Below are 72,089 nucleotides of genomic sequence, written 5' to 3'. Positions count from 1 at the left end.
CAGCTGTAAAGCCACATTAGCATCACAATAAGTTGTGCGGATGCAGGTAGCTTTGATTTTTCGTCTTCCTTATTCCTTATTCTTCTCTTCCTCTTCCCTATTCTGACATTTTCAAGCTAAAGCCTTTTACCATCAGGGAGATAGTTGTTTGAGATGTGTGTGTATGCTAAGTGTGTGCGTGTGTGTGTGTGTTGTAGTATGGTGAATATTCTGTGCTGACTTAAAAAGAAAGAAATGGTGCCAGGGTAAGCTTTTCCTCAAGGCCATTTCAAATGTTGACTCTTTAGTCTGACCAAAGTGCCAGAGAACCACACGCCCTCCAAAATCTGGCTCCTCTGAGAACATTTCCAGATCTCCTTGTGAGGCATTAGGGTTCACTGCTTTCCAGCCTCCTCTCCACTCTGTAAGCTCTTCAGTCATTTTTCTATTTTCAAATACTTTCCTGTTTAATGCCAAGGACCGTACTATGTGTTGGGGTAAAATGAGGAATAAAAAGCAGTGCCTGCCATCTTTGAGTTCTCATTCCAGTACAAAAAGTAAATGAAATAATTGTCATTTATTTATCTTTTGAGTGTTTCTATGTGCCTAACACAGCATTGCATCTAGTAGTGTTTCAATAATTCTGTGAGAAAATGAATGAATGAGTGCACATTCATGAGTTAAGTGTGAAATGGTGTTTTATCACAGTTTTATTTTCCTGAGAAATTTTGCATATATCCCACTTCTAAGTAAATTGCTTTTTGGTATCATTTACCCATTTTTTGTTACTAGGTTGTTGTCTTTTAAAAAATGAAAAGTCAGGTTTTATTGTATAGTCTGAGCAAAATTTCTTACTGGTTTTATGGATTGTGAACATCTTCACTCTGTGTCTGGTTTGCATCAGTGTCCCATTTTATATACTGTATTGTCTTTTGTGGTCCAGAAGGTTTAATTTAAATGTACACAAATTTATTAATATTTTTCCTTCATGGCGAGTGCTTTTAAGTGCCTTGCTTAGGAAAACACCCTACTTTAATATCTATGTTCTCTATTTTCTAACAGTTTTAAAGGTTTACTTCTTGAATTTTTTTCTTTAATTTACTGGGATTGATTTTTGTGTATGGCACAAGGTAAATATTTGACTTTATTTTAGCTTCCTTATTAATTCACTGATCAGCTGAATACTTCAGGGAGACCATCTGAAACTTTCTGAAGGTTCTTTCTTTGGACTGCTCACTCCTGTCTTTTACTTTGTCCTCTAATTCTAGCTCTTTGGTGTCTCTGAATTCTCAATTCCATCTCTTCAACTCAAGTTGGTTGCTGGGTTATGCCTGAGTTCCTCCTCCCTGTGCACTCTCAAGCCAGTAAGCTGGGTAATCATAGGACTCATCTTATTTCTCAGGAATAACTATTCTTTGTTGTCTGACATTGAAAACCTTTTGTTTCATGTATTTTGTCCACTTTTGGTTTGTTTTAAATGGGAGGGTAAATCTGGTCCCTGTTATTCCATCTTGACTGGAAGCAGAAGTCTGGAGAAGGCAGTGAGAATTGAGCTAGTTAAGATCTGAAGCTGGAGACCATCAACTTGGAAGGGCTAGCTTTATGGGTCCACAATCTGGAAGACAGCTCACAGTGATTCCATACAATCAACAGGGGAAGCCGAGGCTTGGAGAAGGGAAGTGACTTTCTAGTGTGATTTATGTGCCAAACCAAGATTACTGTCTGGGAGACCAGGTGATGGTTTGGTTGCATTTTCCCTGAACTCTGTTATTACATTTGGAAAGACAAGGTGAAAAGGACTTTTCCACCCCCCAGCCCCCTCAGTGTTCATAGGACTTAGGAGATAAGGCTGTGGTTTGGGCTAGGATAAAATTGGGTGAAGTAAGTTAGAGAAGGAGAAATATTGTATGACCTCCCTTATATGTGGAATCTAAAAAGAATAAAAAGAAATGATACCAATGAACTTACAGAACAAATGAACTCACAGACTTAGAGAATGAGCTTATGGTTGCCTGTACACACTGTGATATTTAAAATGGATAACCCACAAGGTCCTACTGTATAGCACATGGAACTCTGGTTAATATTATGTGGCAGCGTGGGTGGGAGGGGAGTTTGGGGGAGAATGGATACACGTATACGTATGGCTGAATCCCTTTGCTGTTCATGTGCAATATCACACATTGTTAATCGGCTATGCGCTGTGCTGTCCTTAGTTGCCCAGTCATGTCTGACTCTTTGAGAGCCCATGGACTGTAGCCTGCCAGCCTCCTCTGTTCATGGGGATTCTCCAGGCAAGAATACCGTAGTGGGTTGCCATGCCCTCCTCCAGGGGATCTTCCCAACCCAGGGATTGAACCCAGGTCTCCCACATCACAGACAGATTCTTTACCATCTGAGCCACCAGGGAAGCCCAAGAATACTGGAATGGGTAGCCTATCCCTTCTCCAGGGGATTTTCCCAACCCAGGAGTCAAACCGAGGTCTCCTGCATTGCAGGTGGATTCTTTATCAGCTGACCTACCAGGGAAGCCCATTCATCAGCTATATCCCAATACAAAACAAAAAGTTAAAAAGATAGGAGTTGTCCTAGGAAAGGAAGCAGATTTCTTTAGGATGGTAGCCTAAGCTTTCTTGTGACTTGGCTTTCAAAGTCCTGCAGCTTGACTTCCACCATAGATCACTGGTAAAAATCTAGTCACAGGGCCAGCGAAGGATGAATGAGGGGCCACACGGGTATGAATATCAGTGTGATTATTGAGATGAACATCTCTGGTGTCCAAAACCATAGTAACTCACTAAACAGTTTGAGTGGAGAAATAGGAAATGAAATGAGAAATGCAGAATATGGTCATATAGTGAGAATCTGGAATGCCAGGGTATAGTCAAAAGGAAGTTCAGGGCTCGTGTGCATCAGATTAATAAAGTGAAGGCAGTGTTTTAAGAAGAACAACCTAGAATTGATGTGTGTTCTGATTAGAATAGGCAGTATATGCTGTAGACTGAGATGTTAGGAGTCTGCTACAATAATAGCTCATATGTGAACAGGTAGAACCAGAACAAAGGTGGATGCAGTGGGGACAGAAAAAAGGGAGACTTCTATGATATATTGATTCTAATTTAATATGTCAGAATTCTACCTAGTAGAAAGATGTGTTTCCATCAGCATATGATGAATATCAAAACCAAATAAAGAAATATGCCAAGTCAAGAAACATCAAGCCAACAAACTTTCAAGAATTCATAAGAACAAGAGAAAGAGGACCAGAGACATATTAAGCAGAATGGGGAGAAGGAAGCAGAATAGCAGAGTCAAGACAGTGAGCATTAACATGGAAACAGGGACAGTGGTTATACCCACAGATAGAGAATCTCAAGTACATGAGAAAAATATTCATAGGGGAGGAGAAAAAAAATGCAGTGCATAGAAATATGAACCATTCTATATAAACTCAGTAGAGAAAAAAGTAAGACATAAATCTCAGTGATGTTACTTAAATATGAGTACAATAGTTGATTTTCATTGGCAGCAACACCTTCATTCATTTAATAAACATTTCTAAATATTTGCCATATACATGCCAAGTACTCATCTTTGGCAATATTATGCTCAGAAAGATAGAAAAACCCTTAAAATCCTACCATAATGAAATTTACAATGTGTTGGAAACAGATGTCTACAGAAACAATTGTAGCACTCTTAAGTGCATGCATGCCAAGTTGCTTCAGTAGTGTCTGACTCTTTGCAACATTATGAACTGTAGCCCGCCAGGCTGCTCTGTCCGTGGGAATCCGCTTCCCAACCCAGGGATTGAACCCGTGTCTCCTTCATCTGCTGCATTTCAGGCAGATTCTTTACCCAGTGAGCTACCTGGAAAACCAACCTCATAAGTGGTAAGTGCTAAAACCGTGGTAGGAAAGATTACTAAAGACACAGAGCAGGGAGTGAATAACTTTTCTGAGTGTTTCAGAGATGACTTTACAGAAGAATGAGGTGATCAGCAGGAATAGGGTTTGGCAGCTGGAGAAGGTGGATCATTTCATTCCGGATAGTAGGGGACACCTGGCCTAGGCAAAGGTGAAGACTTTAGAAAGCATGATGGATTAGAAGACTAGAAAGAGGCTCTGCAGACTCTATTCACCAAGGTAGAGAAGGTGAGAAATCACTTAAACCATTAAAAAGTATTTGAAATCTTTGACACCCAAAAGGTTAAACTATCAGTCATTTGGAAGCCTGTTAACCGACAATAGCTCTATACTGCCTAAACTTTCCAAGGTACTTCTTTTTTTTTTAACTTTCCCATGTTAACTTTTAATATACCTTATATTTATTTGCTAAAGGGATAAAGATGATAATTTTACAATTTTATAATAACCATATGATGACAAAAATCACAATAGTTTTTTTAAAAGCCAGTTTAATACTATAAATTGTTTCTTATTAGCATAAAATTAAAAAGTTTTATACTGTTATAATTCAGTTGAAAATATGACTTTATCCTTAATATTTTTTAAGGGATGATAGCATGTTGTTTTGGGGTCACAGAACACTGAATAGTTGAAACTCTAGTCTTTTTTTTTCTATTGTTTATAGAGTTTTTGTTGATTTACAATATTGTGTTAGTTTCAGATGTATAGGAAAGTCAATTAGTTATACACACACATATATATCCATTCTTTTTTTTTTTTTAAAGATTCTTTTCCCATACAGGTCATTACAGAGTATTGAGTAGAGTTCTCTGGACTATATAGCAGGTTCTTATCCAAACCAAGGTATTTCTTAGTGGTATTTACCACTATTGCCTACTCTTAATCTCTTTCCTTCGATATCATGGTATAACTAATGTTAAGATTTGTGGAATCCCTGTGGGAATTAAGATGTATATGTGTCCTATGTTTTGAGGCAGTAGACTAGGCAGAATTAAGTCGTGTGTTAGGTTTTCTTGGGATATCCTACATGATTTTGGAAAAACTGGGAGAAATAGACCTATCTATCTAGCTATGAATTATCAATTTATATCTGCAAGTTGTGATAAAAAAACACACTCAGTTCTGATAAAAATGTGAGAAAAAATTCGACCTAGACAGGACTGCCATCTTTGCAAGTATTACTAGGCAGTCCGCAAGTGTTACTAGGTAGCAATCTTCTACTTCATTACTTTATCTAAAACATGAAGACTATTGTTTGAAGTATGTTCTTAGATATGCCTTTTATTTAGGATAATGCTAATATATATTCTTCGTAAAAAATTTTTTTTAGTTCACAAACTATTGCCACATCTGTTACTTGGTTCATTGTACCTCTAAAAGCTAGGTAGGCATTTTCCCTCCCATTTTTCAGACAAGAAAAAAGACTCAAAAACATTTAGGGCTTTGCTTAAGACTGCTGCTGCTGCTGCCAAGTTGCTTCAGTCATGTCCTACTCTGTGTGATCCCATAGACGCCAGCCCACCAGGCTCCCCCGTCCCTGGGACTTAAGACCAGGTAGATCATAAGTGAAGAGGCACCATCTGAACTAAGAACTTTTGACTTTAAGTGCTTCATCTTGCTAGAACACTACAGCTTCTTCCTACAATTTTCTGTAATAAAAGATGTCAACACCTAGTGATTCTGATTTAACGTTGAATCTTTGTCAGCACAATCATATGTAATTTCAAAAGTGAGAACACTTAAGCACATTATGAAGTACAAACACACTAATAACTTCAATAAAAATTTGGCACTTTTGAAGATATGTAATGTGTATATCTCTGCCATGGACGTTACTCTGCTGATAAAGAATAGTTTCTTTTACTTATTTGCTTGGTTGTGGTGATGAAGTTGGCCTTGACCCAACAAGGCCTCATATACTTCACCCCACCAACATTGCTGGGACATGGTCCCTGCCCCGCAGCAGCTTACGATCTAACGGGAAAGTCCGGAGAGGTTAATCGTCTGCAGCACAGAGCAGAAAGTGGGAAGTGTTGACTGGGAGGTACAGAATGTATGGGGTAGTGTAGGAAAGGGAAACATTTATTTCAATTAGGGAAATTATGAAAGGATTATAGAGGAGGTCTCTTGGAGCCGAGTTTTACCTTATGGATAAGATTTCAAGAAGTTTCCATCTGGAGCTAGAGATTGGTGGAATATTCTAGAACAGAAATACTTAAAAAACATTTATTTATTTACTCTTAGTTGCACTGGCTCTTCATTGCTGCGTGCAGGCTTTCTCTAACTGAGGCAAGTGGAGCTACTCTAGTTGTAATGTGTGTGTTTCTCATTGTGGTGGTTTCCCTTGTTGTGGAGCATAGACGTTAGGTACGTGGGCTTCAGTTGCAACACACAGGCTAAGGAGTTGCAGTGTTCAGGCTCCAGGGTGCGAAGGCTCCAGAAGTTTTGGCGCTTTAGTTGCTCCGTGGCACGCAGAATCTTCCGGGACCTGGGATCGAACTCATGTCCCCTGCGTTGGCAGGCAGATTCTTATCCACTGTATCCCGAGGGAAGTCTGAGGGAAATGCTTTGCAAACACCAGCAAGTGAGTAGGTGGTGGAATAACTGCTAAAGATCCTATATCCCTCCGGCAGAGGAAGATGCTAAAGGTGTAAGGCAAGAAACGAACAGCACAGAGAACCGGTGGCAGGTCACAGCGTTTGTGGTGTTGGTTGTGCAGACCCAGAAGATGTATGTCAGGATTCAGAGCCAAGCAGAGACACAACTGAGCTAGGTGTGAGGCAGGCTGCTAGAGAGGTGGTTTACAGAAAGGATGAGAGAGGAAAGATGGTCCTGGAGAAAGGCTAAGGAATGAGGAGAAGGACGGCTCCAGACAGGCAGATAGCTAGGTGAGGTCTATTTCAGATCCCCAGTCTGGAAGAAGTGATAGGAACAGAAGCAAGACTGGCAGGGAGTGGGTGTCCAGAAGCGGCAGGAGCGAAAGACAGTGGTGGGATTTCTAGATTTGACGATGTGCGGATGACGACTTGAGGATGTGAGGATGGTGAGGATAGGGCTGAGTTCAGTGAGACATGGAACAAAGGGCGAACTGGAGAAAAGGTACTTGTTTTGGTTTGAGTTCTCACAGTATTTTAGTTTTGTGGAGAAAGCACAATAGCGCTTCTTTTTTTTCCGGCGGGGGTGGGGGTGGGGGGCGGCGGAATTGACAGGCGGGAGCTGTGTGTTTTGTAGACTAGGATTTACCGTGCACTGTGGTTGTGTTCGTTTTCCTCTGTTTGGCCGAAGCACTCAAAAGAGAACTCTTGCTGGGAGACGCATTCCGATTTTGTGTTTCTGTATTTTACAAGGGAATTGAAATGCACCACTTCAGAGTGAATTAGGAGTGAGTTTGTACATTTTTCTGCTTAGTGGAACTCAAATAGTTTCCCAGGGAATATGCTCTCTGTTTTTCCAACACCTTTGCCTTATTCCCCAAATAGATTACCACGTGTCTCTCAGATTTCCCACAGTGTCGTCAGAGCGAGAAAGCGAGGGAGAGAGCAGGCAGAGGGCAAGATAATTTTACACTCGAGACAGAGGAATGTAGGCTCTGAAGTTTCTAAACTCCCAGAGACTCTTGGGTGCGAGATATCTTTTGTGTTCCAACACAAAACCAGCACAGCACAGGGAGTAATCCCTGAAGGTTTCAGACCATAGACTGCACCTGTATTGTTCAGCGTTTGGGAACATTTCATATTGTTTCCTCAATGCCCAGTCTCATGTTTGTAACATATTGAAATTAAAGAGAAGGACTTTGTTAATATTCAGCAGGACTAACACTGTGGGACTGTAGCTGCAGTTTCTCTTTCCTCCTCCTTTTAATACTTTTCTCCCATATTTAATCTCCTGGGAGTCCCTCCCTTCTCTTTTCTACCCTTTATTGTAATTGTATCACCCACAACCTTCTCTGAGCAATGACTGGGGAGTTTTCTTACCTAAAGTTTGTATCACCCAGAAGAGCTAGGATTAATTTCACTTGGAAGAAGAAGAAGCTTCAGAAATCGTATATATTTGAAAGAGGCCTCTTGTGTGTTCTCCGTCATGTCTGACATTTTACGACCTCATGGACTGTAGCCCGGTGGGCTCCTATGTCCATGGGATTTCTGAGGCAAGAATACTGGAGTGGGTTGCCATTTCCTGCTCCAGGGGATCTTCCCAACCCAGGACTGAACCTGCGTCTCCTGCATTGGCAGGTGGATTCTTTACCACTGAGCCACACGGGAAGGCCCCACACTACACTTGGTCTTAGCCAAAAGGCCTCTTGTGTAATAGGCTGCAAATTTACACACATTACACCCAGATGTGCCCAGAAAAATGGGGGCTTTGCCAAAAGTTTGTTCAAGTTTTCCCATAACATCTTACTGAATGAAAGCTTAGCAATGAAAGCTAAAAGGCACTCAAGGCTGGTCCTCCCGGGAGCTGGGTCATCTGAGGAGGGTCCCCAAGTCCTGGCCACATGAGGACACATCAGGTCACACAGACTGCAACCTTAAGGGTCAGTGGGACAGCAGCCATTTGCTGGGCATGGAGCGTCGCTGTAGCGGCAAAGGCACCTGTGAGTTTAGTGTTATTCTCTGGCTGGCTCTAGACCCTGTGTTTCACCGAGCAAACTGGAGATGCTTGGGCTTTGAGTCTTGTACTGTTTTTGTAGGAAATATCAGAGCCAGAAGCCACAGTTTGGAGAGAAAACTCTTAAAATGCTGGGAGAGGGCAGCGGAAAGGAAGAGGGCTCCCACAGCAACCTTTTTCTGCTAAAGGTCTTATGACCTAGCAAGTTGACAAGCTCTACTCAAAGTGCCTGGAGGGTGAGTTCCTTTAAGGATAGTGAAATACAGAGTCATCGTGATGGTCATGATCCAGGAAATGCTGAATCATAGGAATCAAAGAAAACAGACCAGATACCTTGGCATTAAGCCAACAGATGCAAAACTAAAGTTTATCAGATGAAGGAAGTGAAATAAAGAATGTCGTTTAAATTATTTTAATAAATTGGAATGGCTTTCTGACTATCATTGTTAGTGACTGGGCTTCAGCTTTTTTTTTTTTTAATTGGAGGATAACTGCTTTGCAATGTTGTGTTGGTTTCTGCTGTACATCAATTCGAATGAGTCATAATTATATGTATATCTCCTCCTTATTGAACTTTCCCTGCCCCTGTCCCATCCCACCCCTCCAGGTCACAAAACACCAGGCTGGGCTCCCTATGTTATATAGCAGCTTTCCGCTAGCTATCTATTTTACTCACGATGGTGTATATACCTCAATGTTACTCTCTTAATTCGTCCTACCTTCTCCTCCCCCCACTGCGTCTACTTATCCATTCTCTACACCTGTGTCTGCATTCCTTCCCTTGAAAGAAGTTCATTTTAACTAAGTTTTCAAATAGCACGTATGCTAGAAATAGCATGTGATTCCTATTTTTCTAAATAAAAGATAACTTTGTTTTTGCCGGAGGGAATGCAGTATTTCTGAGAGTGGAAATTTAAATCACAAAACCTGGTGCGGTTCCGTGTGACAGAGGTCTTTCTGGAAATGAATCCATCATTGGTTAGTGATGAGATGTGCGAGCTTTTCTCCTGGACTGCCTCCCAGTGTGCTCGTTGGGAAATGGAAATTGGCACGCCTAGATTATGAAGATCCTTTCGCCCTTTCTAAGGACATTGAGCATTTTATCCGGGAGGGATAAAGAATGACCACAGGGGTGTAAGCAGCAGAAACATGATGAAATTTGGTTTTAGAAGATCACTCTGGCGCCATTCTGAGGGGGAACAGGCAATGGCACCACACTGATCAATACTTCTGGGATGATGGCCAGAAAAGGAGTAAAATCTCCAGAAAACAGCATGTATTTGAAACCAAAGGGCATCAATCATGACAGAAGAGGCTCCATGAGGTCAAGTCAAACCAAGGTGAGTCTTGAAGACATCAAAGAATAGAAGATGGAAGGAGATGCCAGTTAATTCTTTGCTCATGGAGAGTTTCTCCAGCTAAAAAGACTTCTTTTTTTCTGTCCAGATACGCTCTGTATTATGCTGAACTTCTGGCTCATTCTAAGATTTGTTTCAAACTGAGTCAGTTTTCTTTTGTATTTAGATGCAACATTGCTATTCTGAGCCTCTCAAGCAAACATCAAGTTGGAACCCTTGAACTGAATTATTAAAAAAGGAGGCAAGTTATTGTTTTATAGAACTAAAAGTGAAAATCTACCAGAAGCCATAAGAGGTAATGGATCCAATTGTGAAACAAACGGCAACAGGATGACAAAAATGTAAACATTTACATACACGTTTCAGCAAATGATGTTTCATCTCCTGGGAAAGTCATCTTAGGTGGAGTCGGGGTAGTGCTTCTGTATCCTGAGAAGTACCAGTCCCTCCCATGGTCTCTCCTCTGTGTGTGTGTGTGTGTGTGTGTGTGCGTGCGTGTGTGTGCATGCTGTCACTTCAGTCATGTCCAAGTCTTTGCGACCCTACGGATTGTAGCCCTCCAGGTTCCTCTGTCCATGGGATTCTCCAGGCAAGAATACTGGAGTCAGTTGTCATGCCCTTCTCCAGGTGGTCTTCCCAGACCAGGAATCCAACCTGTGTCTCTCAAATCTTCTGCGTTGCAGGTGGATTCTGTACCGCTGAGCTACAAGGGAAGCCCCCATGGTCTCCTAGTCACATACATTTCCCTGGTAAACCAAAATCTCATATAGCTGGGGTCACACTTGGTAATCAGTCTGTATTTAGTTCAATTTGCTTTCCTATCCTTTGCTGCTGTTAATGTTTTAAGAAACAAGACAAAAAATATTATTTTTTTTCTGTGTGTATTTATTTAAAAACTTGTGCCGTCCACACAGTTGAACTTGCTAGTGGAGATTTTGCTGTGAGGAGGGTTTATTTAAGCAGCTGTATTCTGTTATAGGGAACTTTTGGGGGAGGTGCTAGTGGTAAAGAACTCACCTGCCAATGCAGGAGACATAAGAGATATGAGTTCGATCCCTGGGTTGGGACGATCCCTTGGAGGAGGGCATGGCAATCCACCCCAGTATTCCTGCATGGAGAATTCCATGGACAGAGGAGCCTTGCAGACTGCAATCCAAGGGGTTGCAAAGAGTTGGACATGACTGAAGTGACTTAGCACACTTGCATTGTTATGTTTTGTGACTTGCCACTAGGAACACATCTGCACCCCCAGACTGCTGGCAGGTTTTGTTCTGGACTCTGGGGCTCGCTGTGCCCCTGTGCTATCTGGTGTCAGCTGCAGCAGGCAGTGGAGGAGGTGTCTTCTCTGCAGCCTGCTGAGGTCAGGGTCTTGGCGAGCTCAGGTTCCCGTCTTATCTGCCCAGTCAGGAGAACTTTATTGGTATCATTCATGTCTGTTTCCCACATCACAATTTAGAGTCAGGATAACAGCTACAAAGCAGTCACGTCTTTCAGCATTTGTCCTAGTGCATTTGGAGGGACTTACAACCCCCAGCAGGTTTCCTTCCCGCAGTCCTAGGAGTCCTCAGGCAGTGTCTTGTGTTCTGTGTGTTACTCACAAACGTGTCCAGCATCTTCCTTCTCTCTTGATCCTTCTTGCTGTGATAATATTTGTATTTCGGAGGAAACTATGCATGGCTACTCTACCCCCCGGCTTCCAGCAATGCTGCCTCTGAGCCTGGTGCCCACTGAGAGAGGCCTGCACATAAGATGCCTTCAGCGTGTGTGTGTGAGTTGCTCAGTCATGTCTGACTCTTTGCGACCCCATGGACTGGAGCCCACCAAGCTCTTCTGTCCTTGGAATTCTCCAGGCAAGAATACTGAAGTTGGTAGCCATTCCCTTCTCCAGGGGATCTCCTGACCCAGAGATTGAACCGGGTCTACTGCATTGCAGGCAGATTCTTTATCACTAAGCCACCAGGGAAGCCCAAGATGCCTCCTGAGTCCCCATAATATTGGCATCTACTGAGGAGATGGTCTCAGCAGAGGATCCCTCCCCTGCCACAAGTGTTGGTCTCCACACTAACTGCTTTTCTCTGAGTGAGGTCCTGCCTTTGGATAGGAGATTCACATTTTTGTCTTTTATTTTATTTAAATGTTATTTATGTGCTTTATTTTTATTTATTTATCTGGAGTATAGTTGATTTAGAATGCTGTGTGTTTCAGCTATACAGCATAGTGGCTCTGTTATACATACACATATATTCATTCTTTTTTTCCGATTCTTTTCCCACGTAGGTTATTATAGAATATTGAGTAGAGTTCTTTGGGCTATACAGTAGATCCTTGTTGGTTATCCAGTTTATGTATAGTAGTGTGTGTATGTTCATGCCAAGCTTCTGATTTGTCCCTCACCCCACCAAGTTTCCCCTTTGATAAAAATAGGTTTGTTTTCGAAATCTGAGATTCACACTTTTATAGCCATCTGCTTGCTGAGGATTTAGGCTACAGTCATTGAGGCATCTCTGGGTGCTGCTGGACTCTGGTCTCCAGTCTATTATCTGAGGTGAATGTGATGTGTGTGTGTGTGTGTGTGTGTGTGTGTGTGTGTAGGGTGTATGTGTGGTGTGGGTATCCTTGTTTTTATAAGAGCTCAGAGGGATAGGTGCTAGGGACCTGTCACTTAGCCCTGGGCAGTTAGAGGGTAGAAAACAACAAAATCTATATTTTCCTTCCTGTCCTTTTGAATTTTTGTTATAAGCAGCGGTTACTTTTACAATAAGGGAAAGACCCACTCAAGAAAAAGACTGAATGTTTATGTCCCCCACCCCCAAATTCATGTGCTGAAACCAATTTCCCAATGTAATGATATTTGGAGATGGGGCCTTTGGGAGGTGATTAAGTGAGGGTGAGGTGCCCTTATGAATGAGACTGGTGACTTAGCATGCATGCATGCTCTTATAAAAGAGACCCCAGGGGGTCTCTCATCTCTTCAACTATGTAAGGGCACAGTGAGATGACGTGATCTGTAAACCAGGAAGAGGATCTCAAGAGACAGCAAACGTGTTGGCACCTTGATCTTGCACTTCCCAGCCATCAAAACTGTGAGAAATAAGTTCCTGTTGTTGATGAGCTACCCTGTCTGTGCCACTATGTGACAAAAGCCTGAACAGAATGAGACGTATTGTGGTCCCACAGGAAGGAGCCTGTTGCTGTGGGTGGGTTAGTGTTGGTGGTCTGATGGGGCGGGGCTGCAGAGGGCAGACCTGAGGGCAAATGAGGGATGTAGGGGAGAGACGGAGGGTCAGCACAGCACATCTGTGGAGGAAGGCCGGAATCTCTGCAATCTCCGTCAGCCATCTTGCTGGAAGAGATTCAAGGGCCCTGTAACCTACTCTGTTCTCTTGACAAAGACTCTTGAGTGGTGCTCTATATACCCCAATCTTTTTGGAACCAAGTACTGGTTTCTTGGAAGGTAGTTTTTCCATGGACCAGGGAGGGAGATGAGTTGGGGATGATTCTCATAGGGAGCACACAACTTAGACCCCTCACACGTGCAATTCACAAGAGGGTTTGAGCTCCTATAAGAATCTAATACCACTGCTGACCTGACAGGAGGCAGAGCTCAGGCATTAATGTGAGTGATGGGGAGCAGCTGTAAATACAGATGAAGCTTTGCTTGCTTGCCCACTGTTCTTGTCCTGCTGTGTGGCCTAGTTCCTAATCGGCCCCTGATCAATACTGGTCTGTGGCCCAAGGGGTATGGGCCCCTGCTATACACCATGAACCCTGTTACTGGAGAAGGAATTAAGGGTTCCCAGCACCCACTCCCCTACAATCACTGTGTTCCCATGTGGAAACTTCATTCTTGGTCTGTACCCAGGACTCCTCCCACCACTGCCTTTGCCAACTAATTTAATATCTTATGTTATTTCTGTCCATGGCTTTATGTTCCATTAGATTTTAAATTCCTTTGAGGGTACAATCTGTACCCTATACACTTTCTCTCCCTTCTCCAGAATTTAGGGCTGTAATGTATACACAGTAGATGCTCAGTAAATGTTTAATTAAAACAAGTATATAAGAGTGAGGAAACATTGCATTAGGTCATTATTGTGTCGGGGCTACACCCGTGAGACAGTATTGGTTTGCTTCCCACTCCATTTGTCATCTGTCAAATCATAATCTCTCATTATGTTGACAGCATTATGAGGCTTGAGAAAAATCGTCCATGCTAAGGTCATACCACATTGTTAGTGCTTAATAAGTGCTAGCTAATTTGATTTAGACAAATCTAAGAATTGTTACTGTTTTTGTAGCCAAAATGCCTGCAAAAGTTTTGGATTTTGCTTCTTTCATCAATTTGAGCAAAATCAACTGCAAAGGGAACTTAGTATGAATAAATGGGCTTTTCAGTTTGCCCCATTTTCATGAAAAAGTTTCATAACATAACAATTAGCTTATATATAGTTGAACTTACCTGAGTTTGGCAAACCTGAATGTAACCTGAAGATCATTTGTCCTCTTGGCTGAGAGAGGGATGTGTCTTGGGCAGAGGAGACTGATAATTTTACTAAACTACAAGTCCTAGGAAGGATGGGTCAACTCAGCTTTTATTCATCTCTGAATCCTTAGCCTATAGGAAATTGCCTGCCCAGGAAAGAGTCTGAAAATAATGGATTAAAAAACTAATGAATGGTCCAGGGTCAAAATTCCTTGATAGTGCTAAATTATTAAAAAAAATATTAAATATATCACTTACGTTAGAAAGAAAAAAGTATGTGACTGTGATTCTGAGATTTGGATAACCATATCAAGGTGTTTATTTTCCCTTTTTTGGAAATTTTTTCTTTATTGAGAAACTTAAGACTTGGGTACATCAAGTAAAACCAATTTCTGGGAGAAAAAAATCTCAACCCATGGTAGAAAAACAATTAAAGACTGTCTGGGCCATATCAGAACCCAGAGAATATATTCTTTTAACTGAAAAATTCTAGGTGCTTCATAATTGACCTTTTGATATAAAATGACTTATTAAATTTGCAATTTGTGATTCTTGGTGTTGAGGTCCACAGGACAAGGTAGGAAGTCTTCAAACTCTGAGCTAATTTCCAGAAAGGTTTATTTGGCCTTTGAATCAGTCCTTACCTAAGAAGTTACATCTACTTCTGTTTTATTGACTACACCAAAGTATGGATCACAAGAAACTGTGGAAAATTCTTAAGAGATGGGAATACCAGTCCACCTGACCTGCCTCTAGAGAAATCTGTATGCAGGTCAGGAAGCAACAGTTAGGACTGTACATGGAACAACAGACTAGTTCCAAATAAGGGAAGGAATACATCAGGGCTGTATATTGTCACCCTGCTTATTTAACTTATATGCCAAGTACATCATGAGAAACACTGGGCTGGATGAAGCACAAGCTGGAATCAAGATTGCCAGGAGAAATATCAATAACCTCAGATATGCAGATGACACCACCCTTATGGCAGAAAGTGAAGAGGAACTAAAAAGCCTCTTGATGAAAGTGAAAGAGGAGAGTGAAAAAGTTGGCTTAAAGCTCAACATTCAGAAAACGAAGATCATGGCATCCAGTCCCATCACTTCATGGGAAATAGATGGGGAAACAGTGGAAACAGTGGCCTACTTTATTTTTCTGGGCTCCAAAATCACTGCAGATGGTGACTGCAGCCATGAAATTAAAAGATGCTTACTCCTTGGAAGGAAAGTTATGACCAACCTCGACAGCATATGAAAAAGCAGAGACATTACTTTGCCAACAAAGGTCCATCTAGTCAAAGCTATGGTTTTCCACTAGTCATGTGTGGATGTGAGAGTTGGACAATAAAGAAAGCTGAGCACTGAAGAATTGATGCTTTTGAACTGTGGTGTTGGAGAAGTCTCTTGAGAGTGCCTTGGACTGCAAGGAGATCCAAACCGTCCATCCTAAAGAAAATCAGTCCTGAATATTCATTGGAAGGACTGATGTTGAAACTGAAACTCCAATACTTTAGCCACCTGATGTGAAAAACTGACTCACTGGAAAAGACCCTAATGCGGGGAAAGATTGAAGGCAGGAGGAGAAGGGGATGACAGAGGATGAGATGGTTGGATGGCATCAGTGACTCAATGGACTTGAGTTTGAGTAAACTCCAGGAGATGGTGATTGACAGGGAAACCGGGCATGCTGCAGTCCACGGGGTCTCAAAGAGTCAGACACCACTGAGTGACTGAACTGAAATGAAGAGGTAACAGCAACAACAGTGTCCACCTTCTGGGCAGCTTCTTTCTTGGCATAATGAGCCTGTAGGACCACCATAACTTCATCCACCTTGAAAAATATGGAACGCTTCACACATTTGCATGTCATCCTTGCACAGGGGCCATGCTAATCTTCTCCGTATGGTTCCAATTCTAGTATATTTCCTACCAAAGTGAGCACTCATGGTGCTTATTTTTTTTTAATTTTAAAAGTATTTATTTATTTCCTTAATTATTTATTTGGCTGTGTTAGGTCCTTGTTGCAGCACACAGCATTCTCGTTGTTCCTGACGATACTCTCATCAGGCTGGGTCCTCCGTTGTGGCAAATGGACTCTCCAGTTGTGGCCTGCGGACTCTGAGTTGCAGCACACAGGCTTGGTTGCTCTGCAGCATGTGGGATCTTAGTTCCCTGTGCAGGGATTGACCGTGTGCCCTCCATCGAGAGGTGGATTCTTAACCACTGGACCCCCAGGGAAGTCCCAAAGTGTTTATTTCTGATCAAAAATGGTAAAATCAAAGTAATTCAGCTATTTGTTATGGGATATCCAACTAAATTGGGTTAAGGGGCATTGATTTGAATGTCTGGGTCAAGGTGCTTTTTGTGAATCCCAGATGGTAGGAAAGCTAAGACACTGAACAAGGCTTTCCTAGTGGCTCAGACTGTAAAGAATCTGCCTGCAATGTAGGAGACCCGGGTTTGATCCCTGGGTCGGGAAGATCCCCTGAAGAAGGGAATGGATGTATCCTTACATAGATCCTTTGAATAGATGTGTGGAAAAGGGCTGATTTGGAGTTTCTCTGTTTTGGGAATGTGAGAGGAGCAGCCCAGGGCTCCTTAAAATAAATGTAATGGTTTTGCTGCCTTGCACCCCTTTTTATTTTCTCTGTCATCCAGCACAGCCTTGTTATAGACCAGCCTATCAGAGGACACATTCCGTAAGGTTTCTATTTCAAATGTAAACTAACCAAGAGTACTCCTCACTGCAACCCCTAAACTACCAGGATTCATTAGCTCCTGAAGAGGCAATCTACTTGAAAATGTTTTCTCTAATTCAAGTATTCACTAACTTCTTTACAAGTTATAAAGTCACTTTACCCCGTGATCTCATTTGATTTTCACAATAAGTCTGAATGGCAGTGGGGACTACTGTCCGTCTGTTTTATGGATAAGGTAAGTTATAGAGTTCAAATACTTGGGTCATCTAGTCCTGTCCTACCTGACAGTGAAATGCGGTGCTTTGAGTGTCTTGCGGGCTGTTGAATAGTAGTTGAGATGGAGGCAGAAAAGGGAGGGGTGGGCAGATGGCCGATGAACAGATGAAGTTGTGAAGCATGAGTGACATGAAGGCTGGGAGCTGGCTTTCCACTTTGATTGACCTCTGTGTGCAGTCGCTCTCGCCCGCTGATTGAGGACTCCATCAATACCATCTTGAACGTGGAAGTAGCATAGTCTCCGGGACACTACCTCAAAAGAAAGATCTAGAGGGGGAGGATTAAACTGCTATTTAATTGTTGGGGACACGTCCACAATGTAACGAATGCCCTTAGAGAAGCAATTTAGAGAAGAGTGAGTTGGAAACCTTGGGGGAAAGTCAAAAATCTTTAGCCATAAAACACCTGAACAAGACATAATTATTAGCCCCGAGCTTTATTTTAATGATGTACTATGTCTTAAATATAATACCGACAATTTGCTGAAAGATGCCAGCTGCTCAGAAGGAACGAGACAAAAGGAAAAAGAGGGTCATTTGTAATGAGTCTGGATCTTCATACAACCTGTCAGTTTGGTCGTGTGAAGCTCCTGTGCCCTCAAGGGACTGACAGAATGTGCCTGCATAGGCCATGGGACATCTGTCGACAATCCTCTGGGCTCTGAGTTGTCCCCACTTTGATTCTTTTCCCTGTGAGTGTCCATGCATTTTCAGCAGGTTGTATGAGAGAGTCTCAGGGAGAGTCAGAGGTTTATCCTTGGAGTTGGGTGGTTGATCGAGCTTTTTCCTTGGGATTTGGAGACCTGGGTTCAAATTTTGACACCAAGTTTGACAAATAATTTTGCTTTTTGACATTGCAGTTCCCTATTTGCAAAATGGGGTTGAATTTAGACACTTTAGAGAATTAAGATAAGGACTAAAGAAATTGCTGTGTGTGATAATGTTTCGAAAGTAAGTAGCAGAAGTTTTTCTAAACGAAAGGTGATTATCTCAGTTCCTCCTAAGAACATTAAATCTCTTTTATTATCAACTTCATGTTTGTTTGAACAACCAGTCTTTTTCATTTTATTAATAATCTTATTCTTTACATTACAAAAAAATGTATTCTCCAACCTAAATTCCTTCAGGTAATGCACTTTTGTGACCTGGCTGAATGGACAGATAATTTCATTTAGAGAAGGGAATAGCTTAGTGATCTTCTTTGGTACTTTTCACTTAAAATTAATTAAAAAATTTCAGTCTTTTGGAAGAGGACCAAGTGAGCAATACCCGCAAGGCATTTAAACGTTAACTCAGTATTAGCACCTCCAAGAAGCTATTTACAAACTCTCAAGCTGGGTTCACATATTCATTCATTTGTTCCATAGCCAGGTTCTCACTCACTCTTCTCTTCTCCCACGATGCCCACACACATCTCCATCGTTGTTCTTGCTGTTTCATAATATGATTAAATTTTTATAGGTTTTATCTCCTCCACTAGAATAAGAACAACTTAAAGATAAAACTTTGGGGACTTTATTGGTGGTCTAGGGGTTAAGGATCTGCTTATCGATGCAGGGGACTTGGGTTTGAACCCTGGTTGGGGAACTAAGATCCCATGTGCCTCTGGGCAACTTAAGCCTGTGTGCCACAGCAAGAGAAAGTCCTCGTGCCACAACAAAGACCCAGCGCAGCCCAAAAAAGAGATAAAACTTTGACCTATTTGTCTTTATACCTGTAGGGCTTGACATAGTGCCTGCTTATTATTATATTTACATCAGTGAGGGTGCTGTTGGAAGCAAATAACAAATGACCTAACTCAAAATGACTTAAACACTGAGGATTTTCTGTATTCATGTTGTAAGAGGATCAAAAGGAGGGTGTTTCCAGGGCTGGCTGATTCATTAGTTTCATGATATTAACATATCCAAGATTCAAGTTCTTCGTATATTTCTGCTCTTTCACACCAGATGTGCAACATCCCGCAGAAGAAAAGCATTTCATTCTTTTATTCCTTTTTGTGTATTTTTTTTGTTGTTAAAAATTGTGACTCCCACAATATATCCTTTTTGCTTACCTATTATATACAGAGCAGTTTGTAACTTTTACATCTCACCCCTAATTTATCCCAAGCTCTTCCCCCTCCCTTTGGATAACTACTCGTTTGTTTTCTGTACCTGCGAGTCTGCTTCTGTCTTGCATATATATTCATTTGTATTACTTTTGAGATTATACATACGTGGACAGAGGAGCCTGGTGGGCTACAGTGCATGGGGTCACAAAGAGGCGGATGTGACTGAGCACACATATACACATGTGTCATGTCATATGCTACTTGTCTTTCTCGGTCTTATTTCAGAAAGCATAATATTCTCTAGGTCTATCCATGTTGCTGCAATTGGCTCGATTTCATTCTTTTTAATGTCTAAGTAATATTCCATTGTGTGTGGAATATACACACCACATCTTATTTATCTGTTTTGTCTTTTTATCAACATTTGGATTGCTTTCATGTCTTGGCTGTTGTAAATAGTGCTGTTATGAACTTTGGAGTGCATTTAATTTCTTGAATTAATTTTTTTCCCAGATATATACCTAGGAGTGAAATTACTGGATTATATGGTAGGTCAATTTTCAGTTTTTTGAGGAACCTCCATACTGTTTTCCACAGTGGCTGTACCAATTTACAGTCCCATCAACAATGTACAGATCTTTTTTATTCAGTAAATAAACATACAGCATTGAAGCCCTCATTTCTTTTTAGACTAAGGATTAAAGATCTAAATGTAAGACCAGAAACTATAAAACTATAAAACTCCTAGAGGAGAACATAGGCAAAACACTCTCTGACATAAATCACAGCAGGATCCTCTATGACTCACCTCCCAGAGTAATGAAAATAAAAGCAAAAATAAACAAATGGGACCTAATTAAACTTAAAAGCTTTTGCACAACAAAGGAAACTATAAGCAAGGTGAAAAGACAGCCTTCAGAATGGGAGAAAATAATAGCAAATTAAGCAATTGACAAACAACTAATCTCAAAAATATACAAGCAGCTCATGCAGCTCAATTCCAGAAAAATAAATGACCCACAGACATTTCTCCAAAGAAGACATACAGATGGCTAACAAACACATGAAAAGATGCTCAACATCACTTATTATCAGATAAATGCAAATCAAAACCACGATGAGGTACCATCTCACACCAGTCAGAATGGCTGCTATCCAAAAGTCTACAAACAATAAATGCTGGAGAGGGTGCAGAGAAAAGGGAACCCTCTAATACCTGTTGGTGGGAATGCAAACTAGTACAGCCACTATGGAGAACACTGTGGAGATTCCTTAAAAAACTGGAAATAGAACTGCCTTATGACCCAGCAATCCCCCTGCTGGGCATACACACCGAGGAAACCAGAATTGAAAGAGACACATGTACTCCAATGTTCATCGCAGCACTGTTTACAATAGCTAGGACATGGAAGCCACCTTGATGTCCATCAGCAGATGAATGGATAAGAAAGCTGTGGTACAATGGAATATTACTCCGCTATTAAAAAGAATACATTTGAATCAGTTCTAATGAGGTGGATGAAACTGGAGCCTATTATACAGAGTAAAGTCAGTCATAAAGAAAAACACTAACACAGTATATTAATGCATATATATGGAATTTAGAAAGATGGTAACAATCGCCCTATATACGAGACAGCAAAAAAGACACAGATGTAAAAACAGACTTTTGGACTCTGTGGGAGAAGGTGAGGGTGGGATGATTTGAGAGAATAGCATTGAAACATGTATATTACCATATGTGAAACAGATCGCCAGTCCAAGTTCGATGCGTGAGACAGGGCGCTCAGGGCCGGTGCACTGGGATGACCCTGAGGGATGGGATGGGGAGGGAGGTGGGAGGGGGGTTCAGGATGGGGAACACATGTACACCCATGGATGATTCATGTGAATGTATGGCAAAAACCACTACAATATTGTAAAGTAATTAGTTTCCAATTAAAATAAATTAATTTTAAAAAATGAAAAAAAAAAATCACTTTCCTGAAGTTGAAATGTTTGAATGTGTGTGCAAGGATGTTGCAGCACTGTTTTTCTTTTTCTAAAATATTTATTTATAATTGAAAGGTAATTACAATTGCATTGGTTTCTGCCATACAGCAACATGAATCAGCCTTAGGTACCTATATGTCCCTTCTCTCATGAATCTCCCTCCTACCTGCCACCCTGCAGCATTGTTTTTAACAGCCATAATTTTGCAAATTATTTACATATCTACAAACAAATATATGGATAAATACGTTAATATGTGATGGAATGTTATTGAAATAAATGATGTACATTAATACTTATGTGTATCAACAGGGATTAATCTTAAAAATATAATATTGAATAAAAGCATCACAAAATGGTTAAGTACAGCATGGCATCATGAATTCAAAGTTCAAAACACAGCAGATGACACCACCCTTATGGCAGAAAGTGAAGAGAAACTAAAAAGCCTCTTGATGAAAGTGAAAGAGGAGAGTGAAAAAGTTGGCTTAAAGCTCAACATTCAGAAAACGAAGATCATGGCATCTGGTCCCATCACTTCATGGGAAATAGATGGGGAAACAGTGGAAACAGTGTCAGACTTTATTTTTTTGGGCTCCAAAATCACTGCAGATGGTGACTGCAGCCATGAAATTAAAAGACGCTTACTCCTTGGAAGAAAAGTTATGACCAACCTAGATAGCATATTGAAAAGCAGAGATATTACTTTGCCAACAAAGGTCCGTCTAGTCAAGGCTATGGTTTTTCCAGTGGTCATGTATGGATGTGAGAGTTGGACTGTGAAGAAGGCTGAGTGCCAAAGAGTTGATGCTTTGAACTGTGGTGTTGGAGAAGACTCTTGAGAGTCCCTTGAACTGCAAGGAGATCCAACCAGTCCATTCTGAAGGAGAGCAGCCCTGGGATTTCTTTGGAGGGGATGATGCTAAAGCTGAAACTGCAGTACTTTGGCCACCTCATGAGAAGAGTTGACTCATTGGAAAAGACTCTGATGCTGGGAGGGATTGGAGGCAGGAGGAGAAGGGGACGACAGAGGATGAGATGGCTGGATGGCATGACTGACTCGATTGACGTGAGTCTGAGTGACCTCCGAGTATTGGTGATGGACAGGGAGGCCTGGCGTGCTGCAATTCATGGGGTCGCAAAGAGCTGGGCATGACTGAGCGACTGAACTGAACTGAAAGTACTATCTGGGCTTCTCTTGTTGCTCAGATGGTAAGGAATCCACCTACAGTGTGGGAGCCTGGGTTTGATCCCTGGGTTGGTAAGGTCCCCTGAAGGAGGGCATGGCAATCCATTCCAGTATTCTTGCCTGGAGAATCCCCATGGACTGAGGAGCCTGGAGGACTATAGCCCATGGGGTTGCAAAGAATTGGACATGACTGAGTGACTATGCACAGCACAGCATACATATGTAAAAAATGGAGGAAAGTGATACATTTCGACTTCAGCAAAGTGGTTACTCTAGAGAGAAGGGGGTTTTCACTCTGTATAATGTTTATTGTAATTTTTTTTCATTGAGGTATGGTCAATATACAATATTATATAAGTTTCAGGTATAAAACATAGTCACAATTTTTAAAGTTTGTATTCCATTTATAATTATTATAAAATATTGGCTGTGCTATACAATATATCCTTGTAGCTCATTTATTTTATATACAGTAGTTTGTACTTCTTAATCCCCTCCCCCTCCCCCTTTCCCTTTCCCCACTGGCAACCACTGGTTCATCACAATTGACTCTTGTGATGGATTTTACTACCCATCTAGAGGAGAAGGAACAGACAGGCATAGCAGAGAGAAGACAAACATTTTGAGAGTGTTCTGCATGCTCCCAGAAACCACTGGCATATTTTACAGAGAGAATGGAAAGTATGGTGAACTGATAGATTAGTTAATTAGAGGTTGGTTAAAACAGCTTCTATATTTTCTGAGTATAACTATAAATAAAAGCTGTGAGCTTTTAACAACTGAGGCAATCCAACACATACTTTCTCTGAAGTACAAGGAGGCTTGTGTGACTTTGCAGACATAAATGATTTTAAACAAATCTCCACTTAATGCCATTCGACAGAGTAGAAATGTTCATAATCGCTTAGAGAAAGAGATAATGTTTTATGTGTCACTGGAGGAAAGTATAAAACAAATATTTTACAATTTTTCTCCAGCCATTTATTGTTTTGATTTGACTCAAATCACCTTTTCTTGTTATTGTAATCGACTTCCTAATGCGTCTTCTCAATGGCGTGGGCAGATACACAGAACTTTATATGCATGAATAATACAAGTTGATGTAGCAGTATATTTTCTTTGTTTTCACATTACATATACAGCACAAATCCTAATAAAACTAGACTGGAACATATTACAAATTCATTTGGTTAGTATCCAGGTACCAAGTGAGTGAATAAATACATATGTTTTAAATTACAAATGTGCCGCCCATTACTTAAAATGCCACCTCGTCTACTTTATTTTGACTTTTGCTCTTATAATGTTTTATTAACACTTTGAAGTTGTAAACACGAGTAGAGTGACAGCAATATCACAAAGTTGAGGTTAGAGGTTTGTTATATGTTGGAATAGCAAAGTCCTGAGAGTCCCTGTAGAGAAAGTTACTCTCAGGGGCAGTGATTGAAAATACTATGTCAGCCATGCTCCTAGCTATGCTTTGTGGAGGGTGTGTGATGATGGTCCAGCCCCATGCATCTCAAAGAGTGGTTAGCAGACAATGGCACTGAATTCAAATTCAGTCCTTGCAAAAATGCCAAACCCTGGGGTCATCAAACACCTACTAAATCTACTTCTCTGGAGGTAGAGAGGTGTGTGTACTCTTATTGATTCTTTTTTAAAAAAATATTTATTTATTTTTGGTTGCATTGGATCTTAGTTACCACACGTGGGTTGCATCACTCAGGCTCAGTGGTTGCCTCGAGGCATGTGGGATCTTAGTACTCTGACCAGGGATCAAACTTGCATCCCCTGCATTGGAAGGAAGATTCTTAACCACTGGACCACCAGGGACATCCCATCTCCTATTGACTCTTATAAACAACAACTTCCAGATTTTCTTAGTTCTGCTTCCTTAAAGGCAGAGCCTTCAATAGGGTGGTTGTAGTCATGGCACATGATTTATTGATACAGGGCTTTTCAGAAAAATCTGTGAGGTTGAGAGTGAAGCAGGATGGGGAAAGAGAAAAGGGCTGAGCAGTGGTGTGGTCTCGGGTAAAATCTAGCCTTGGTTTGATCCATGGAGGTAGACCGTGAAGTTGCCCACTTGAGCCAAGCATGGCAGAATTTAGTACTCTGCTTTCAAGTGCTTGTAAGTTATGGGCTGTGTCAGGGTGGAGAGTGGTGGAGGTGGGGCAGACCTTTGCTGATGACTGAGCTCCTAGGAGCAGAGGGCACTTTTCCTGCCAAGGGCATAGCTGTGAACCCTTTGGCAGCTGACACAGCAACCTGGACATGAGCGCCCGGGTCTGGGTAAAAGAATTTGGGTGGGGCATCAAATAGCATGCTTCATAGTTTTCCCTTGCATTTCTCATGTCCACTCTCTTCTCACATTAAATTCTTTCTTATAATATGAACCCCATAATCATAGTTCTTGGGGAAACTTAAGAGGAGGGTTGGTGAGATAAACCGTAGCTCCTGATACCGCAGTTGGTACCACGGCCCTAACTGGTACTCATCATTTCCTTCCTCTCTCACCCATTTCTGAGCCCCTAACCCCCAGCTCGGACTAGCCTAGGTGTCTTGCCTTTGGAGGCGATGCAGCTGTTATCTCTGAGGAGCTAAAGTCCCTGGTTACCGTGTCTTTCTGAAACTGGGGTTGCTGTATTTGCCACAAATGGCATGAATGTACCTGGAGACGTCCCAGCAGAGGTACCAGACATATTCATGTATGTCATTCCTAGGTGTGTGCTGCTGTGTGCTCAGTCACTTCAGTTGTGTCTGATTCTTTCCGATCCCATGGACTGTAGCCCGCCAGGCTCCTCTGTTCATGGGATTCTGTAGGCAAGAATACTAGAGTGGGTTGCCATGCCCTTCTCCAGGGGATTTTCCTGACCCAGGGGTCGAATCCCAGGCCTCCTGCATCTTCTGCATCACAGGCAAATTCTTTACCACTGAGCCACCTGGTAAGACCCTTATTATTAGGCAGTAGTTCTAATTCCTCATAAGGATCAGGGCTGATTTTCCTAGATGTTAGATTAGGATAGCTCCTTTTTGTACCCGTTGGACTAATGGCATCTATGTAACCCAGTGTGACTTGTAGTATCTACTACTTTCAATTTAGATGGAGTTAGTTTTACTGTGTCTCGGTAGGAATGTTTGCTATATTGCAATCAGGATACCTAGATTCAGAAATGGATAGGAATGGGAAGTACAAGTTCCTTAAGTGAGACGCTGGAAATGTTGGTGGGCGAGGGTACGCTTGTGTTTCTACTGCTAGATACCTGAACCTACATTTTCTATTTACTGGGGACCCAACACCACACGATGGACCTTGCTTTAAGGAATTTGTCAAACTGTCTAGATTAGCACCTATCAGTACAAGGATGCTTGCAACTTAAGTGAAAAGTGAAAGTGAAGTCGCTCAGTCGTGTCCGACTCTTAGCGACCCCATGGACTGCAGCCTACCAGGCTCCTCCGTCCATGGGATTTGCCAGGCAAGAATACTGGAGTGGGGTGCCATTGCCTTCTCTGTCAGAATGCAATTAAGCTTATTCAAGATGGTGTCTTGGCTACATCTTTAAGAGGCTGTTTCATCTGTCTATCTGGATAGGACTTTTTGATAGTACGGAAAGTGGTAGGACTGTGTACTCCTTATATATATGCCTGCTGCCACATCTCATTGGCTGTAAAGTGGGTCCCTTTGATCTGGAGTGATTTTATGCAGAATTCTGAGTGTAAATCAGACATTCTATGAACCCCTGGTTAATGGAACAGGCAGAAAACCTGTGGAAAAAAGGCAAACCCATACTGTCAGTGTGTGGTCAGGATGCATCTCTCTCCTTGCCAGGATGGGAGAAGTCTGATACAAGCAATTTGCTATTAACTAACTGGTTGATCGGAGAAGGCAATGGCACCCCACTCCAGTACTCTTGGCTGGAAAATCCCATGGACGGAGGAGCCTGGTAGGCTGCAGTCCATGGGGTTGCTGAGTCAAACATGACTGAGCGACTTCATTTTCACTTTCATGCATTGGAGGAGGAAATGGCAACCCACTCCAGTGCTTTTGCCTGGAGAATCCCAGGGACGGGGAACCCTGGTGGGCTGCCATCTATAGGGTTGCACAGAGTTGGACACAACTGAAGTGACTTAGCAGCAGCAGCAGCAGCAACTGGTTGGTCTCTTGGAGAGAGTGTGTGTTGTCCCAGTAAAGGGATCTAGGCTACTATAGAGACCCCCTGGCCTTCCTTTCAGGCTACAGTTTAAGCCAGATTTGACATAAAGGATCAAATCTGACCATATTTACAGATTTATTGATGGCATACAGGCTGTTTAATTAAAGCTAAAATGTGTTCAAACTAGTTAAATCCATACACTTATATTCAGTTTAGTTTGCTTGAGTAAACCCATATCAGATTTATTATTAGGTCACGTTAGTTTAATCAACACAGATACTTGTTGTTAGATGCTAGACAGTTAATGGAGAGATAAACTGGTCAAACCAGTTGGGATGTGCAGAATTGATGTTTGAAAAATGTAGCTGCGATTGACAATGAAAGAACTCAGAAACAGGAATTACAAACAAAGCACAATGAGGTTTCCTTTTTGATTTTGAAAATTGTGCTTTATAAAATATATTTCTTTAGAAAGTTTTGGACCTATAATCTTGAATAGAAAGAATTACTAACTTAATTTTTTAAATCAGCAGATTACTTATAAATTCTGAAAAATAAAATCATAGAGTTACAAAATCACAGAGTTGGGAGGGTTAGGTTCCCATAAAGGTTGTTCTTTTCAGTAAAGGAGTTCTCTTTACTGCAGGCTGATGGTCAAATAGCTTCAGCTAATTATGTGATGGGAAATCTAGTACTTCCCAAGAGAGTCTACTTAATTTCTTTTAAACATTATGTTTTTACAGTTATAAGGATAATGCATTTTTATAATAGGAAGAAACAAACTCAAAAGTAGTAAGTAAAAAGTCACTTTAAATTCCCTATTAAAAAACTGCTGCTATTAGCATTTTGCTGTTTTTTCCTTTCAGTATTTTTGTATAATTTAATCATCCCTCAAAGTAGTTGTAACTGTTATGTATACAACTCTATGTCTTGCTATTTTTTAAAAAGTTTATTGAAGTATAGCTGCTTTACACTGTTGTGTTAGTTTTTGATCTAGAGCAAAGTGAATCAGGTATATGTATACATATATCCCCCCCCCCTTTTTTTTCTGATACAGCCACTGTGGAGAACAGTACACAGCTTCCTTAAAAACTAAAAATAGAACTACCATATGATCCTGCAATTCTCACTCCTGGGTATATATGTGGAGAAAACCATAATTCCAAAAGATACATGCACCCCAATGTTTCACTATTTTTAAATGCAAGGTTATAATAAAAGCCTACTTATGTTATTATAAATACCTTGAAGCTACTCTGCAATGGTGCATATTTCATCCCATTTAACCACAAGATGTGGTTCAACCATAAACTATGTTATCATTCTTTCATAGTTGGGCAATAAGGTTGCTTCCATAGGCTAAACAAAGGGTGAAGGGAAATTTATCCAAAGATACTTAAAAAAACAAATTTGCTTTCCAAAATTTATGCCATAATGTTAGGACATAATGGAGACCAATATCTTTACTTTCTTGGAATCTTAACAAGGTTTGTGCTTCACTTTCAGTTTGCATATAATTCCTTTCTATAGGGAATGTATATGCAAGACAGAAACTGGATTATTTCCTTTTCTGTGATTCAACACATACTTCAAAACCATGGACACCCTTTTTTATCTGTTCTCCTTGCTTTGAGAAAGCCAAAATATCCTCTATTATTATTTTGGCACCCCACTCCAGCGCTCTTGCCTGGAGAGTCCCATGGACGGAGGAGACTGGTGGGCTGCAGTCCATGCGGTCGCTAGGAGTCAGACACGACTGAGTGACTTCACTTTCACTTTTCACTTTCATGCATTGGAGAAGGAAATGGCAACCCAATCCAGTGTTTTTGCCTGGAGAATCCCAAGGATGGCAGAGCCTGGTGGGCTGCCGTCTGTGGGGTTGCACAGAGTCGGACACGACTGAAGCGACTTAGCAGCAGTAGCAGCAGCAGTGTTTTGCTTATCACAAGATTCAGTTCTGTTCTTCAGTTTCTTTCTTTTTAATTTTGATTTTTAGCAATTTGACTATTATGTTCCTAGGTATGTTTTTCTTTCTGTTTACCTTGTTTAGATTTTATGAAGCTTCTTCAATCTTCTGGTTGCTCTTTTTCATCAGTTTTGGAATATTTTCAGCTATTAGTTTAAAAAACTTTTTTTTTTTCTATTCCGATATTTCTCTCTTCTCTTTTTGTGATTCTTATTTGTGTATATATTAGACATTGACATTCTGTAGGTGATTGGAGCTTGGTTCATCTTTTCATCAGGCTTTTCTTCTTTGTACTTAACTTTGGATAATCTCTATTTTCCTGACTTCAGGTTCCTGAGTTTTTCTATTGTGGTGTCCAATCTACTGGTAAGCTCGTGTAGTGAATTTTTCATTCAGGTTATTGTATTTTTTAATTCTAGAATTTCCTTTTGGTTTTTTGATAATATCCATTTCTTTACTGATATTCTTCCTATGGACATTCATTATGCTATTTTTCCCTTAAAATAAGTACATATGTTTATTAAACTGTTTTAAAATAATTTCTTATCAATTTAAACATTTCTGCCATCTCTGGGTCTATTTTAATTTACTGATTTTTTTTCTCCTTGTTTTAGGTCAGTAAATCCTATAGTCATTTTTTTTTATTATATGCTGTACAGTGTAGATGCTCTTTTATTGAGATTCTGCATTTCACTTTCTTAAAGACTGTTGAGGCTTTATGTTCCCAGGCAATTAATTTTCTGTTGAATCAGCTTGATTCTCTTGATGCTTGATCTTAAGCTATATTATGTCATATCTCAGAGAAGGCAATGGCAAGCCACTCCAGTACTCTTGCCTGGAAAATCCCATGGATGGAGGAGCCTGGTAGGCTGCAGTCCATGGGGTCGCTACGAGTCGAACGCAACTGAGCGACTTCACTTTCATGCATTGGAGAAGGAAATGGCAACCCACTCCAGTGTTCTTGCCTGGAGAATCCCAGGGACGGCAGAGCCTGGTGGGCTGCTGTCTATGGGGTCGCACAGAGTCGGACACGACTGAAGCGACTTAGCAGCAGCAGCAGCAGCATGTCATATCTATAGTCATGCCTACTGTAGGTGTCCAACAGCTTTATTCCTAACACTTTGTCTTTCTGGGGTCCAGTACACTGGGGGTGTTAACTGATGTCTCTAACACCCTCACTGATTGGAAGTCCAACATCTTTCAGTACCAAGAAGCGTCTAGAATCTCCAGTTAATTCACATTTCTTCAATAACTGTTCCCCTCATCCCGAGGCTTTAAACAATCTTATTCTAACCATCTGCACTTAGTATTTGATGAACTCTTGAGAAGGTGCTACATGTATTTCTGGAATCCTTTCTCTGTGCAGCTTCCTCTTGAAAAATCCCAGTTACCTCAGCAGCCCCAAACTCTGATTTCTGCCTCCTCAGCTTGGTGAAGCTGTGGCGTGGCTTCACCTTCTTGCTCTCTATTCAGGAAGTACAGGATGACTATGGGACTCACTTTGTGTATTTTCCTTTTTATCATAGATCACAGTTCCATACCACTGTTTTCAAGAAACTAAGAATAGTTGCACAGTCTGTACAGTTTTATAGTTGTTAACTATGTGCAGGCTAGTCTATTAAAAGCTACATCTGGAAATGGGAGGCTTCATAAGAGGTACATACATATTAAGAGACTAACTTTTATCCATTTCCAATATATCTCTTCTGTTGTTCACTGTTTTATTCTCTGTGAAAGGGAAGGGAAGTCGCCCAGTCATGTCCGTCTCTTTGCGACCCCATGGACTGTAGCCCACCGGGCTCCTCCGCCCATGGGATTCTCCAGGCAAGAATACTGGAGTGGGTTGCCATTTCCTTCTCCAATTCCCTGTGAAGTGAAAGTCAAATTATAGATTGAGTAGCCTGGGCCTGAGAAGTGGTTATTAACAACTTTAATATCAGGGGGAAAAAAATCAGAAAAAGATTAAATTTGCAGCAATTTTTAAAAATTAAGAGTAAATTCATTTTTAAATAAACTGAATTTTGATATTTGATTTATCTTAGAGATTGCCAATCATATAATCTACCAAAGACTTCATAGTTTAAAAACTTCATGTATATATAAAAAACATAGATCATTGGGTGGATGCATAGAAATAATTGCCTAGGGAATAATGCAGGCTTCTCTGGTGGCTCATTTGGTAAAGAATCTGCCTGCAATGCAGGAGACCTGGGTTCGATCTCTGGGTTGGGATGATCCCCTGGAAAAGGGAACGGCTACCCACTCCAGTATTCTGGCCTGGAGAACTCCATGGACTACAGTTGGCTTAAAACTCAACATTCAGAAAACTAAGATCATGGCATCTGGTGCCATCACTTCATGGCAAATAGACGGGGAAACAATGGAAACAGTGACAGACTTTATTTTGGGGGCTCCAAAATCACTGCAGATGGTGACCGCAGCCATAAAATTAAAAGACACTTGTTCCTTGGAAGAAAAGCTATGATCAGCCTCAGTTCAGTTCAGCTGCTCAGTCATGTCCAACTCTTTGTGACCCCATGGACTGCAGCAGGCCAGGCCTCCCTGTCTATCACTAACTCCTCATGTTCATTGAGTCGGTGATGCCATCCAGCTATCTCATCCTCTGTCGTCCCCTTCTCTACCCACCTTCAATCTTTCCCAGCATCAGGATCTTTTCCATTGAGTCAGTTCTTCACATCAGGTGGCCAGAGTATCGGAGTTTCAACTTCAGCATCAGTCCTTCTAATGAATATTTAGGACTGATTTCCTTTAGGATGGACTGGTTAGATCTCCTTGCAGTCCAAGGGACTCTCAAGAGTCTTCTCCAACACCACAGTTCAAAAGCATCAATTCTTCAGTGCTCAGCTTTCTTTATAGTCCAACTCTCACATCCATACATGACTACTGGAAAAACCATAGCCTTGACTAGATGGACATTTGTTGACAAAGTAATGCCTCAGCTTTCTAATATGCTGTCTAGGTTGGTCATAACTTTCCTTCCAAGGAGTAAGCGTCTTTTAATTTCATGGCTGCAGTCACCATCTGCAGTGATTTTGGAGCCCCCAGAAATAAAGTCTGACACTGCTTCCACCATATCCCCATCTAGTTGCCATGAAGTGATGGGACTGGATGCCATGGTCTTTGTTTTCTGAAGTCAGATTATAGGCTGAGTAGCCTGGGCCTGAGAAGTGCTTATTAACAACTTCAATAATATAGCAGGAAAAAAAAAATCAGAAGATTAAATTTGCAAAACTGCCACTTTTTCCAAGACATTAGACAGTCTAGAACCCCTTAAATCTCAGAAGTTACCTTGGTCATTTCTAAGATGGGATCCAGAGGCATCTTTTAAAAATCAAAACCTGCCAGAACTTTCCTCCAAAAGAAAAGCTTTAAAAGTTATGGTGGAAATTTTACTTACTCCTGTAATAATACTGATTGCACTTTCTTTGTTTTCCCCTCTAGTTTGCAAATTTCAGAGGGCAAGGACCTTGTTTTCTATCAAACCATCAACATGTAAAGTGAAGTTGCTCAGTCATGTACAACTCCTTTCGCCCTCATGGACTGTAGCCTGCCAGGCTCCTCTATCCATGGGATTTTCCAGGCAAGAATACTGAAGTGGGTTGCCTTTTCCTTCTCCAGGGGATCTCCCCAACCCAGGGATCAAACCCGGGTGTTCTGCATTGCAGGCAGACTCCTTACCACCTGAGCCACCAGGGAAGTCCTACTGTGTCTAAAAATAGTAAATACTCATTTGCTTACTATTAATAATAATGTTAAGAGTAAGAGCTAACCTGTATTGAGCACTAGCTATGTATTACATTATTACATTACAATAATACTAGATATTATTTTACATTGTATTATTTTATAAGATACACATTCTTTGTTTACAGGATTGATAGCTTTCTTATAGCTCATAAAATGTTTTATATGACTGATTCGACTTTGTTCATACTGACTTCAATGAGTTGTGTTTTGGTTTTCTATGGTCAAAACTTTGTTCTGTTGCTGCTGTTGCCATTGGTTTGCTTCCTTTCAGGATCAAAGTGAATACTTTAATACAAAAATCTTATCTTTAACTCTTCCTCTGCTGTTCTTTCCTAGGTTCTCTGGTGGCTCAGACGATAAAGAATCCACCAGCCATGTGGGAGACCTGAGTTTGATCCCTGGGTTGGGAAGATCCCCTGGAGGAGAGCATGGCAACCCATTCCAGTATTCTTACCTGGAGAATCCCCATAGACCTGGGAGCCTGGCGGGCTATAAGTTTCTAAAGATAGCTGAGGAGCAGGAAGCAGGTGAGTTGGCTGGAGAACGTTCTGTGAGGAATGAAGTTCTCTTTCTGTCATTCTCAATGGAGCTGACTTTCTAAACTCACAATTCATGAGTGTGATTAGCTTCCCCGTGGAAAACAGTACAAGGTCAAACTGAGATGGCAGCTCAGATAGGAATGGAAAAAGCAGACAGATCAGAAATATGCCAAAAATAATATATGAGGGTTCAGACCCCATATAGTAGTGAAACTGGGGAAACCAGTTCTTTTAACATTTTGAGGGACACAGAAGCCTCAAGTAATAACTGTTTTACCATAGTTCAGTTCAGTTCAGTTCAGTCGCTCAGTCGTGTCCAACTCTTTGCGACCCTATGAACTGCAGTACGCCAGGCCTCCCTGTCCATCACCAACGTCCACAGTCCACCCAAGCCCATGTCCATTGAGTTGGTGATGCCATCCAACCATCTCATCCTCTGTCGTCCCCTTCTCCTCCTGCCCTCAATCTTTCCCAGCATCAAGGTCTTTTCAAATCAGTCAGCTCTTTGCATCAGGTGGCCAAAGTATTGGAGTTTCAGGTTCACCAACCTAGACAGTATATTAAAAAGCAGAGACATTACTTTGTCAACAAAGATCCATCTAGTCAAGGCTATGGTTTTTCCAGTGGTCATGTATGGATGTGAGAGTTGGACTATAAAGAAAGCTGAGCACTGAAGAATTGATGCTTTTGAACTGTGGTGTTGGAGAAGACTCTTGAAAGTCCCTTGGGCTTCAAGGAGATCCAATCAGTCCATGCTAAAGGAGATCATTCCTGGGTGTTCATTGGTTTACCATAGGTGCAATTTAAATAAGAATTCTAAAAGTTACTTGCTTGTGTTGCAGTAAACAATGTAGAATCTTAGCACCTCAGACTGTTTGGGGGTACTGTAAACTCCAATAATTAGCTTTTAGTACATTAAACTAAATTTGAAGAGATGCATGTGATATTTAAAGAAGGCAGTCTTAGGAAACATGCTTTTCTTAATCTTAAACCAAGTTCAGATCAGTTCAGTTCAGTCGCTCAGTCGTGTCTGACTCTTTGTGACCCCATGAATCACAGCACGCCAGGCCTCCCTGTCCATCACCAACTCCCGGAGTTCACTCAGACTCACGTCCATCGATTCAGTCATGCCATCCAGCCATCTCATCCTCTGTCGTCCCCTTCTCCTCCTGCCCCCAATCCCTCCCAGCATCAGAGTCTTTTCCAATGAGTCAACTCTTCGCATGAGGTGGCCAAATTACTGGAGTTTCAGCTTTAGCATCATTCCTTCCAAAGAACAAGTTAGGCTACCATAAAGCTAATATATAGGTTATACTGTTGTTCCTACTAAATTGCCTTTAATACATTTTACTTTTATTTAATACATGGCCTTTGAGATTTATTACAAATAAAAGCAATCTGAAAAAGAACACTTCTGCAATTCTAAACAGACAACAACTAAACTCTTTCTGTCCTGTAGTTATTGAGGACTTTTGTCTATTACTTATCTCAGAGTATTCTGTGGAAGTCTACTTGTAAACATTGTTTCAAGATTTAGTGCCCAGAAATACATTATAACTTTGAAGAAATTGATGTTTCATCTTTAAGATAATGAACATGAAATGTCTTATCATATTTCTTTTCTGTCATATTTCAGTGGATACTCAGAGCCAAATTTGTACATTGATTTGTAATAATGATATTATTTTCATGGCTCTCTCTAATCCTGACTATAGTGAAAAGATGCCCTTTTCATTATAGGGGACTGGAATACAAAAGTAGGAAGTCAAGAAACATCTGGAGTAACAGGCAAATTTGGCCTTGAAGTGCAGAATGAAGCAGGGCAAAGGCTAATAGAGTTTTGCCAAGAGAATGCACTGGTCATAGGAAACACTGTCTTCCAACAACACAACAGAAGACTCTACACATGGACATTACTAGATGGCTAACACCAAAGTCAGATTGATTATATTCTTTGCAGCCAAAGATGGAGAAGCTCTATACAGTCAGCGAAAACAAGACCAGGAGCTGACTGTGGCTCAGATCATGAACTCCTTATTGCCAAATTCAGACTTAAATTGAAGAAAGTAGGGAAAACCACTAGACCATTCAGGTATGACCTAAATCAAATCCCTTACAATTATACAGTAGAAATAAAAAATAGATTTAAGGGACTGGATCTGATAGACAGTGCCTGATGAACTATGGATGGAGGTTCATGACATTGTATAGGAGACAGGGATCAAGATCATTCCCAAGAAAAAGAAATGCAAAAAAGCAAAATGCTGTCTGAGGAGGCCTTACAAATAGCTGTGAAAAGAAGAGAAGTGAAAAACAAAGGAGAAAAGGAAAGATATACCATTTGAATGCAGAGTTCCAAAGAATAGCAAGGAGAGATAAGAAAGCCTTCCTCAGTGATCAATGCAAAGAAATACAGGAAAAAAATAGAATGGGAAAGACTAGAGATCTCTTGAAGAAAATTAGAGATACCAAGGGAAGATTTCATGCAAAGATGGGCTCAATAAAGGACAGAAATGATATGTACCTAACAGAAGCAGAAGGTATTAAGAAGAGGTGGCAAGAATACACAGAACTGTACAAAAAAGATCTTCATGACCCAGATAATCACGATGGTGTGATCACTCATCTAGAGCCAGATATGCTGGAAAGTGAAGTCAAGTGGGCCTTAGGAAGCATCACTACGAACAAAGCTGGTATAGGTGATGGAATCCCAGTTGAGTTGTTTCCAATCCTGAAAGATGATGCTGTGAAAGTGCTGCACTCAATATGCCAGCAAATTTGGAAAACTCAGCAGTGGCCACAGCACTGGAAAAGGTCAGTTTTTATTTTAATCCCAAAGAAAGGCAATGCCAAAGAATATTAAAACTACTGCACAACTGCACTCATCTCACACGCTAGTAAAGTAATGCTCAAAATTTTCCAAGCCAGGCTTCAGCAATACATGAACTGTCAACTTCCAGATGTTCAAGCTGGTTTTAGAAAAGGCAGAGGAACCAGAGATCAAATTGCCAACATCTGTTGGATCATGGAAAAAGCAAGAGAGTTCCAGAAAAACATATACTTCTGCTTTATTGACTATGCCAAAGCATTTGACTGTGTGGATCACAACAAACTGTGGAAAATTCTGAAAGAGATGGGAATATCAGACCACCTGACCTGCCTTAGAAAAATCTGTATGCAGATCAGGAAGGAACAGTTCAGTTCAGTTCAGTTCAGTCCAGTTGCTCAGTCATGTCCGACTCTTTGTGACCCCATGAATTGCAGCACACCAGGCCTCCCTGTCCATCACCAACTCCCAGAGTTCACTCAGACTCACGTCCATCGAGTCAGTGATGCCATCCAGCCATCTCATCCTCTGTCGTTCCCCTCTCCTCCATTCTGAAGGAGATCAGCCCTGGGATTTCTTTGGAAGGAATGATCCTAAAGCTGAAACTCCAGTACTTTGGCCACCACATGGACATGGAACAGACTGGTTCCAAACAGGAAAGGGAGTGTGTCAAGGCTGTATCTTGTCACCCTGCTTATTTAACCTATATGAAGAGTACATCATAAGAAACACTGGGCTGGATGAAGCACAAGCTAGAATCAAGATTGCTGGGAGAAATATCAATAACCTCAGATATACAGATGACACCACCCTTATGGCAGAAAGTGAAGAAGAACTAAAGAGCCTCTTGATGAAAGTGAAAGAGGAGAGTGAAAAAGCTGGCTTAAAACATATTTGGCAAATCTAATACAGTTATGTAAAGTTTAAAAATAAAATAAAATTAAAATAAATAAATAAATAAATAAATAAATCAAGATGCAAAAAAAAAAAACATAACAGTCAGAAAACTGAGATCATGGTATCTAGTCCCATCATTTCATGGGAAATAAATGGGGAAACAGTGGAAACAATGGCTGACTTTATTTTTTGGGGGCTCCAAAATCACTGCAGATGGTGATTGCAGCCATGAAATTAAAAGGCGCTTACTCCTTGGAAGGGAAGTTATGACCAACCTAGACAGCCTATTAAAAAGCAGAGATATTACTTTGTCAACAAAGGTCTGTCTAGTCAAGGCTATGGTTTTCCAGTAGCCATATATGGATGTGAGGACTATAAAGAAAGCTGAGTGCAGAAGAATTGATGCTTTTGAACTGTGGTGTTGGAGAAGACCCTTGCGAGTCCCTTGGACTGCAAGGAGATCCAACCAGTCCATCCTAAATTAGATCAGTCCTGAATATTCACTGGAAGGACTGATGTTGAAGCTAAAACTCCAATACTTTGGCCACCTGATGTAAAGAACTGACTCGCTTGAAAATACCCTGATGCTGGGGAAGGTTGAAGCCAGGAGGAGAAGGGGACAACAGAGGATGAGATTGTTGGATGATATTACTGACTCAATGGACATGAGTTTGGGTAAATTCTGGGAGTTGGTGATGGACAGGGTTGGAGAAGGAAATGGCAACCCACTCCAGTGTTCTTGCTTGGAGAATCCCAGGGACGGGGGAGCCTGGTGGGCTGCTGTCTATGGGGTCGCACAGAGTTGGACACAACTGAAGAGACTTAGCAGCAGCAGCAGCCGCAGAAATGGATGGAGTTGCAGAGTTGGACATGACTGAGCAACTGAACTGAGCTGAACAGAACTCCTGACTGCTTATTTTCTTCCATTTTATTACATTTGTCTAAATAACTTTTGTTGTGCTGCTGCTGCTGCTTCTCAGTCACTTCAGTCATGTCTGACTCTTTGAGACCTCATGGTAAGCCACCACAAATTGTGGTTATTATTATAATCCATTCTTGTTTCAGGCATAAATAAATATGGTAAATTAAATCACTACTAATAGATTATCATAGTATAGGTCTCACCTAATAGCTTAATTTTTACTAATTTCACATGAAGAATAATTTAGTTATTTTGGTATCCTATTTTCAATGTTTCTTAAATTCTGTTTGATTACAGAACTAAAATCAATGACATGAATAGAAAACATGGAAACATTTACATTCTCTGCCCATATAAATAATTTTATTACATTCCTTCTTTTCTATTTCTTCATTTCTTTTCTTTCTGATGATTTTTAGGTAAACTTAGAAATTACATTTTCTACTGTTCCTTTTTCTTTGTATTTTTTTGTCCAAAATGAATGTGTCTGGTCTCTTATACTTAGTTCAAGAGTAATTATTTTTCAGTTTGATGTGATGATTTATTTTATTGGGAACTGAGTCAAATTTCTCAGGTAGTGTATTTTGGGGTGATTTAATGAAAACCATGAACTTCCAATGTAAAATTCAATAGTTAATTTATTCCTCTTATGGCATAGCATGAGCACAGCCTTTGGGTTTTGCAGTTAAATATTCCTTTAGGAAGGGATTCTAGAGTTGGAGTTTCATTGTAATGTCAATTAGATTGAGAAGTATTATACAAGCTAAGATTGCTTGCATGACTCCCTGCAACAAAAGCAAGCATTATTTTGAAACTCTCTCTTTTGGTTTGTTCAGCAGACTTTCCACAGGAAGGTGGAACTCACATTCCTTTTCCTATTCCCTGGGTGAGGATGTGAGACTGGATTTAGTGTAGGAATTCCTGAATGAGAGGTAGGGATTTTCCTGAAAAAAGATGGTAAAATCTGGATTATCTGCAAAAAATGCCTGGAAAAGTAATTTGCCATGTAGAAGATTCTTCCAACTCTTTCGTGACCCCATGAACTATAGCCCGCCAGGCTCCTGTGTCCATGGGATTTCCCAGGCAAGAATACTGGAGAGGGTTGCCGTTTCCTTCTTCAGGGGATCTTCTGGACTCAGGGATCAAGCCCACATCTCCTGCATTGGCAGTCGAATTCTTTACCATCTGAGTCATCTGGGAAGTCCATGGGGACTCCAAATTTAAACTAAGGCTCCAGTAACCTTGAATTTTAAAGTGTATTAATGTAGCTGCATATGATACATATATCCACACCAAACCATAGACTCTTGTGAAAGCTTCACAAAGACAGTGGAGCCCATTTGGTTTCTCAACCTGACCCTTGCTTGATTTCCCTTCATCCTGCTGATCCTATAGGCAGCTAAGGGAGAGAGAAACACTTAGGAACTAAAGTGGGAGACTTGAGCCAGTTTGAAGCAAGCTCTGAAACTCATTATTCTTCTGACTTTGGGTTATCATTCAAACTTTCAGAAGCTCACTTTCCTGACCTGTCACATGGAGACAAAAACTCTCCTAGCATAGGTTAGCTGGGAAGATTAAATGATAAAAAGATTAAATGTTAATATGTGCACAAGTTTTTGTAAACTATAGTGTGTGCTAGTCATGCAAAGAATATTAATAATTATTATATATTGGCATTAATTTATATCATATCAAAGCTTTTGATACAATTTAGGAGATATTCTGATAAAAGTATATTCTGATAAAATTTGGGAGAGCAATCCACCAGATTTATGTTTTTCAAAGGTGTCCTGTGTGCCTAGAGTGGTAAATAAGTAATGAGGATAATATATAAATCCAGGAATTAAGTATTTATGTATAATACTTTACAACTTCATTTGCTGAAGCATCTTTCATGCCAACTATATCCCCAAACAGATTACATTCAATAAAGACTTACAGTGATATGCAATAAATACTAGCAGTGAGCGACAGACATTGAGATAAACAGGCAGGGGAAAGTGCTTTTCAGCTAAATTCTTAAACGAAATGCAGAATTTAGGGGTGAAGAGACCCAGGAGAGATGTCACAATAGGGAGGAACTATTGGAAATAGTTTCACACTCAGTTTTCTTACTGAGAGGCCTGAGGCACAAAGTATCAAGGCCTTGAACCTCTGCCTGGGTCATCTCACTGGCAGCATGTCCTCACTGCAGGAAAAGAAAAGATATGAAGTCCAAGGCAGGTGAGTTCCAACTTTGTGGGAATTATGAGGCAGGGAAAGCTTTGTTTTGATTTACGAGGCACCGGGAAGGAGTTTGTATTGGTATTCTGTTCCCTGTATTCCACCCAAGAAGTGCGTCTACGAAGTTCATCACTGAAAATCAGCTGGAAATCTCATCTGCAGTCTAGAGTGAGCATTTTCAAGTTAGCTCAGAAAATACTCTTTTCTGAATCCTTCCATAAGTTTTGCCTTTGGTTTGCAGTTTTGAGACAGAAAAATGATTTTTTAATATATTAACCTGCCTTTTTTGTAGGCTGTGGATAACATGAGCTCTTTAACACTGCTGCAAGTGGGGGGGGTTGTGTGTGTGTGTGTGTGCATGTTTTAAGGAAGCAATGTGACATATAGAAAAAAGAAAGAAAAGAGGAGAATGTTATTCATAAGGTCTAGTTTAAGACTAATTTTATTCTACTCTCACTTTTTTTACTCTCAGTTTTTTAACCTAGAAAAGGAGGATATTGATATCTATTTACTAGGGCTGTGTGAAGATAAATAAGATGATGGCAGACCTTTGGTACTGCAATTTTTATTTTTTATTTTTTTAAATTTTATTTTATTTAACTTTACAATATTGTATTGGTTTTGCCATATATCAAAATGAATCCGCCACAGGTATACATGTGTTCCCTATCCTGAACCCTCCTTCCTTCTCCCTTCCCATACCATCCCTCTGGGTCGTCCCAGTGCATCAGCCCCAAGCATCCAGTATAGTGCATCGAACCTGGACTGGTGACTCATTTCATACATGATATTATACATGTTTAAATGTCATTCTCCCAGATCTTCCCACCCTCTCCCTCTCCCACAGAGTCCATAAGACTGTTCTATACATCAGTGTCTCTTTTGCTGTCTCATATACAGGGTTATCGTTACCATCTTTCTAAATTCCATATATATGCGTTAGTATACTGTATTGGTGTTTTTCTTTCTGGCTTACTTCACTCTGTATAATAGGCTCCAGTTTCATCCACCTCATTAAAACTGATTCAAATGTATTCTTTTTAATGGCTGAGTAATACTCCATTGTGTATATGGTACTGCAATTTTTAAAGCTCTCAGCAAACATTAGTCCCTGTCTTCATTAGCTTGAATGTGCTATTACCATCTTTCTCTTTTTAGAGAGCTATTATTCAGAAATTTTGACATTTGTAAAATACTTGCTATTAGAGACAGAACCACATTACAGAAAATTCTTAGGATAGGCAATTAAAAATCTCTTATATTTTGACTTTTAAATGCATTATATGCATTTTAAAGCACCCTCAATCTCTAAGTTAGTACTCAAATGAATATAATTGTGTACAGACTAAGATGGGAGGAAGGTAAGAGTCGGGGAAGATAAGAGTGGGGGAAACATAAGAAGGTTCAAAGGTTAAGAAAACATTGCTTGTTGTGAAATTTGATTTCAGACTATTTAAAGAGTGTGTAAGTAAGAGTTACTGTATTTTCTATTTACAAAGTGTTTGTGGTGGTGTTGTGATTGTTTGGTTTAGTTTAATTTGGTTTAAAGACCAACTAATGCCTTCCAATGAAAGATAGGTTTGCACTTTGCAAACCTATCTCAAAATCTACTATATCACTTTATATAAAGAGAAGTAGATATAGTTCAATATCTACAGGATACCTTTGACTTGCTGGGTAGATATTGACAGCTTTAAGGAGGGTCATGAAAGTGTCTTTTGTGATGCTAAAATGGCCTCAGAATGAGCCATTTATTTTGGAAGGGCATATATAGAGTTTTTTAAAAAAAGCTTAACCTGGAAGTATTGATAGGAAGAGAGACAGTACATAAATGAATGAAGAGATTAGTGGCTGAGTAGCTACAATCACAAATTGGTTTCACAGCAGCTCCTGATATGACCAATGAAAAAGATAAAGAATGAAAAGAATTCCAACTTCAGTCTCTGATAAATCCATGAGAAGATGCCTTACTCCATGGAATGGAAGACGGAGGGATTCAGGCAAGGAATCAGGAATGGGAGAGATTTGGGTGTGTGTGTTGGGGGGGGGGAGTTCAGGTTCCAGAAAATTCAGTTCTAATAGCTATTGAGAATTTGAACTAAGTTTTGGAAAAGAGGAAGGCTAGCAGGGGTTATGATGTCAAATCAGCCAAACAGCCATGAGGAATCTATTCCTTGAGGGCAGGGCTGCTGTCTCGTTGCACATCATGTATTCTCAGTGCCTAGAATGCGGTAGGTACACGCTGCTGCTGCTGTTGCTAGGTTGCTTCAGTCGTGTCCGACTCTGTGCGACCCCATGGACTGCAGCCTACTAGGCTCCTCCGTCCACAGGATTTTCCAGGCAAGAGTGCTGGAGTGGGTTGCCATTGCTTAGGTTCTCACTATTCCATAGTGAAAAAAAATGAACATATATATAAATAAATAACATATATTCAAGAGGGAGTGACTTGACTTTTTTTTTTTTTTTTTTTTTAAGGAAGATTCTAGATTATTTGGCTCCCATGGCAGAGGTTATCTTCTATAAAATTTTCTCTATTTTCCAGTTGTCTCCTAGGAAGTTATTTCTATCCCTGGTGTTCTTTATGGGCTAGTAAGTGTAGGAGAAATGCCTCTAGGGACAGAAAGATCTGAAGCTGTTACATTAAAAAGGTTTCCCAGGCAGACAAGATATGGCCTGGAGTCTGCTCCTGGTTACAACTTTAATCATTTCACACCAGCTGACTGTGGAAATTTATTTGAACGATGAAGGAAATACTTTAATCAGGACTTCATCATGTTACTTTCACAACTTTGGAGTTCTGAATTAGAACTAAGAGCGTGGAAGATTATCTGCAACTTCAGTCTTCTGATAAATCCATGAGAAGATGCCTTACTCCATGGAATGGAAGATGGAGGGATTCAGGCAAGGAATCAGGAATGGGAGAGATTTGGGTGTGTGTGTTGGTGGGGGAGTTCAGGTTCCAGAAAATTCAGTTCTAATAGCTATTGAGAATTTGAACTAAGTTTTGGAAAAGAGGAAGGCTAGCAGGGGTCATGAGATTGATGGCAATTAGTGACTAGAATGGCACCATATGTTGGGAGCCCAGGAAATCAAACTGACTTCAGAAGTCTGCGGTCTCAGAGACAGAAGGAAACGAAAGCTACAATAGTCATGAAGTCAATCAAGGTGAGAAGGAAAGGTGATGAAGAGAGAGAAGGAATTGGGTTGGATTACAATGACTGAAAGAATGAGAGCTCCTCTAAGAAAATAAGACTTGTCGAATTACTCTTATACAGGAATTATTGGAGTTAAAGACCCTGCTCCTCTTGCCAGGCATAGGAACCTGTTCCCCAGCACTGCAAGTTGGAGATGGATGCTTCCTGCAGGACCATGTGTTCAGCTGGGTTGTGCAGAGGAGAGTGAGAAGTCCAGGAATGTTCTTTAGTTTTCTTGTGAGCAGATCATCGCATTTCTCAGCTTAGAGGGGCCACTGAAAGAGGGGGACTTGGAAAGCTATTTCTCTGAAAGGGAGGACAACTCTGGAATATGTCCTAGGACAATTTTATTTCTTGAAAATAAACACAAAGACCTTTCAATGTGAGTCTTCTACTTTATTGATACTATGTGTAAAATAGATAACCAATGAGAACCTACTGTATGGCACAGGGAACTCTACTCAGTGCTCTGTGGTGACCTAAATTGGAAGGAATTCCACAAAAGAGCGGATATATGTATATGTAGAGCTGATTCACTTTGCTATATGGCAGAAACTAATGCCACACTATAAACAAACTATACCCCAATAAAAAATTAAAAAATAAATGAATAAAAGAAGTCGATAGGCATCAAATATATGCAGGACAGGTATCCTGAGTGAGATGAGCAAAAGGGAAAGTATTAGTCACTCAGTCATGTCTGACTCTTTGTGACCCCATGGACTGTAGCCCACCAGGCTCTTCTGTATGTGGAATTTTCCAGGCAAGAATGCTGGAGTGGGTAGCCATTCCCTTCTCCACGGGATCTTCCCAACCCAGGGATTAAACCTGGGTGTGATCCTGCCTCCATTGCAGGGAGATTCTTTACCATCTGAGCCTCCAGGGAAGCCCATCCTGAATGAGACATTTGTGAGGAGTTGACAAAAGTCATAAGCAGATTTAATGATCTGATCCCAGGAGTCTAAATGAGGGTAGTGTCTCTCTTAGCTCCCGGGAGGAGCACTGCCGATGTTCTTTTGTGGTTACACTGGCCGCCCCAAATAACCTGATGGTGAAGCTGCTTCTCTGGTGATGTCTGTCATGTCTGATCTATAACCTCCATCACTGCTTTTTTTTTGTTAAAGCTCTTATGATAGCACAGCACATTTGAGTATGCTTAAACTATTCAAGTGGTGCTACTGGCTATAATTAAGCTCTTTCAGCCTTTCCATTACAAATTCTTCTTTCCAGGGTTTACTATCTCAGAGACTTTAAATCCCATTGGACTAAACTCAGTACAGAAGTTGTCAGCAAGAATGCAAATTTTTCTGCTCACCCCTAAATATTTCCAATTAAACAAATGTGTTTTTTTTTTCTTTCTTTCTTATTGCAGCATAGGTATAAGGTTTCAGGCACTTTTGAAGGGCCACAGGAAAAAAGTAACCTAAGCATAAAATCAGAAAGAAATATATAAGAATGCAGAATTTGTCTAGTTTGGGGGTGGGTGGGGAAATATCAAACATTTCCAGTATCAAAGAACTTTTTGCCTTGTGTTTTAAAAATCAAACTCAAGATTTAGCTGTGAAATAAACTAAAAGCATCTTGGCTGTGAGTTTGGACTTTTGATTTTTTTGTAAAGAGAAATGTTTCTTTAGTCTGTGAAAACTTAAAATGGTTGGTTGATTCCAATATGTTCATCTGATGTGGTCCATAATCGAAATGCTTCTTTTCCTTTCTTCTCTGTCTTGAAGCCAATTGAATAAAAATCGTATGTGACACTATTGGTATATAGCAAAGTTATTAATGTAAAATAATTATAATATTTTATTGTGGTAAAAAGTATATGAAATTTACCATCTTAAGCATTTATACATGTACAGTTCAGTAGTGTTAAGTATATTTACACTCTTGTACAACTAATCTCCAGAACTTTTCATCTTATAAAACCAGAGTTCTATACCCACTAAGCACCTTTCCATCTCCCCTTCTCCTCACCCTCTGGCAACCACCATTCTACTTTCTGTTTCTATGAATTTGACTATTCACAGATACCGCATATAAATGGAATCATACAGTGTTTGTCTTGCGGCAAACTGTGACTGGCATATTTCAATTAGCATAATGACCTCTAGGTCATGCATGTTTTAGCATGGGTCAGAATTTCTTTTGTAAGGCTGCATGATCTAAAACAGAGAAGGCGATGGCACCCCACTCCAATACTCTTGCCTGGAAAATCCCATGGATGGAGGAGCCTGGTGGGCTGCAGTCCATGGGGTCGCTAAGAGTTGGACACGACTGAGTGACTTCACTTTCACTTCTCACTTTCATGCATTGGAGAAGGAAATGGCAACCCACTCCAGTGTTCTTGCCTGGAGAATCCCAGGGACGGGGGAGCCTGGTGGGCTACTGTCTATGGGGTCGCACAGAGTCGGACACGGCTGAAGCGACTTAGCAGCAGCGACTTAGCAGCAGCAGCAGCATGATATAAAAGTTATAAAAAGTTGACTTTTTAATGTTAGTTCAGTTTTGTATTTATTCTTGTTTAAAAATTAATCCAAAGATCTGATTTCTTAAATAAGAGACTTTGCTATGTCTTCAAATTCTTTCATGTGGCAATTTAGTCATGTCTGACTCTTTTGCGACCCCATGGACTGTAACCCTCCAGGCTCTCTGTCCATGGGATGTCCCGGGCAAGAATACTGGAGTAGGTTGCCATTTCCTTCTCCAGGGGATCTTCTTGACCCAGGAATTGAACCCAGTTTCTCCTGTATTGCAGGTGGATTCTTTACCAACTGAGCCACCAGGGAAGTCTACAATTTTTTTCATACTTATTAAAATTCCTCTTTGGGGATTTTTAACTCATTAGCTTGAAGCTACAGGTTTTTTTTTTTTTTTTTTTTGGCTGAGCTGCGTCTTTGTTGCTGCAGGGGCTTTTCTCCAGTTGCGGTGAGCAGAGTCTACTCTCTAGTTGTGGTGTGTGGGCTTTTCATTGTGGTGGCTTCTCTTGTTGTGGAACATGGGCTCTAGGATGCATAGGCTCAGTAGTTGCAACATGCGTGTATGCGTGCATGCATGCATGCATGCTCAGTTGCTCAGTCATGTCTAACCCTTTGCGACCCTCTATGGACCACAGCCCACCAGGCTCCTCTGTCTATGGGATTCTCCAGGCAAGAATACTGGGGTGGGTAGCCATTCCCTTCTCCAGGGGATCTTGCTGATTCAGGGATTGAATCCATGTCTCCTGTGTCTCCTGCATTGGCAGGCAGATTCTTTACCATTGAGCCACTTTGAGGAACTGCTTAGGCGGCACTATTGGCAAAGAACTTGCCTGCCAATCCTGGAGATATAAGAGATACGAGTTCAGGCCCTTGGTCAGCAAGATCCCCTGGAGAAGGGAATAGCTACCCGCTCCAATATTCTTGCCTGGAGAGTCCAATGGACAGAGGAGCCGTGGCAGACTACTGTCCATAGGGTCATGAAGAGTCGGACATGACTGAAGTGACTCAATGCATGCACACATACACCTTGGGAGAGTAAGTAGTTTTTCGGTCATGTTTCCCAGGTAGTGGAAGATGGACCTCTTTAGGTCCCAGGCTGTGTCCGTCTGCTCCCGGGTCTGGTGGTCCTAGACATCCGCCAGGTTGTCCTTGTGCAGCTACCAGTGCAGTTGCACGTTCTGCATTCTGTCTCCAGGGGGAATTGTTCTCCCTGTTAGAGTGTTATGACCAACCTAGATAGCATATTCAAAAGCAGAGACATTACTTTGCCAACAAGGTCCATCTAGTCAAGGCTATGGTTTTTCCTGTGGTCATGTATGGATGTGAGAGTTGGACTGTGAAGAAAGCTGAGTGCTGAAGAATTGATGCTTTTGAACTGTGGTGTTGGAGAAGACTCTTGAGAGTCCCTTGGACTGCAAGGAGATCCAACCAGTCCATCCTAAAGGAGATCAGTCCTGGGTGTTCTTTGGAGGGAATGATGCTAAAGCTGAAACTCCAATACTTTGGCCACCTGATGCGAAGAGTTGATTCATTGGAAAAGACTCTGATGCTGGGAGGGATTGCAGGCAGGAGGAGAAGGGGACGACAGAGGATGAGATGGCTGGATGGCATTACCGACTCGATGGATGTGAGTCTGAGTGCACTCCGGGAGTTGGTGATGGACAGGGAGGCCTGGCGTGCTGCAATTCATGGGGTCGTAAAGAGTCGAGCGACTGAGCGACTGAACTGAACTGAACTGAACCCCTCTGACACTTCTAAATGTGGCTGTCATGATCTCATCTGCCTCTGAAGTTATTTCTATTGTGTTTTTCAACTTTTCTATCTTTTTGTTTTCTTCTACCTCCTAGAGTTTCTCAGATACTTGGTTTCTCAAGAACAGGTTAGTTTTATAAGACATGTGAGTCACCTTCTTTCACTCATTGAGTTTTGAATATTTGGTACAATTCCATTCAACTCCTTTTTGTTGTTGCTCAGTCACTAAGTCACGTCTGGCTCTTTGTGACTCCATGGACTGTAGCAGGCCAGGCTTCCTTGTCCTTCACTATCTCCTGGAGTTTGCTGAAACAAATGTCCATTGAGTTGGTGATGCCATCCAACAATCTCATCATCCTTTGCCCCATTCAATTTCTTAAATATTTGTTAGAAAATTTTGAGTATCAGATTGAGAATGCAAAAATGACCAGACATGCCTGTATCCTTGAGGAGATCTTAAGCTAAGGGGGAAGACAAATATGCAGACAATCCAAGACAGTGTAGACAATAGGGAGAAAAGAGTGTAGTGGCTATTGTGAGGGGCATGGATGAGGAAGGAACTTGCCATACATGTGGAAACTGGATCAGATCTTAACAATAGGGTAACATTTAAAATCAGTCCTACAGAATGACTACAAATTGGCTAGAAATTGGTAGTGTCTCTCCTTTCCAATTATTTGCTTTATATGGTAAAAATACTTCTGGACGTAAATAGTCCCCAGATTTTTTCCCACCAGGAAGATAATATTGGATAAAATCATTAACATTTCTCAAGTGCATTTGTTATTTCCAGCTGTCCTGTTGTCACTGCATATTCTATAAGGATATCAGATTTATTTGGGGGGTCTGCTGGGTCTGTTATGTTAAAGAATCCCAAAGGATATAAAGGGATGGATTCTGACTAGCCAGGGAATATACCGTAAATTGTTATCATTTACATGTAGGTATGAATGTGGCAAATGAAGCAGGTTTGAGAAGAACAGGAAGAGAGAGGCAAGAGGGTAGGAGGAGCTTGGGAAAGACATGCTGAGGATTCACTGGTGAAAAAGGAGTAGGGAAACACAAGGATGGGGACCTTGAACAAACTATAGATATTATTCTCTCTAGAAGTAGCCCTGTGTGTGCAAGAATGGCTTCTGAGTTACATTTTATTTGAACATCAGAGGTGTAAGTGATCTCCATGGTGGCATCCAATAAGTAGCAGCTCTTTTCCTCACCTGGGTTCCCAGCAAACCGAGACATAAAAAAGAGAGTAAACATGGGATAAGCAAAAAACTCCCTCTGCCACTGGTAGAGTTCAGAGCTTCGGGCTTGTTACTCTAGTGAATTTTGGTCTTGAAACCAGAACTAGGCAGACTTGCTGTCCACACGCGATCTGGGCAGCACTAGACTGGCGCGGGCTATTCCACAAGGATTAGTCTCCACACTCTTCTCCTCATTCACCAAGCACAACGACACTCTTCCTCCTCCAGGCTGGAATGAGGAAGAGGGCAGGAAAAAGCTAGAAAGATGCTAATATCCTAGGTGTGCAGTAAGGAAACCTAAGAAATAAGCAAGAGAAAAGCTTCCCCACCCTGCTGCCAAAAAGTTGCTCTGTATGGAGAGCATCACTGACTCAATGGACGTGAGTTTGAGCAAACTCTGGGAGATGGTGAAAGACAGGGAAGCCTGGCATGCTGCAGTCCATGGGGTCGCAAAGAGTCTGACACGACTTAGTGACTGAACAACAACAATGGATAGGGTTGCCTTTCAGTTTTTTTCATCTTCAACTTCCGTTTTGTCCTTTGTTTTGGGGCATTGAGGCTGTCTCATATTTTCAGCAGAGATATTCAGTGTGACTAGCCTCCATCTCTGTTTGATTATTCTCATCTTTGTTCTTCCAGTTTGCAATTTTTTGATATTGCTTTGTTTTTGCTTACAGATGGACCCCACTTCTTGAAGCAGAATGCAGAAGAGAGTAGAAGCCAGGTGCTCTGAGTCCTTAATGCTATTGCCATCCTCTGCTTTGGCCCCTTCCGGCCTCTTTGATATTCAGAGTAGGTAGATTCCATCAGGTGCAGTGTTGATGGGCTTGCATCTCAGCATAATGAATGTGGAAGCCTTGGCCTGTTTACCCGGTCTCCCCACTGCAGTGTGGTGAATTACTATGAGCTATTTGAATTAGCCTTTATATGTGTTTTAGGGAGCTCCCTCTCTATAGCATTGCCTCTGTGAGGCTTATGGGAGCTGCAGGGACTTAAAAATGAAGCAAATGGCTCTCCAAGGAAATCTCTCTAAGAGGTGAGAACTATTCGAGTCTGTGAATGCTTGGAGTTTCTCACTGTGTAACAAGATCAGTGTAGGATAGAAACATAGGAAACAACACTTTGTTCCCATGGGTAAAGTCAACTTGGTGACAGCTAGGTATGCTGAGAGTCAGGTTTCATAACCTGGATTGATTCTAAAGAATCAATGCATTTAGAAATCATCAATTGTCACAATGCTATGAATATGTAAAAGTAGCAAGAGAGGGGATTCTAATATCAATGAGAACCAGCGCCATCAATGTTAATTTGCTTCCCGTTTTGTTCTTGACGTGGCAAAGTGGCTGAAGAGAGCTTTTCTGTTGTAACTGTCTTTCAAATAAAAGGTAGTTCCAACATCATGTAAAAAAGTGGTTTTGGCATAGATAGGATGTATTGGCAAAGCACACAGAGAAGTGCCTGACATGTCGCGAACATGGCATGAGGATTTTGTTAAACAAAAAGTATCAGAGTAAACTCACCACATTTGCCAAAATTCAAAAAGGAGGATTAAAAACTCTGGGCTTTGTTGATCATTTTATAGTTCAGGTCATCTTCCCTGTGTTTCACATCTTTTGGGATTGGCAGGGTGACTTCTGGAACCACTAGGTTATAGGTTCTTCTACAATAGCAATTAAACATAATTCACAAATAGCCTCTTCAGAGTTTCCTAAACTTGGAAATCATTGTAAACCTAAGGACACTATAGAGAAGACTAATGAGAGCTTATATATTAATTAATGAAAGCTTATGGTAGAGTAACTGAAGGTATAAAGTGATTTAATTATGGACAAAAAAAATGACATTGCTATTTTGAAGGAGCATCAGCCATTACAGTGCTCAAGGTATTTGCCAAATTCAGGAATGGAAGAAAACATTATGTATTAACACCCTATGATATATGTCTTCATAGAGATTGCTTGCACTTCTTTAAGTTCTTGGACTGGATGAACACCAAAGGCCTTAGAACCCAGAGACTTGGCTAATTTTCCCATGTTTATTCTATAAATAGTTTCTACTCTGTGAGAGGCTCCATGTTAGTATTCTCATAAGCACAGAGTGGTATGAGAAGAGGTGGAGATAGTTTCTAATCTATTGTGTTTCATGGAGATTTTGAATTTAGTTGATTTGTACAATGATGAAACTTTCCTTTGAAAACATTTTCACTTAGCATGTCTAATTGGTTTTTTAATCTCTTCCTGAGCATCCTGAAACTTAAGGAGAGTGTTTTTGTTTTCTATAAACTTCTATGATACTAGGAACCATTTATTTTTTATTTAAATTTTATAGTTTATTTCATCTTCATGAATACAGGCATTACAGGAAGGGTAAACGAGGCATAATCTTTTCTCCCCCATTTAATCACTGAAGTTTTTGGCATTTCTGTGATATATAAGTTTACTTAATTCATTGACTTGGGTTGCAAGTTGGCAACGGCAAATTTTTGCAATTTAGTATCTTCCTCCATTCCAAAGATCTTAATTCCTGAACTACATTATGAGTTCTGAAATGATATTCTTGAAGTGTTTACATCTTAATCTGAGATCTGACACTGCTTGTTAAGACAGGGAACTGTTAAAAGCTGTCTTCCTCTTGGCTAACCCATTCCACTGGCAACCTTAACAGTTACTCTATATAAAAATAAAACTGTATTCCCAAGCATTGACTGAAATTGTTGTGCTGGGAACTCTTTCCAGAGCTTTAGCTCCCTGAGAGAAAAGAGAGGTCTTAACCATAGATTTCCATGAACAATAAGAGTGTTGTAATATCCTTCGCAGCACAACTCAAGTGGTCAGGCAACCTTGATCAGCCCGACAAGCTTATAAGTATTTATATACAAGGTATATTTGAAATTGATCCCGGACCATAATTCCCAATAATCCCATTATTTAGCACACTGAGTTTCTGTGAGAAGCCAAAACCAGAAACTGTCTCAAAGCAGAGTTGATCATCTTTTACAACTGAGAGAAAAACATCAAGAGGGAGGAAACTGTCTCCCCCTAAACTCATCAAATTGCTATCTTCACAGCTGTAACTGAGATACTCCAGAGTGTCAAACTTCCTGATGTCCATTTTCAAGGTGACTGTCAACGTCAAGAAGAGCTTTCAGGTTTCTGCTGACCACGGCACTTGAACTTCAGTCCATCAATGGGAACCCCCTTCCGCTTTACTGCTTTCTGAACACGCTGCTTGAAGAAGTTAGTGTGTTGAGTAGGAGCCTCCCCGTCGAGTAACTCCGCGGGAAACTAGCGATCAAACCTGTGGTCGTAGATGCTTTGTGTGAATATGACCTCCAGCACGCAGTTTCTGGCGGTGCCCTCAGATGGTGACATTCTTAGGCACGTGGCTTCATGGGAGGACACACTATGCACTACGGAAGCGGGAAGCGAGAAGCAGTAGGAAGCATTTAAAGATGCATATAGAAGGTGATGAAGATACGTGAAAAGAGAAAAGATGGAAGAACGGAGAAGCACCCGTTGAGTTCTAAAGTGTTCTGCCGACTGAGGACAGATTTGATGTGGTAAGAGCACATTTTAGAAGCTCAAATAGATTTCTGGAATGCCTGGGGAAATATGTTTAGAGCACTTACTCAGAATGACCTATAAAGTCCTCTTTTTGTATGCTTTATCAAAATTCTTCTTCTTTTTTTAAATCTAATATAGGTTGTGTCCTATCTTAGATTTAGATAGGCAAGTCTGAAGTTGGTTTTCAGGACCTCAAGATGATAGAATTTAATCGCTCAAATTTAGTTCTCACCTCCATAACACCTAGTGTTTCCTGGTAGCTCTATGCTTGACACTTGTGTCCACCCAAAGAAAGGAGGGGAAGGCGGCTCCAGAATTCGGAGTGTTTTGTTTGTGCTGTGTTGTTCTACATGTATTGGCTCATTAATTCTCACATGAGGCCTTTGAGAAATATTTTATTATTTTCTTTTTGCCTGTGAAGGAACAGAAATGCAGCAAAAGGAAACGCATCGCTCATTGCGGTTCAGGCAGTGATGGTGATGATCAGAGTCAACACACATGCTTGACGCTAGACACCACTCCTTCCATACCACTCATCAAGTGGTTCACCGTTAGTTTGGATTTTGCTGGTGCTCTGTCATGCTTCTTTTTTTTAAGTTGATTGAAGCATAGCTGACCTATAATATTATGTTAATTGCAGGTGTATAGAATAGTGATTTGTTCATATATATACATATTTTCATTTGAGATTCCTCTCCATTAAGGTCATCACAGGGTACTGAATATAGTTCTCAGTGCCATACAGTAAATGCTGCTTGTTTATGTGTTTTATACATGGTAGTGTGCATCTGTCAACCCCATATTCCTGATTTATCCCTCCCCCCATTTCTTCTTGATAACTATGAGTTTGTATTCTATGTGTAAATCTGATTCTGTCTTATAAATAAGTTCATTTGTATTATTTTTTAAATTCCACATATAAGTGAAATCATATGATATTTGTCTTTCTCTGTCTGAATTATTTCATTTAGTATGATAATCTCTAGGTCCATCTGTGTTGCTGCAAATGGCGTTATTTTATTTTTATGGCTGAGTAAATTCCGTCATATACATGTAGCACATCTTCTTTATTCATGTTGATGGACACCTAGGTTGTTCACATCTTGGCTATTGTAATGGTGCTGCTATGAACACTAGGGTGTATGTATTGAATTTTTGAAGTAAAGCCTTCTTATTTTGGGGACATGTGCCCAGGAGTGGGACTGCTGACGCATATGGTAACTCTATTTTTAATTTCTTAAGGAACCTCTGTATTGTTCTCCACCTGTTCACATTGCCAGCAACAGGTTATGAGGGTTCCTTTTTCTCCACACCCTCTCCAGCGTTTATTATTTGTAGACTTTTTGCTGATGGCCATTCTGACTGGTTGTCATGCTTCTGATAGAGTTATGAGTCCTGACTCATCTTCCTCAGTGCATCTGTTTCTGTTGGTTCTTCTGAAAAATAAAATCATGCTAGGATATTGGTGGCCACCAGTGTCTTTTAACAAAGGCCTATGTCTTCATTCTAAAGAGAACCAGTGGTAGAAATACGAAGCTTGTCATCACATTGGCAGTACAGTGCTTGCAGGTGGGAATTCAAGTTATATTTTCTTTATAAAATCTAAGGGTATAGCACACTGCAGAGTTCTCTGTTTGTAGCAGACTTGCAAACTGTGCTGTGCTGATGAATAAACGAGTTGAAGGGCAGCATTCAGTCTCAACAGAAGGGCAGTTTCAGTGAATTTCCACTTATGACATCCTTATTTTTACTCTTCTTGGGTAGCAATGCTATCTGTACAAATGTAGGTTCTAAGTCAAATAGAATTTGGTTGTTTTAAGAAATCCAATATGATGAGTGTGTTCAGAGTTTTTCAAACTTTGAGCAGTTTATAAAGTCATATGTTCCAATTGTGAATAATTTTTTTTTTGTCCCTTAGAATTCATTTTGAGATTTGAATGAAGATTGAAGTGTAAGGTGGTTGCTGAATTCAAACTGTGTTAAACTGCCTGCCTGTTTATTGTTTGTGACTAGAGGTAAGGCTGGGTGCTAGTGAAATAAAATATTGATGAAAATGACACTGAAAATGTGTTAAAGCAACATATTTTGAAATGTATGTAGTGCTCTTTGAGGTGAAATAATGTTTTTAAGAGAATTCTTAACGATGTTAGTACATCTTTTAAGTGACAAAAAATTACTGTAACAATGAAAATTCCTAACCTAACCCAAAAACATAGATTAACTATAGAGTTTGTTAATTTTCCAATTTAAGAATAATTTAATAATAATAGTATCGAAGATACATGCTAGAAGAACTGAATTTTTTAGGTAAATCTCTTTAACATTGGCATGACCTAATAAAGATGCATGAGGCTATTATAAAATTTACACAATGCTAAATATTTTTAGATTGATTTCAGTGTGAGAGACTGGAGAACATTCCTTTAGAAGTCTCAGGAGAACCATTTTAGCATATTTTTTATAAAGACCCCCTATGCACACAATATACAGCCTCACATGTAATATCATATGAACATTTAATCTAGTTACCTTTTAACCTTCATGAAGAGTTAGAAATAGATTTCAAATTTAATAAAGGAAGCAAAGTGGATATATTTGTGTGTGTGTATATTTTAATATATGTTGATCATAAGAGTATTTCCTTAGAATAACCAGCACTACAAAGACAAAAAAGAAGAGAAATACGATAGACATAAATGGATACATATCTACATATTTAAAAGTATTTAAGGGTCTATTTTAGAAGAAAATACTATTTTAATGATAACTTGTATACTGTATTTTATATTTATGAAATGTGGATGGAGGAGTGATACAGAATGGACAGCTAGATGGAGCTGGCTTTCCGTAAGTCACAAGCTTTTCCATTGATAGAAAAGCAAACTTTGATAGTTCAGCACAGATTCTATTCTGAAGAAAAACATAGAGAACATTAAAGTGTTCTCTTTGGTAAACTAGTAATGACAGTAAAGGAAGAGTTCCGTTAAAAAACATAAACAATAAATTATCACTTAATTGAGTAACCTTGCAAAGATCGCCAAGGACCTTGCTCTCCTACAAGAACTATCTTGTTATACACATCCAAGATCACAACCGAACCCTAAATATACACCAACCCTAAATCTTAATTGTATATTTGCCTTACTACTAGGTAACCAGATTAAGCTGGTGAGATAGTTTGATTAGAACATCTAGAGATATGTATGGCACACTCAATCTCCTTTACTAAACACATTTATTTCCGATTGCTTTCTTTTTCATTATAGCAGCTACAAATTTCTTTTAATACATAATAATGGAGAAGTGTTTTGAGTTAAGTTAGAACTCAAACTGTGTCATTTAGATTTAGAGAGCAAATGTGTAGCACTGCTTTGCTTTGCTAAAGACCAAACGCTGGTAAATTCCCTACCTTCTCTCCCTTGCCCTGAAAAATTTCAGCTACATTGGGTTTTAGGTTCTTGGAATTTCTGTAGCACAAATGACAGTGTTTTTCATGATTTTCTGCTGAGACCACACTTCACTTAACATCATCTTGTATTCTCTAGAAGAGGATCTCAAAGCCATCTTAGCATTTTCTAGGGAAAAACTCCCAAAGGCATCCTACCTTTGAGAGAGGGAAAAATGTATTATCCTGGATTTATTCACATAGTTTTCACACATTTTTTAGGGGTAGGGTAGGGAAAAAAATCCAGAATCAAGACAAGAGAAGTTCACTGGATTTACATGTCCAGTTAACCATAGTGATTTTTTTGAGCCTTCTTGTTTCCAGGTTTTGGATACTGTCTCTCAGTCCTGGTCAGTGGATGGTCTGTGAATGGTTGGGAGTTCACCTAGATCCTCTCAGGAATCCACATAGTCACTATTAGTGACATAATAATACTAAGACAATGCTTGCCTCTCTCATCGGGCTGCCATTTGCACTGATGATGCAAAAGCAATGAAGGGTAAGTGTTTTTGCAGAGCTAAAGGCAGGGCACCAGTTATAACAGAGTCTTTGTGTTCTTTACTGTCACTCACTCACAGGGCGTATTTGATGAAGCAGTACCAATTCCTAATATTATTAAATCTCAACCCAAGTATGTCTCTTTAGTGTTCTATTGTTACTTCATGGGAAGTACCTATAAGCCCACTGCTGCTGCAAACCAACATACTATGCATATCTCAAGAAGAACTGGTGTGATGCTATGCCTTGAGAGCTCAACTACCACCTTTTTTCATGAAACACAGTTTTTACTTGAATAAATGACAGGTAAACCATGGTTATTCAGACTTGATTATTTGGTAGATATTTCTTAAAAATAAGCAAAATGAATCTGTCCCTTCAAAGAAAAGACTGAGCATTTTTGTCTCCAGTGAGCAAGTTCAAGCTTCCAAGCAAAACTTAAAATTTTGGAAAAATTAAATATGCCACGATGAACTTACCTTTTTAGTAATAAAGGCTTATCTGATAAGATTGGTGGAACATTAACAAATGTAACTTTTTGATATTGTAAAATGGAATGCATGAGGCATGATTCATGAGTTTATAAAAACATACAAGAGTAAAAGATTCATTGAGGAGGGCATGGCAACCCACTCCAGTATTCTTGCTTAGAGAATCCTGTGGACAGAGGAGCCTGGTGGGCTATATGGTCACAAAGAGTCAAGACATAACTGAAGCGACATAGGATGCATGCCAAAGAATCATTGAAAAGTGACATAGATTAGTGTATTTCAATGTAACAGAATAACAATCAGAGTTGTAAAGTCATTCATATGGTGTTGGTTTCTATGTTACAGCTAGCTTTTAAGAAAATAATACTTGCTGAGTTTTGGTGTAGGGTTGAAGAAGGATATCCTCAACTACCTGAAAAGGCTTTTTAAATACTTTTCCTTTTTTCTAACTATATAACTGTCTGAGGCCAGATTTTCTTCATATCTTTCAACTAAAAAATCTATTGAAACAAATTAAATGTAGAAGTAAGGTCATCCATTAAATTAGACAGAAGAGTTAAGTAACAATGTTATTACGATTACAGTTTTTTGCTTTTGAAAGTATAGGATTTATTTTTCAGTAGGTAATAGATGTAATCTGTTATGTTATGATAGATTAATAAATACTTTTTCCCTCTCAGTTTTAATTTCTTTAAAGGTAAATGTAATCCATGTAAAGATTCTTGGAGGTATCAGTAGTTTCTAAGGGTGGAGAGGAGTCCTGAGATGAAAAAGTGTGAGTATGGCTGTATGGCACCCCACTCCAGTACTCTTGCCTGGAAAATCCCATGGACGGAGGAACCTGGTAGGCTGCAGACTGTGGGGTAGCGAAGAGTTGGACACAACTGAACGACTTCACTTTCACTTTTCCCTTTCATGCATTGGAGAAGGAAATGGCAACCCACTCCAGTGTTCTTGCCTGGAGAATCCCAGGGACGGGGGAGCCTGGTGGGCCGCCGTCTATGGGGTCACACAGAGTCGGACACGATTGAAGCGACTTAGCAGCAGCAGCAGTCCCGTCTTCTAAATGGAGAGATCCTAATCTCCAGCCCAGGGCACTCACATACGACACTGTGTATGCTGTCCCGATCTCCCCTTCATGGGAAGACTTACCGACCACCCAGTTGCTTGGGAGTGCTGCCACCAGCAGCCTTGAGTCGTCGTCAGCTTAGATCATCTTAGTTGCAGAGAGCTGCCTTACCCGAGGTCATGTCCCTTCCCAGGGTGGTCCACATCTACTGACTGATGGATGCATGTGTATAGGGCCATGGCCATCTTTGTTTAACTCAGAACAACTCTGATGGTCATTCTGGTGCCAGGGCTCCCTGTGAGATCAGATGAAATGTCAAATGGCCTGCATCAGTGCTTAACATCTCCCTCCACTGCTGTTTCCTTCCCTATTGTGTTAATTCCAAGGTCCTTCCTTAATATTGATACATATCCTGTTCAACACACCCTGTCTCAGAACCTGCTTCTCTGAAAAACCACCTGAAACAGCGTGGGAGCTTGGTAATAAGTTAAAAGTTAATTCTCCTTCCAGCTTTGAGTAATCAGGATGCCTGAGGTACCACTGCACAAAGAGTCTAAGCTCCTTATTGACAAGCCACATAAATCCATAGGACTGTAAAAGGCTTTATGTGGTCTGGAAGGTCCCATAATGCATATCACGAGGTCTGAGACAGGCTAGTTCTAGATTCCATGGGGCTAGTTCAGCAGGGAAAAAAGGAAAGCAGCTTTTTGCTTCTGGGAAGCAAAGGTAGAAACTACGGATAATCCTTCTACTTGTATGCATCTTCCAAATTTTAAGTGCATGATAAGAACACAAGAGATGAATAAGGAAGGGGGTGGGTCAAGAGGCTAAGTGTGAGAAAACCAGACTTATCTATTCATTTAACCTGTTTTCACATTTAATATATACTGGCAGCCAAAGTTGAGTCAGCTTATTGGTGATCTGGATCAACCATTAATATTGTCTGAAGTGACTAGATGGCCCCTGATCTTTCTCTCAGGATTCATTATCTGGCCTAGAAAACAGAGTTTGGGAGTCTTTCTTTATTGGATCAGAAAAATTTCAAGCTTTATAATTCTAAATAATGAAGAAGCTTAGCTGTCCTTTCTGCAGCCCCATCTGCATGATGACATTGATCACAACAGAATATTTATTTTCAATTTGATAAGGTTAGCTTTTTTGCTCTGGTTATCAAACAGTTTTTCATAAGTCCTGGGTATATAAAGGATACCTGAATTGAAAATGAAGTCAAGCTTTACACTATGACATTTGAAAATGACCCATCTATATACTGGTGGGCTAAATATCAATATTTATTGATTTATTCCACACTCATTCAGCACCTACTTTTGTGCCAAGAAACATTCTGAGTTCTGGAGAATACATAGATGAATAGGACAATATTTCTAACTTATAAGCCTCTTAAGACATGCTGAAAAATCAACTGATGGTGTGCTAAAATTTTTAAGAGTTTATTTGGACAAAACCCCAAATTGAGGGCTTCCCTTGTGGCTTAGCTGGTAAAGAATCTGCCTGCAATGCAGGAGAACTGGGTTCAATCCTTGGGTTGGGAAGATCCCCTGAAGAAGGGAAAGGGTACCCACTCCAGTATTCTGGCCTGGAGAATTCCATGGACTATACAGTCCATGGGGTCACAAAGAGCAGGACATGACTGAGCGACTTTCACTTTCACTTTCACTTTTCAAACCAGAAGTAGTTAGGTGAACCCTAGCAATAGGAGCAGGAGGCAAGACTTTTTGTGGAAGCAAAACAAGGAAATTATTTGATTGGCTAAGGGATTACTTTATTTGAGAAAGTCTAGACTGTTTACGATTGGTTGTCCTTAGATCTTGATTTCTTAAACTTGAGACATTGCAGGCCTACATTTTGGTTTGCTTACACAGATGGCTAAGACATTAGAAGCACCTCAGTCTAATGACCTCATTATTTAATTAACTTAACAGACAGATGATACTGTCTGGATCTTATTCAGTCCATTTGCCTGTGCAGTCATAACCCATATAAGGTAGAACAGGAAAGAGTGAAATAATTTGAAAGTGTTGAAAGAAGCTTTTCAACGGACGTAGCAAAGCACTGAATGTTAAATTGTGTTTTGCAAATTGAAGACACTATTCTAGGTGCTGGGGAATCAATGGTGAGCAAACTATTTTGTCTTTCTTTGCGTATTTCATGAGAGAAGGGAAAAGCTAGAACAAGGGAAAATATACATGTCTCTAAAAATCAGTAGATAAAAACTAAGAAAATAGAATATTTGAATAACAGTCACCTTGCTTGATTTGTTATATATCCAAAACATGAGAGCATATACATTCTTTTCAAAATACATAAAGCATCACAAAAATTGATGATATATTAAGTAACAGATAAAAACACAAAAACCCCCAAAGCTGAAATGCTGCTCATCACAATACTTGTTCATAATGCAAATAATATTAGAAAAAGAAAAAGATAGTTTTAAGAAGCCCTAAACATTCCTAAATAGGGAAGCAAAACTGCCTGTTGGTTTTGGTTATAAATGATCTAGAAATAAACAGCAGCAAGTGAACTATATATCGAATCTGCAGAATACAGCCAAAACTGACTTGGGAAGTTTTATAGACATGAATGCATTTACTAGAGTTTGAAATAGATTGATTAAAAGTTTGAAAATAAATAAGTAAGACTTTCAACTCAAGATGTTGGAAAAAGGAAATCAAAGTGTAGGAGAAAAAAATTTTTTTAAATAATGCATTTATCATATAAAATCAAGCCAAACATAATAAAAAGGGTAAATAATAAAGCCTAAAATTTTTTCTTTGAAATAATCACTAAGCTATTAAAAGATTTGGTGAATTTTATCAATAAATAACAGGAGAGAGCATATAATATCAGAGATTAAAATTTTTAAACATAATCTGGAGATGTGGAGATTTTAAAGTTTTGAGAGAATTCATTGTACAATGTTATATCAATAAATATAAAAAACTCACATAATTAGTGGGTATTATTACTCCATATTAAGAATGGCTTAGAGAGAGATAAGAAATTATAAGTAGACTAACAAAGATAGAAGAAAATGTCAAGGGCAGTTTAATGGGTGAGGTCTATCAGTCCTTTAAGAAAAAGAAAATTCCAGCATTAAAGAAACTGTTCCAGAAAAAAATTAAAGATAAAACATTTCCACTTTATTCTACAAGGATAACCTTGGTGTCAAAATTAAATATGCATAGCTCCTGAAAGAAAACTGTACAATTTAACTTACAACCATAGATACCAAAATTTTAAATTAAAAAATGCCAAATTAAATTCAGAATGTATATCACTAAATAGGATTTATTCTAGGAATGCAAGTATTAGTCACTGTCAGAACTCTTGTTACTGTGATCAATCACAATAATACTTTTATTTATTAACACATGTGTTTGTTCAAGAAATATTTCTAAAGTGCCTACAATGAGGAAGACACCATCCTAGGTAGTGGGGTAAAAGTGTGAACAAGAGACAAGATCTCATGGAGTTTGTATGAGATGAAAGATTTTAAAAATCCACATAATCATCTTAGTAGATGACCAAATAAACCTCAAAGATGTGATACAATGAATAATATTCATTCATGAGAAATGCTTTTAGGGAAGAACAGTGTCAATACATAGACAGGAATGGATAGAACAAGCATCATTCTTACCTGGGAAATATTCGCAGCATTCACTTTAAAATGAGGAAAGAATGTCTATTCCCACAGTTTTTCTTTCTTTTTATTGTAAATTAAAGTTTAATTAACTTACTGTATTGTGCAGTAGTTTAAACATTCTTTGGCATTGCTTTTCTTTGGGATTGGAATGAAAACTGACCTTTTCCAGTCCTGTGACCACTGCTGAGTTTTCCAAATTTGCTGGTATATTGAGTGCAGCTCAAGAAAAAAAAAGAGATGTTAAGGAGCCAGAATCATAACCAAAATTGAGCCCTGCAAACAATCGAGGGCAGACCCCACAGAAAATAATAATTTTTATCAAGTGACATTTAGATGGTGATGCCCGTGATGTGACTAGAATGAAGTATGTGTAGCACTTGTCTTGGGCTCAAAATTTAAGAAGATCATCAACTCAGTAATCAAGGCAATAATATTTAAATGAAATATGGAAAAAATCAAAATCAATGCAGGGCTTCCTTGGTGGCTCAGTGGTAAAGAATCTGCCTGTCAGTGCAGGAGACACAAGTCTGATCACACAAGACGCACGGAGCATGCGCGTGCTCTGATTCTCATGCCTCAGAGCCACTAAGCCTGTGCGCCACAACTTTTGAGGCTGTGCTCTAGAGCTCAGGAGCCACAACTACTGAGACCTCATGCCGCAACTAATGAAGCCCACATGCCCTAGAGCCCGTGCTCTGCGGCAGAGAAGCCACAGCAACGAGAAGCCTGCACAGCTCAACTAGAGAGTAGTCCCCGCTTGGTGCAACTGGAGGAAAGCCTGTGCAGCAATGGAGACCCAGAACAGCCCAAAATAAATAAATTAACTAATAAAGAAAATCAGTGCAATAATTCATGATAAACAAAATATTAAAATTTTAAATGAAGGGATGTTGATAAAAAAGTGACTTTGTACTTTCAGTAAAAGATGTCATATTCTTTGTAGTAGAGGTGCCATTCAGTTCAGTGTCAGAAAAAGCAGTATCACAATGAACATATTATTTTCAACCCCTAGAACTGCAAAACGTGACCTCTAGCAAATCGTTTTATATCAGCACTTCAGTGTGAAATAATACATGACACATCCCATTCCCTTTATAGTTTAGTCATTTGAGTTAAAATCATTTACTGCAAATCACTGTTTTACTCATAAAGGAGAATATCTACTTCCAGGCTTCTCTGTCCTTTATCATCTCCTGGAGCTTGCCCAAACTCATGTCCATTGAGTTGGTGATGCCATTCAACCATCTCATCCTCTGTTGTCCCCTTCTCCTCCTGCCTTCTGTCTTTTCCAGTGTCAGGGTCTTTTCCAGCTCTTTGCATCAGGTGGCCAAAGTATTGGAGTTTCAGCTTCAGCATCAGTCCTTCCAATGAATATTCAGGACTGATTTCCTTTAGGCTTGACTGGTTTGTTTTCCTTGCAGTCTTAGGGACTCTCAAGAGTCTTCTCCAACACCACCGTTTGAAAGCATCAATTCTTGGGTGCTCAGCCTTCTTTATGGTCCATCTCTCACATCTATACTGACTGCTGGAAAAAACATAATGACTCAATATTTTTGTATAGTATTATACAAAGTTGTTATAATATTACTGACTATATTCCTTGTACTGTACATTATATCCAAGTGACATTTTTTAAATAATTGGTAGTTTGTACCTCTTAGTCCCCTTCACCTGTATTGTTCATCCCCCACCAACTCCTCGCCTCTGACAACTACTAATTTTCTGTATACATGAATCTATTTCTGTTTTGTTCTGTTTGTTCATTGTTTTTGATTTTTGGATTCCACATGCAAGTTAAATATATGGTATTTGTCCTTCTCTGAATGATTTATTTCATAGGATAATACCCTCTAGATCCATGCATGTTGCTGCAAATGGCAAGATTTCACTCCATTGTGTGTGTGTATGTGTGTGTGTATGTATACACCACATCTTCCTTTTCCATTCATCTATCAATGGACACTCAGGCAGGTTCTGTATCTTGGCTACTGTAAATAATGCTACAACAGCATATTGGGGCACATATATCTTTTTGAATTAGTGTTTTCATTTTCTTTGGATAAATACCCAGAAGTGAAATTTCAGGATAGTATGGTAGTTCTATTTTTAATTTTCTGAGGCACTTTCATGCTGTTTTCCATAGTGGCTGTACCACAATTTGCACTCCCACCAAAAGTGCACAAGGGTTCCCTTTTCTCCATATCCTTGCCAACACTTACTTCTTGATGATAGCTGACCAGTGTGAGATGGTATCTCATTGTGGTTTTGATTTACATTTTCCTAGAAATTAATGATGTTGGGCACCTTTTTTCATGTGCCTGTTGAGTGTCTGTATATATTCTTTAGGTCTATTAATATGTTTTATTAATGTCTATTCAGGTTCACTGCCCATTTTTTAAATAGGTTTGTTTTTTTGATAGTGAGTTGTATGAGTTCTTTATATATTTTGGATATTAATCCTTAATTGGATATGTCCTTTGCAAACCTTCTCCCATTTAGTAAATTGCCTTATTGTTATGTTTATGGTTCTCTTGGTTGTGCAAAAGCTTTTTAGTTTGAAATATTCCCATTTGTTTCTTTTTGCTTTTGTTGCCCTCACTTGAGGAGACAGATTCAAAAAATATTGCTAAAAACAGTGTCAAAAAGTGTACGGCCTGCGTTTCTTTTTAGGCGTTTTATGGTTTCAGGTCTTATATTTAGCTCTGAAGTGACTCTCTCATAGGTGACATATGAGCTCAATAGCTCAGTTGTGTCTGACTCTTTGGGACCCCATGGACTGTAACCTGTCAGACTCCTCTGTCCATGGAATTCTTCAGACAAGAATGCTGGAGTGGATTGCCATTTCCTTCTTCAGGGGATCTTCCTGACACAGGGACTGAAGCCAGGTCTCCTGCATTGCAGGCAGATACTTTACCATCTGAGCCACCGGTGAAGCTCAGAACCTGGCCCTAATAATTAAACCTAACAACAGTCATCTTGTAGACTATAAGTCGTGTCTTTTTCTAGTTTCCTCTAAAAACCAAAACAAACCAGATTATCCCCCTCTTTTGCGTACTTGCTTGGTTTTGATCAAGCCTCCTATCCTCAGTTGCTTACATTTCTTTCCCATGGAAGAAAGTCTTATTCTCAGAGGTCATTCCCTTGGCAGTCTGGCTTTTTCAGTGCTTCCAATTGAGCTTGAGGAAGTACTATTCAGAAATACCCTCAAAATGTAAAATGTTGGCTTTAAGAGCTGAGTCAGGGAAATCTGTGGATTATCGCTGTACAAGACACACCTTATAGGGAGCTGGCACCTGGAAATTCTTTATGGTATATGTCCATGTTGAAAATCTACATGTATGAACAAGGCAGCATGTCACATGTAGACATGCTAAATTTTAAGTCTGTGTCTTTTACTTGTGGTTTTGACTTTGGAGTTATTTCTTCTTTTGAGTGCACAGGTTTCGTATTCATTGGGGAGTGCTTGTAGGGAACTCTGTTGATTAACTAATGATTTGAAAAGTTCCATTGAAAGTTTAAAACACTGTTGAGAAATAAGAAATTGTTGGGAATCAACAAAAATAGAATATTTTAGAGTCATGTATATTTTCAAATGCATTCATTAAGATGGAAGAATTGAAGACAAGTGGCATGGTTGCAATATGATAGGTATATTCACAATGCTTTATTTTGCCATTTGTTGATAAAATATTAATAACTATATTGAGCACAGTTCCATCAAAAATCTTTAAATTGTGACTTCTCTATGTGAAAAGCTATTTACACCTTAACCAGTAAAAGAACTAGAGGCTTGCTTAGTTTGGAGTTTTTGAAACTGTTTCTTTGTTGATTGTTCTTCAGATATTAATCTGAAGAACAGACTTTGTGTGTGTTATGCATCTGGCTCAACACTCTGCAGAATTGGAATTTCCTAATTAGCTACCAAATTAAATTTCCTAATTAAATACCAAATACCAGTATTCTTGCTTGGAGAATCCCTTGGACATGTTGCATGGCTAGACGTGCTATATAATCCAAAGTTACTATATTGCATACTTTGCAAGAGTCTTGCATGGTAATTAATTTAAAGGACTAAGTATGAGCGTTTATGAAACTAGGCTTATTCTTTTAAGTTGAAATTTGCTCAAAGTAAATGCAAAAGTTTTTGGCAAGTTGACGTACAAGAAGAGACACAAAGATAAAACTAAAAGATGATATTCATGTATTACAAAATTCAGTTTATATTTTAAAATCATATTTGAGACAAAGAAGAAATACATAATAAAAAAATTGACTTTTATTGGGAGAAAAAACCCAGGCAATCATTTGAAATCATAAAAGTCTTTTTGATTCTGATAGCACATAATTTAGGAATGACTTAGTGGTGAAAAAGGAGCGTCTTGCTTGTTTGGCTTGCCCCTAGGTGGTGATAAAAGCGTTGCGAAGTAAAAAAGACAAGGCTGAAAGACAGATGTAAGCAGGATACTCAGATCTTTCAGGAGATTCTGGTTTAGATCCTTAGGGATAAATTGACTCAAGTTATCTGCTCCTTTTCATATTTTTGCTCATATGAACAAAGATAGTGCTTTTTAAGAGCCTTCTGTCTCGGTATTTTCCTGCCTGCTCCCCTCCTGCCTTCTGTCGCCCTGGAAATTTAGCACAATTACAGACTGGGGCACCTGTTTCCTGAGCTATCATCACTGACTCACCAAACTTCAGTTTTGATAGAAGTCTGTAGCAATATTAAAGACTGCTCAGACTAGGCTATATTCAGACTTGTTAAATGAGCGATGTGCATATTCACTCCTGTGCTTACAGACATAGAAAGGAGCCTGCTAAATAATTACATATCTTGGTTATCACATTACAAGTTACACCAGAGCTTCATATTCCTTTAAAGACATTTCATTCAGCTAGACATCCTATGAGAACTGAGGAAACTGATTTTCAATACAAATTTTCCCCAAATTTTCAAAACAAATTTTCCTCAAATTGAACACTATTTCCTTTTTTAACAAATAAAAATTTCTCAGGGAAAACAACTATATTATTTGTTCTCATTGTTTTTAAATTCCAGATGAATTTCCAGCTTGTATTTTCAGCATAGCATGTTGGTCAAGGTTTTTCTCTGTTAGTGATAAGCTTGACATATCATTTATGAGATTAACAAAATCTAGGTGCTTGATCCCCTAAAATCTAACCTAAAGAAATTTAATATCTATTCTAGATAAAGAGACAAAATTGCAAGTCCTTTTCAATTTGAAGAGAAATAATCCGACACTTTGAGAACTACTTCACCAACATTCTGCAAATGAAAATATTTGTTTGATGTCTGGGTTTCCCAGGTAGCTCAGTGAAGAATACGCCTGCCAATGCAGGAGATGTAACAGACACGGGTTTGATCCCTGGGTCAGGAGGATCCCCTGGACAAGGAAATGGCAACACACTCCAGTATTCTTGCCTGGGAAATCCCACGGACAGGGGAGCCTGGTGGGCTACAGTCCATGGGGTCACAAAGAATCAGACATGACTTAGTGACTAAACAATAACAAAATTTGATGTCTATTTTTAAAAAGAAAACACAGGCAACAAAACATTGAATCTATATTTGCTATTCTGATATTGTTCTAAGATAAAGGGATTATTGAAGAGTAAAGGAGTGGTAGTCCATGGCCTTTGTGTTATTTGTGAAAATGAAAAGCTGAAGCAGAGCTGCTATCCATAGGCATGTAGGCTGTACACTGTACAATGCCAGGGAGCACCGTTTCTATGGACTACAATGTAAATGGAACTCTCTGGGCTTGGATGGCACCTTGAGCTGGTGTTCTAGACAGAATGACCAATAAAATGCTTTGTTTGTCCCAGAAAAGGCTGTAGAGATATTTTCTATCAAGCAGATACAAATTTGTTAGGTGGAGTAGCCCAGTATCTTGAAATTAGTGATTCTGTTCCACAGGGAGAAAATTTACCATTATCATTTTCACTTCCACAAATACTAATTGAGCATGTAGTTTGTGCCTGGCATTGTGTGAAGTAATTTACATTTTTAATATTTAATCCTCAATAATATTATGAGGAAATTGAGGTTAGAGAGATAAGTAACTCATTCAAGGTAGTACAGCTGGTAAGCTGCAGGAATTGGAACTTACCTAGGTTTCCCTGACTTAGAAGCAGGACCTTGTAATATATAAATACCATGATACCATCATGGTATGTATAACAGTTCCCACTGGCCTGTGCTGAAGTTTGTACTGTGGTCAGTAAACCCCTGAACTTGTTATTTGTCTGAAACTTGAATACTTTTATTTGGAAATATTATAAAGAATATCCTACTTTAAAAACTTCCTGATAAATACAAAAAAAATTCTTGTCCCTTGATGTCAGAACAAGATTTTCAGGCAGTAGATGACTTTTCCGTGGTATATTTTTGAGAATTCTTCCTCCTTTTCCTTATTTATGTATTCCTCTTAGTTTCAAACTATGGGAAGAATCTCTGACTGCTGATTAAAATAGGAATTTTTTGAAAGGTAATTGGGATCTCATGGAATTGCTATGAAGAACGAAGAACCAGACTTAGAGAATGCTCAAGAAAAAAAAGAGATGTTAAAGAGCCAGAATCATAACCAAAATTGAGCCCTGCAAACAATCGAGGGCAGACCCCACAGAAAATAATAATTTTTATCAAGTGACATTTAGATGGTGATGCCCGTGATGTGACTAGAATGAAGTATGTGTAGCACTTGTCTTGGGCTCAAAATTTAAGAGGATCATCAACTCAGTAATCAAGGCAAATAATATTTAAAGGAAATATTTTAGAAATCAAAATCAATGCAGGGCTTCCTTGGTGGCTCAGTGGTAAAGAATCTGCCTGTCAGTGCAGGAGACACAAGTCTGATCACACAAGACGCACGGAGCACGCGTGTGCTCTGATTCACATGCCTCAGAGCCACTAAGCCTGTGCGCCACAACTTTTGAGGCTGTGCTCTAGAGCTCAGGAGCCACAACTACTGAGACCTCATGCCGCAACTAATGAAGCCCACATGCCCTAGAGCCCATGCTCTGCAGCAGAGAAGCCACAGCAACGAGAAGCCTGCACAGCTCAACTAGAGAGTAGTCCCCGCTTGGTGCAACTGGAGGAAAGCCTGTGCAGCAATGGAGACCCAGAACAGCCCAAAATAAATAAATTAACTAATAAAGAAAATCAGTGCAATAGTTCATGATGAGCAAAATATTAAAATTTTAAATGAAGGGATGTTGATAAAAAAGTGACTTTGTACTTTCAGTAAAAGATGTCATATTCTTTGCAGTAGAGGTGCCATTCAGTTCAGTGTCAGAAAAAGCAGTATCACAATGAACATATTATTTTCAACCCCTAGAACTGCAAAACGTGACCTCTAGCAAATCATTTTATATCAGCACTTCAGAGTGAAATAATACATGACACATCCCATTCCCTTTACAGTTTAGTCATTTGAGTTAAAATCATTTACTGCAAATCACTGTTTTACTCATAAAGGAGAGTATCTACTTCCTTAAAGAAGTAAATAAGAGCAAAAAAATGATGTTGAAATAAATTTTCTTTTTAACTTGCTATTAAAATATAGTCCCTACTTAATGTGGTGACATTTGGTCTTGATTGGTGCAGTTCAAGAAATGGCTTATATTTAGATCACTTTAATAACATGCTGCTCATTTCATTTGGTATAGAACACTTTCTTGTACAGAGTAGATGCTCAATATTGTAAAATGCTTGTTGAATGACTATAAAGCAGAGAAAGATGCAAATAATATGGTTTTTATTTATGAGACATTTATACAATTCTGAAAGAAACTTTATTTCTGAAAATTATACTTACGAAAGTACAGAGACAAAATACAAACTAATATATAGCATCATAATGATATTTTACACTTTCAGAAAAATGCCAGAGACTTTAAGTGATTTGTATTTTCCCTATATTTATTATAGATCCCTGCTGCTGCTGCTGCTAAGTCACTTCAGTCGCGTCCGACTCTGTGCAACCCCATAGATGGCAGCCCACCAGGCTCCCTCGTCCCTGGGATTCTCCAGACAAGAACGCTGGAGTGGGTTGCCATAACTTAATTGTATTGTATTGTAACATAAGATTAGAAGTTATTTATATCGATATTGCCTGTGCATGCCAACAAAACAACATCTTAACAATAGAATTACAAATACAAACTACATGTACTGACTTTTGTGATGAAATTTATCATTACCTTTTGGATTGTTTTATTAAACTGTAACACTTGGAATCTGTATGTATCTTTTATGGAAGGAATTGAAAACCCTTTTCAAATGTTGAATATCATTTTGGATACAAGTGACCAATGACACTTTAGTGATTGATCTCCATAATAGTAGGTTTAGTTGGGTGTTATTCTGGCATTTGTTATAGTTCCTTGTAGATGGTTCTTCAGTATCGTTATCAGTTATATGTCACCAAACCTAATAGCTAGCAGCTAGTCAGTTTTTTAAAAGAAAAACCCCAGATATTCTACATGATGGCTACCATCTAAATTAACTATATGATTTCCCTATAAAATATATTCAGTAGAGAAGATTAAAAAAGATTGATACTTATGAACAGTTTGAATTCCACTGACAGTATTTTATTCTTCAATGCCGTCTGTTAAAGGAAGAGAACACCGCTCAAATACATTTGAAAGAAAGCTGAATTTATTATAATTATTAGTTTCTATGCAAGAGGGAGAAATTTTTTGTAGAATATAGTCTCTATGAACAGAGTCAGAGCAAAGAGTGATCTTGTACTGAGTTTTGAGCAAGTGTGGAGTTTAGGTACTGCTGACATTCAGGAGTGCTGAAAGGAATCTATAATTGAAAGATTTGGGCAAGTTTAAAACTGTTCTGTGGTTGTGAAAGTCATGTCTGACTCTTTGCAACCCCATGGACTGTAGCCTGCCAGGCTCCTCTGTCCATGGGATTCTCCAGGCAAGAATATTGGAGTGGGTTGCTATTTCCTCCTCCTGGGGATCTTCCTGACTCAGGGATCGAACCCAGGTATCCTGCAGTGCAGGTGGATTCTTTACTATCTGAACCACCAGGGGAGCCCAATTATTCAAGAAGGATATACTAATTCAAAGTTCCCTATGTGTAAAATAGGTAATTAAGGAGGACTTGTTGTATAGCACAGGGAGCTCAGCTTGGTGCTCTGTGATGACCTGGAGGGGTGGAATGTGAGGCGTGGAGGGAGGTCCAAGACGGTGGAGATAAATGTATACATATAGTTGAATGACTTCATTGTATGACTGAAACTAACACAACATTGTAAAGCACCGATGTGAAAATGTTAGTTGCTCAGTCATGTCTGATTCTCTTGCAACCCTATGGACTGTAACCCGCCAGGCTCCTCTGTCCATGGGATTTCCCAGGCAAGAACACTGGAGTGGGTAGCCTTTCCCTTCTCCAGGGATCTTCCCAATACAGGGATCAAACTTGGGCCTCCTGCATTGCAGGTGGATTCTTTACCTTCTGAGCTACCGTGGAAGCCCAGTTCTGTGGTTAGTAATTTATTCCTTGAAGAAGGCCAAAGAACAGCTAGTCATGTGTGTCTTCTTTGAATTTGGAAAAGAGTAACTTTTAATTCTCACTCCATGCTCAATTTAAGATAAAAATAGTCTAATGTCATATTTATCTAATTATTTGAGAGAGAGTTGAGAGCGTTTTGGTAAATGAGTGTTGTGCAACAAAATTTAAGGCATGCAGTGACCAATGGCGCAGAACATTAGTGTGCCTGTTAAGATCTGTGGCTGCAGGTAACCGAAACCAACGCTAGGTATTTTCAGAGGAAATGGGGAGAATTGATCAGAAGGATATCAAGGAAAACAGAATCAATGGGAGATTAGAAGACTGTGCTTAAAAACCGGGCAGAAACCAAGGCCGTTTCAGTCATGTCAGAAAGCTGAATGTGAAAGGCACAGGAATTTTTGCTAGCAGGGTCAGTCTGTCTAGGATGAGATCACTTCCAAGGCCACTGCTGCTGTGGGAGAATCAGGACGTTCATGTTTTCATCTGTTTAATGAGCAGGTGTTCATTGAGAACCTACTACATGCCAGCTTCTGTTTCTAGGTTCTAGAAATGCAGTTGCCACTGCTCCCTTGAAGTTTACACTCTGAGGAGGGGGACGCTGAGGAGGAAGATGTACTCGATAAGGAAGGAAATGTATGTCACATGACAGTAAGTGCAGTGGGGAAAATATTTTCGATCACTAAGTGAAAAAGGGTTATGAAATGTCAGGATTTGGAGACACTGAGCTGCCATTTGATGTAGGATAGTCCAGGTGCCTCCTACAGTTTGTGTGACAATTTTTTTTTTTTTGCACAGAACTGAAGAAAAAAAGTAGAACGTCATGTGGATGTATGGAGGAAGAATGTTCCAGATTGAAGAATAACAGATGCAAAGGCTGTATGACACAAATGTGCTTGTGGAACAGCAGGGAAATCAATGTGGTTGGAACAGTTAGGAATTGGAAGAGTGCGGGGAGACAAGCTCAGCTATTAAGAAGAGTGGGGTAGGGGTTAGAAGCACTGGGTTAGAGGGACTTTGAAATGCATTCTCAAGACCCTAGTGCTTATTTGTTTTTTTATAGCTTTACTAAGATATAATTGACATATAACATTATATAAGTTTAAAGTGTATAACATAATGATTTGAGATATATATATATATATATGCACATAAGTCTCACGGTGGCTCAGAGGTTAAAGTGTCTGCCTCCAATGCGGGACACCTGGGTTTGATCCCTGGGTCGGGAAGATCCCCTGGAGAAGGAAATGGCAACCCATTCCAGTATTCTTGCCTGGAG

General features: G+C 39.8%; 1 long non-coding RNA gene and 1 other non-coding gene across 2 annotated transcripts; one reads left to right on the top strand and one right to left on the bottom strand.

The window, feature by feature from the left end:
• Window positions 1-16,191: 16,191 nt before the first annotated feature.
• Window positions 16,192-16,295, bottom strand: LOC129624847 (U6 spliceosomal RNA). Its single transcript, XR_008701183.1, has one exon. It is a non-coding gene; the product is annotated as a U6 spliceosomal RNA (small nuclear RNA).
• A 35,607-nt stretch (window positions 16,296-51,902) lies between these two features.
• LOC129624149 (uncharacterized) lies at window positions 51,903-69,390 on the top strand. Its single transcript, XR_008700781.1, has 3 exons — window positions 51,903-52,086; window positions 54,009-54,105; window positions 69,212-69,390. It is a non-coding gene; the product is annotated as an uncharacterized LOC129624149 (long non-coding RNA).
• Window positions 69,391-72,089: the final 2,699 nt, after the last annotated feature.

This window comes from Bubalus kerabau, chromosome 12, assembly GCF_029407905.1.
Source record: "Bubalus kerabau isolate K-KA32 ecotype Philippines breed swamp buffalo chromosome 12, PCC_UOA_SB_1v2, whole genome shotgun sequence".
Lineage (NCBI taxonomy): Eukaryota > Metazoa > Chordata > Mammalia > Artiodactyla > Bovidae > Bubalus > Bubalus kerabau.
The sequence above is the reverse complement of the archived record's forward strand: the minus strand, read 5'-3'. Positions and strand labels throughout refer to the sequence as shown.